The sequence below is a fragment of the Lampris incognitus genome, chromosome 18 (assembly GCF_029633865.1).
Source record: "Lampris incognitus isolate fLamInc1 chromosome 18, fLamInc1.hap2, whole genome shotgun sequence".
NCBI lineage: Eukaryota > Metazoa > Chordata > Actinopteri > Lampriformes > Lampridae > Lampris > Lampris incognitus.
Window position 1 is genome coordinate 32564073 of NC_079228.1, and position 72089 is coordinate 32636161.

The following is a 72089-nucleotide window of genomic DNA, read 5'->3' on the forward strand; positions in this document are numbered from 1 at the left end:
AAAGGACAAAATAGCCCGAGGAGATTTTTTTTATTTTTTTAAAGATGGCATAAAAATGTGACCTTTTCAAAATGAATCATGCAGTACATGAATTGCCCAAAGCTGATATAGCTATGAAAGACAGACGTCAGGATGTTTGTGGACTTATTCATCTGACAGGCCTTGGTCTAAACAGAGAACTGAATAGCTGAACACGTGGGACACCATACTTATTATTGTTATTTTTTATTTATTTTCCCCTGTTTTTCTCCCCAATTGTACCTGGCCAATGACCCCACTCTTCCAAGCTGCCCTGGTTGCTGCTCCACCCCCTCTGCTGATCCGGGGAGGGCTGCAGACTACCACATGCCTCCTTCGATACATGTGGAGTCGCCAGCCGCTTCTTTTCACCTGACAGTCAGGCGTTTCACCAGGGGGACGTAGCGCATGGGAGGATCACGCTACCCCCCCCCCAGTTCCCCCTCCCCCCTGAACAGGCGCCCCGACCGACCAGAGGAGGCGCTAGTGCAGCGACCAGGTCACATACCCACATCTGGCTTCCCTCCCGCAGACACGGCCAATTGTGTCTGTAGAGACGCCCAACCAAGCTGGCGGTAACACGGGGATTCAAACCGAAGATCCCTGTGTTGGTAGGCAACAGAATAGACCACTGTGCTACCCGGACCACCATACTTATTTTTGAAATGACCCTCAGAGACTTAACATTGAATGAATCGGTAGGTCAAAGAGAAGCTTCCATGTCCTGTTTACATGCAAGAAAACACTGCTAAAATCCGGTTTTAAAACTGATCACTCAGTCATTTTGCTTCTTTCTAGTGGATTTTAGAGGATCGTAATTGAACAATAATAATGGCTGATATATTATGTTTATAATAATGATGATGATAATGCTTAACTATATTCATATAACGCTTTTCGAAACAACTTAACAAAGTGCTTCACAAAATAAAATACGTATATGATATAAAACAAAAACAATAAAATAACAAAATGAAATGTTTAAGTTTGAGAATAAAACAAGGAAGAAACAAGAACAAGATAATAAGAGCGCCAGTCTTTAGAAATGAGTTTTGAAACTGTTACGAAGGGCGTCCCAAATCCTTCTCAGCTGACTGCGAAGACATCATCTCTGTCATAAATCTCATTTTCCATTTATCTGTTTATTTATGTATTTATTTATTCAGGAGTTAATGGATCATTAATACCTGCCTAGAGTGATTGAAAAACTAAACGAGTCAAAACTCTCGTTTCATATCTGCGTCGATGCATCAACCCTTCTGTTTCCCGTTTCCCCGTCTCTCTTTTCTTTTAAACCGTGCTCGCAGGGCAGGGCAGGAGTTGCCTCTGCAGGAGAAGCAAGCATGGACACCCCTCCCAACGCCACCCCGCAACCCTTCAGACAGCCGGTGAGTAGGCCACAGTCCCGCATGCGGCTTCATAAAACACCATTAGACTAACGTACTCCTTCATCTAATGTCAGAGTGCCCTTGAGCCGGGCAGTTAAACCCCAACTGAGCGGTGGACCTGTTCGGCGGTGAGGGCAGCTTCTGACCAGCAGACTCATTTATCTCTGCTTCCCCCGAAGAGACAGAAAGAGACACGAATGTGTAGACAAGGACTTTTCAAAGTCCAGACGGCAAGTCAATCCGGACCCAGCCCACACCTCGTGTTATGAATGCAGTACGTTACGAAGTGTAATGTTTTCTATTTTGTGTGATGTTGCTGCAGAGTTTACACATTAACGTTACACCGGGCAATTTGCTTTGGTAGTGGTGCGAAGCTTTTATCGCACTTACAGTAATGTCATGAGTGTAGCTGTCGTCAACTCGAGTAACGCCATCTTCACATCTTCACATCACCTGGTTCACTGTTTCTTCTCGGCTCCGCTCCTTGTATACGTGTCTGTGTGTATGGGGGGGGGGGGGCTGAGCCCCCCGCTGAAACACAGAGAGCAGAGGAGAGGAGAGAAACCAGCTCGACCATAAATGACAGTAACGAGTAGCCTACCGGTACGCCAGTTTTCGTTAGGCTTAGAGCCAATCACGGGCAGAGTAGGGCGGGTCTTCGAAACGAACGTTTGGATCGGTGTCTCCGGCTGGCAATAGGGATAGGCGATACCACTGGTTTCCTTTTCAATCCGATACCAAGTAATACTAAGGCTAGGATACTGATACCAATTCTGATACTTTAAAAGGTGTTGTGTACACAAACGCAGGAAATATTTGTGATTTCTGGAGTGAAAATTGGTAAATGCAGACACTAAACATTTATATCTGAAAGCCTTGGCATTAATTAGTATTAAATATACTACCAAATCAGACTTCTCTACTGACAGGCTGGGGCAGGCAGCATCTGTCTCTCTGCATGCAGTGCCGTGCCACTGTCTTTCTATCAGCTATTGGGGAGCGAGAAGGTGGAAGGAAAAGTAGTCCCTATCTTAAACAACAATTAAAAAAGAAAAATAAGGTTAAAAAAATATATGTATACATAATATATCACTAGTTAAAGACAGTACCTTTTATCAAAAATTTTTTTAATATTAGGATTGATTTTCACAACCGAAACGTCAGGATTGGAGTATTGATACTTTGATATCGATCCACCCGTTCCTAGCTGGCAATCACACCTTTTGTGCCTAGGTTCAAACAACTGATTGCAGGCAAACAACGCCATTTCAGCCACTGGGTTCGAATGTATTTTGACTTGAATTTTAAATGTATGCTTCTTTAAAGGTGTTATCTCCAATCGTTCCGGGCCGCTGAGCTTGATTTAAAATCAGATGCGGACCTTTGAGTGATAAGTTTGAGAGCCCCTGGTGTAGACAGTATTTCTTTAAATGTCCATTAGTAGATGAAGGGTATTTTTATAGTGTGTATTCCTTAAATGATTATTGCAACCCAACATCACAAATGCATAATTTCCTTTGCTCTAATGGACTCGTTTCCTCCTGCTGAATTTCTAGAGTTTTCTCAATCGGAGGTTGAAGGGCTCAATCAAGAGGGCGAAAAGTCAACCCAAACTGGACCGGACTAGCAGTTTCCGCCAAATGATTTTACCTCGTTTTCGTAGTGCAGACCAAGAAAGGTAAATAACCTTTATGACATTTTCAATATGTTACCTAACCGGTATGTGGAATATTATCATAATGCATGTAAAACTTCCATGCTTTTTGTTTGTAAAAGCATGGAAGCCAGCCAGACTAGCTAGCCAGACTAGCTTGGTCTAAGCTAGTCTGGCTAGCTTGGTCTGGTCAGAAAGGCACGAACTGAGGAAGCCTCTTGGATGAGAGGCGAAACGTCTTCACGGATACATACCAAGTCCAGTTGCACTTGATTCAGCTCCTTTGGATTACTTGGCCCTACTTCTGATCAGCTGCAGCCGGGTCATTGCAAGTCACGCTAGCTTGCTTCAGTGTTGACCCTTAAGCTTTTTCTTGAGTACTAAGCCTGCTTCTTTATCTGCGGGCTTAAATTGACGTCTTCTGGGAATTTGGATCTGCCACCCTTCTTGGTTAGTCGTTCTTGTTTTCCTCTGATGAGCCGAAGTGATGCTCTTCACTTTGGGCTGTGGCCTCTTCCCTTCTGCGGAGAATGACTTACTTGACTTACTGGTCATTCAGTAAGACAGTAGTGTGTGTGTGTGTATGTGTGTGTGTGTGTGTGTGCGTGTGTGCGCGCGCACACACAGAGGGGTTTGCTTTGGACAATGCCTTTTTAGATGGTCTCTATTTTAAATACAGGTTCCTGCTTGAGGCACTAACAATGGCGTGCTTCAAGGTCTTTTGGGCACAGAGGTTAAAATGAATGATGTTAATGTTTGTGTTAGTAAGCTGTCACACCTCTGCAATGCAGAATGTATGCAATGCTGCCGACAGACTGCATATATTAGATATTAATGTAAATTTTACTTTAGAACAGGTTTCACAATGCGCAGCCTTATAAAAGTACATACATTTCATATAGGAATTGAAGCACAGGGAAGTTAACCCTGGTCAGCGAATTTGGTAAATAAGCCACTTACAATCTGATGGGAAATGTGATTCAAATCATATCTGTCCCTTTGAAAATAAGTAGGACTTTTTCAGTAGTCTGATTTAATGGTCCAGTAAAATTGTTAGAAAAAAAATTGTTCCACTTATCATTTAAATGGGATTTTTTTTTTATCATCTGATCAAAGATAGAGTAAATGGCTATTCTCAGTGCTTGCATTTTTTTTTCTAAAGAGTGAGACCACATACCGAAGACATCGGGCTTGCACTGTGATGGGATTTCTATGTAGTCTGGGCGAAATCCAATCATAATGTGCCTTTGAGATATGTATCGATTAATATAACAATAGAAAAAACTACAGCCACAGAAGATGCATAATGGACTTTTGTGGGATGGATGCAGATGGTGTCAGAAGTGGGATGGTGAGATTGTGAGGCCATCGGAAGCGCGTGCGCCCAGAGACGTGTGGGAGCTGATATGCTGACGCGTGGGGACACACTTCCCGAAGGAGGGGGGTAGTGTAACAATCACGGATGACTAGACTCACTAGCCCTTGGCTAACGGGTCGGACCCTTTAGTTTACTGGTTAATGCAGTCCCCTGTGGTCCGGGCTACCTGGGTTCGATTCCCGGCTCTGGCAGATTCCCGGCTGCCCCGAGTTCGCTACATTGCTATCATAGTTCATAATTCATGATAATAATATTATAATAATAATGATAATATGATAATACCATGATAATCCTAATAATTTAAAAACCTTAAAAAAAATCACACTGAAATGTCAAAACTCATTGTTGAGGTAGACCCGTTTTTTGGGGGGGAGTTTTTGAGTTTGACAAGGCCCAGATATAGAACCTCCGCCAATGTGGTGACACGGTCACTGGCCAGAGGATCGGCGGCCAACAGGTGAAATTTTCCTGTCGGCCTGCAGTCAGCCCGTATGAGTGGCACCTGCACACTGGTTGGCCTGTGATTGGGTGCGCCTGTGCTGGGGACTATTTGACCGGGTGGTTTGCAGATATACCTCGTCGAGTCTTGGGGAAGTTTAGTGTCGGTCTGCGGAAGCCCGTGTCGCCTGAACCTTCGTCTGCCTCCTCTTTGTGAGAGTGTTTCCTTAGTTTAGTATTTTATGTCTATTCTTGTTTGCATTTTTGCCTGCCCTGTTTGGCAGTGGTTTTTTTGGTTGTGTGTTTGCTGAAGTCTAGTAAAGCGACTTAGTACTTACCAACTGCCTCTGCCTCTTCTCTGTGATTGGGTCCAAACACGTGGCATTACAGGTTGTCCCTTGTCTCCAATTCAGTTTGTGATATTTGTGGACAGACTCTCAAGGCGCTGTCAAGGCGAGGAGTGAGTCCGGTTTGGGAACCTCAGAATTGCATTTCTGCTCTTCGCAAATTATGTGGTTTTGTTGGCTTCATCAGCACGTGACCTCCAGCACACACTGGGGCGGTTTGCAGCTGAGTGTGAAATGGCCGGGATGAGAGTCACCTCCAAGTCTGAGCCATGGTTCTCTACCGGAAAGTGGTGGATTGCTCTCTCCGGGTTGGGGATGAGTTGTTGCCTCAAGTGAAGGAGTTCAAATGTCTTGGGGTCTTGTTCAAGGGTAAGGGTTGGATGGAGCAGGAGATTGACAGGCAGATTGGTGCAGCATCAGCAGTAATGTGGACAATGTACCGGACCATTGTAGTGAAGAGGGACCTGAGCTGGAAGGCGAAGCTCTCAATTTACCAGCCAATCTTCGTTCCAACTCTCACCTATGGTCATGAGCTTTGGGTAGTGACCGAAAGGGTGAGATCGCGGATACAAGCGGCTGAAATGAGCTTCCTTCGTAGGGTGTCTGGGCTCAGCCTTAGAGATAGGGCGAAGAGCTCGGACATCCAGAGGGAGCACGGAGTAGAGCCGCTGCTCCTTTGTGTCGAAAGGAGCCAGTTGAGGTGGTTCGGGCATCTGATTAGGATGCCTCCTGGCGCCTTCCTTTGGCAGTTTTCCAGGCATGTCTAACTGGGAGGAGACCCCGGGGCAGACCCAGAACTCGCTAGAGGGACTACATGTCCAATCTGGCCTGGGAACACCTTGGGATCCCCAAGGAGGAGCTGGAGGGCGTTGCAGGGGAGAGGGGCATCTGGAGTACCCTACTTAGCTTGCTACTACTGCGACCCGATCCCGGAGAAGTGGCTGATGATGAAGATGATGAAGGCCCTGATATAGATTGCCATGGGTGTCAAGATAAAGCGCTATATAAATGTAATCCATTATTATTATTATTATGGCTCCTTTTGTATTATATGAGACTCTTCCTGCATTGTTTCACTGGGGTAGGCTATATGCACAGCAGAATGCTAACCTTACAGAAACCTCTTCCTCTCTCTCGCCAGGACGCGCCTGATGCAGAGCTTCAAAGAATCCCATTCCCACGAGTCCCTGCTTTCTCCTAGCAGTGCAGCGGAAGCTTTGGACCTCGTTTTGGATGAAGATGCTATAATCAAGCCTGTCCACTCCAGCATTTTGGGGCAGGAATACTGCTTTGAGGTGTGCACTTCCAGACTTGCCCCCCTGTTTACTTCCTTTAGTTAGATTTCTTCTCTTTCACGTATCCTTGGGAGTTGTCGATAACACAGATTCCAAGTGGTCAAGACAAGTTAATGAGCCAACCTTGTGTTAATCTAGTCTATTCAAATGATTCATACTGTATGAATAGATGTTAGGAGAGGGCAACTATGTTAACACCATGCCACGTCAAATCCATTGTTTCATAACCTGGCTCAACGTTGTTTGACCCTTCCCACTTCTCTCAGGTGAAATTCAAGTCAAAGTTTTTAGTCAGGGTCAGGTAAATGTGCCAACAAATGTGCAATTTGTGCTGTTTTAGTTTGTGTTTTATTGTTGACATACTCCTTATATTTTGCTGTCATCAGGGAACATGAATTCTTAGGTGTTTGTATTTATTGTGACTAGCAGGCACTGGCACTTTTCATATCCATTTAGTCTGTAACTGTAGTTATCTGTGAGGTAATCCTGCATGTAGGTGGTTGGAGGGAGTGCTTTTACGTATGAGCGTTCAGACTTCATTACCAAGTTGTTTGGAGGCCCACTGTAAGAATAAGTGTAAATGAAAATAGTCCTCATATCCATTCTCAGTAAAAACCTCCCCCCGTTCCCTCGTACCCTATCCACAAATTTATTGCTCATGGGGATCTTGATTCAAATCTTGTGGCGTGTTGGCTGTTTGTACACAGGTATAATATGTAGAGCCGCACTATAACTGGTGTGTGATGTTGCAATTTTATCTTGTATTTGTAAATGAACAATCAGAGTATTGACATATGGAAGATAATGAAACTTAATATTTTGCCCAGAATGCCGTTTGTGTTTGAAAATATCCGAGATGACACAAGATTGTCAGTATATATTAGATTAATTTTGGTAATTAATTTGGTTTCCTCTGGGTGCTCCAGTTTCCTCCCACAGTCCAAAGACATGTAGGTCAGGTAAATCGGCCGTACTAAATTGTCCATAGGTGTGTGTGGGGTGTGTGTGTGTGTTCCTGTGATGGCCTGGTGGCCTGTCCAGGGTGTCTCCCCACCTGCTGCCCAGTGACTGCTGGGATAGGCTCCAGCATCCCTGCGACCCTGAGAGCAGGATAAGTGGTTTGGATAATGGATGGTTGGCAGCAATCGAACCAGCTGCGTCAGCTCTGTCACAACTAGTTGTTATCTAAATGTAATCAGTTAAAAAAACGAAGTGTACTCTATAAATAGCACATGTCCTCATGTTGCAGTTACAAAACCATCAGAAAGGTTTGGGCGTTGATGGTTCGGGTGAACAGCCCAATAATGCCACTCATAACCAAATCTCACTTTTGTCAGACGGAGGCATTGCTTTTTCAGTGCCAAACACATGTTTTGATCAAACACCGTTTTTTCTGCATTGAGATGTTTTGGGTTGATAAGGAGCGTGTGGCTGTCACTCAGACCTACACTGACTGAACTAAACTGATTTGGACGTGAAACGGTTGCGTTCCATCCCTTTAAATAATCTTTGCATGATTTGAATTGGACAGCTGTCACCATCTGCCTAAAAAGGCAAGTGCTACACAGTCTGTACTTAAAATTATGACATGTTAAATATGGGCATAACATGCTTTAATACTACACCCATGGGGATGAAGAAAACAAAGCATTTGCCAAACACACAGATGTGCAGGTGGATCGAAGCGAAACTGAAAATAAGTAAATAGAAATGGAATCACAGAATTTGGAAAGCTGTTTCACTTGTGGTTTTCATGATGTGTGCACACTTGTTTGAGTGGATATCTCTGAATCTGCAGGTGACCACAAGTTCAGGGACAAAATGTTTTGCTTGTCGTTCAGCTTCAGAGAGAGATAAATGGATTGAAAACCTACAGAGAGCTGTCCAACCTAACAAGGTAAATAAAATAAGACTTTTTTTTTAAAACTGCACTTTACTGTGAGGTGAAAGGATGCCGGTTTTAATTATGCACATCTACTAAGCTTTCGTTTCGTCTCAAGAAGCTAACCTTGAAGGGATAGTTCAGGTTCTGTGGTTTTTACTATAGATACTACTTCGAGTCAGACAAACTCGTAGGTAACATTTTTATGTTTGTGTGTGCAATCTGAAGATAATTTGAATGGTGAGTTTAGCCTAGTTTAGCTCAGCTTAGCTTGATGTCTGCTGGGAGCTTCAGCAGTTCCTCTCAAAAGAAGTCAAGTCAATTTTATTTGTATAGCCCAGTATCACAAATTACAAATTTGCATCAAGGGGCTTTACAGCAGCACAACATCCTGCCCTTAGACCCTCGCAAAAAGGGAGAAACACCTTCTTCCCCAGCCAGTTGTTGATAGTTTTTACTTGTTAATTTAGCATTGTTCGTTTAGCATTAACAATTTTTCTTAACCAATATTTTCATAAGTTTATGCAAAATCCTAAAAATAGACTATAGTTTTGAAGTTTTTCTGTAACGCTCATCCTGTTCTATGGTGGATGCCAATGGATATGTGTAATGTTAAAACTTAAAACACTGTAATTTTAGGATTTTGCATGTACTTGTGAAAAGGTTGGCTATGAAAAGTTGTAATGGATATCTCTGAATCTAAGGAGTAAAAAGCACTACATTTGGCCTCAGAGAAAGTGTATTTCCTTCTTTTGAGAGGAGGTGCTAATGAACCTGGTTGACATCCAGCAATTGAGCTAAGCTAGGCTAAACACTCTTTCACGTACCTTCAAACTGTACAGACATAACAAAAAGGTATCCATGATATGTCTGACCCCATCTTAGTGGGACACATAGTGAAAAAAAAACAACAACCCAAAACCGAACCATCACCTTAATAAACAAGTAGTAAATACTACAAAAACTTTGACAAACTAATTTCTAGTAAACCTTTTCAGGATAACAGCAGAAGGGTGGACAATGTGCTTAAATTGTGGATCATCGAAGCCCGAGACCTTCCTGCAAAGAAGCGTTATTATTGTGAGCTCTGCCTGGATGACATGCTGTACGCCCGCACCACCAGCAAGCCCCGCACGGACACCGTCTTCTGGGGCGAGCATTTTGAATTCAACAATTTGCCTACCATCCGTAGCCTTCGTTTGCACCTCTACAAAGAAACTGACAAAAAGAGACGCAAAGTAAGTAAAGGGCTGAAGTGAGGTCACTGATATATATATTTTATGTCGATTCATCCATAGGAGAAGAAAAAAAAAGACTTGGTTCCGTTGAAGGGAGCATCCACAGCAATTGTGTCTTGACTGGGTGACAACCAGAAAAGACAAAAATTAGCTGATACAATTGTCCAGGAATAAACACTCCTTAATTTGTGCTCATTTTGCTGTGCTGAAAAAAATATGTTTAAAAATGCAATTGATCAGCAAATTGTACAAAAAGTACTGTCTTCTTTAAAAGTGATAAGAAATTCCAGTGCCATTATAACCACACATTTCACATTACGCTAATGTTAAGGAATTTAAATGGATTCTTGATTGACTCCTAATTGAATTCATTGTATGCTCCACATTACTGGAATTAAAGGAATATGATTTCAGTATTGTTGGCTGAATTAAAACTATTGTGAATGGACAGATGCATCTAAACACCGATGAGGTATCTTGTATCTTGAAGTATTTGAAGGAACATATGGCTTAAATGCTGAGCGTATATTTACCAATGACGATGTGTCCTCAAAATTAAAAAGCCTTAAGCTTTCCTCATTTCGGTTTTCCCCATTATTGATATGCATCCCATTATCTGATATGATGGAAGTCTCTTTTTTTTAACTCTAATGCAGAACATTTAGCATTACTGTTTACACCCTTGAATGAACTTTAGATGGCTGTGCTATAAAGGTACCATCACTCTGGGGAAGGATTTGCCTAAAAACAACCCTCTCTTCAAAAACTTATCCGACTGTGCTTTGGTAACCGCTAATTTAACAGATTGTTAAAAAAAAAATTTCTTTTTTATCGTGACTTCTTATTCAGGAAAAGAGCACATACCTTGGTCTGGTCAGCATCCCCATCTCCAGCATCACCGGCAGACAGTTTGTGGAGCAGTGGTACCCCGTAATACAGTCCAGTGTTTTGGCCAAAAGCGGCGGCGTGGGAAGTGGGAAGATCATCAATGCCTCGCTTCGTGTCAAGTCTCGCTACCAGACCATGAATATCCTTCCAATGGAGCTGTACAAAGAGTTTGCTGAGTACATTACCAACAACTATCGAACACTGTGTGCCGTTCTGGAGCCACTGTTAAGTGTCAAGAGCAAAGAGGAAGTGGCATTTGCCCTGGTACACATCCTTCAAAGCACGGGGAAGACTAAGGTAGGAGGGCTCAGGGTGAAAATACAACCAATCGTGGTTTTTTTCTACTTTTTGCAGTAAGAATGAGGCCTTATTCTGTATCACACTAGGCAGTGTGCAGGTTTGTGTTAGCATGATTAACCAGGCAGTTAACATCAGCCCCTCGATGCTGAAAATTCCTGATTGTTTTAAACTTTAGAGATTTCATTGAGTTCTTGTGCATAAAAAAATACTCAGAAAGTTTTACTGGGTTAAAAGCTACCCGAATAAGACACAATCAGTGTTTGTATGATTTTAGTATAGCGTGTTATGAAGTAATAGTCATGTGTCGTATAGAATAGTATAATATAGTTGTCATGAAATAATGTGTGGTGATTTACATCAGTAAAGTGCATGAATTCACAGAAGAAGTTTCAAGACTGAGAGTTTCTTCTCTTGCTATAGGAGTTCCTGTCTGACATGGCAATGTGTGAGGTGGACCGATTCATGGACCGGGAGCATTTGATCTTTCGGGAGAACACCCTTGCTACCAAGGCGGTGGAGGAGTACCTCAAACTGATAGGTCACAGATACCTCAAGGAGGCTATGGGTAAAGGGCACAAATTAACCCAAAGTTGCAGCTAAACCCTGCTGTCAATCATCATATGTGTGTGTGTGTGTGTGTGTGTGTGTGTGTGTGTGTGTGTGTGTGTGTGTGTGTGTGTGTGTGTGTGTGTGTGTGTTTTCTGCTCACCAAAGGTTGAAAGCTTGTGTAACCAAAGGCATATTTCATCTCCTTTGATTTGTTCAAACATAACTAGCTGAGATTGACTCAACTGTCTGAACATCTTCATCAGATTACCGGTGGACAACTTACCAGTCGTGTACCCATAAGCACTTTCCACACGGAAATTTATAATTTCTGCCCACTAAACTTATTCCCTGTGTTTCACCATCTAAGACAACCCAGGTTTTTTATTGTTTTATTTTTAGGGGCCAACCATGTTTGTGTTGTGTTTTTCCCCACTTCTTCAAGAAATGCCAGTGTATAAACATAACCTTGAGGTCCACATACTCATTTGGTGAGGTTTGATACAGCTCCTAGAAGCAGGGGATATGCCGTCATGTCCCAGTGAGTCTGGCAGAATGACAGCGATGAAAGGGCGCTCAACCCATTCACCCCTGTAGATAAAACAGCGTGCATTGTGCTTGTGTGTGTGTGTGTGTGTGTGTGTGTGTGTGTGTGTGTGTGTGTGTGTGGTGGGGGGGGGGCTCATGTCCAGATGGTAGAATCTCATAAAGGTACGAGGTAAAGCCCACTTGGCTCTTTCTCTACATATTAATTGGGTTTGCTTTATTTTCAAGTCAGGCGGATTTTTGGCCAAATATCCTTGGAGATGAAGAGCCGATTAGATAGAATTTTAATAAATGAAAAAAAAATATATATATATAGAAAACAACCAAAACAGAATAGTTTCTTTTTAAAACGTGATAATCAGATGGGTCTTTGGCTTGAGGATGGTTGGTTTGTCTAGTAACAGCAAAAAAAAAAAGGGGTCATTTCAGGTTCTTTAGGGCCAAATGAATAGCGGCCTCGGGAGAAAAACAAAATGTTATACGAATGAATGATCCTCATGATGTAGTAATGAAGGATTGATGGAGATAATTCGACCAGGAACGTTGAAATCTGAAAATTAACCGCGGTTCTATTTTTCAGTTTAGCGGTTATGTGTTGGTACCCCTTGTGTCACCCGAGAGCCAAACAGTGTATTCCACTTGAACCAGTCTCCCAGAATAAAGTCGAGGCTAAAAACCATCCTGTCACAACAACAATCAGGGATTGGATCTCAAACTGTATTTTCAACTGGCCAGGCCAGATGATCGTGAAACACGCCGTTTGGCTGAGAAAAAAACCCAAAATGTACAGCGAGTTAGATAAGGCGGGGTGTATGATTCCTGCGCTTCCGAGTGGCAGATATCGGCGCCTCGTGACGTGCGCCGGTCGCAGTCCGACACGCTCATCCGGTCCGTGAAGAACGGCTCCTTCGAGGTGCCGGGCGCTCGTACCGCTGATGTGTTGTGGTGCTGGCAAATCCTTCACCGCCCCCTTCCCTGCCCCGGCAGCTTGCTTTGGCTGTGATCTATATGTACTCGTGGGGGCGTTTGTGGAATTATGCTTCTGGCTGCTAATTTTAAGTACGCTTGTTTAAGCTAATGCAACGAGCTCCCTAAAGAGCAGAATCATTAACGGCAAACAAATGGTTATATTTGCAGAATAACGAGACTGTTGACTGAGTGAGGTGCAGAATAATAGAATGTCATTGTTTCTATTTCCAGAGTCTGATGGTGGTTCATCTCCATTTGTTTTTAGTTGACATACAGTTGCATTACATTTGTTATCCTTAAACTCCCTTTTGGTCTTTTTATAGCATTTTTTTTAAAGTTTTTTTTTCCCGTTTTTCTCCTCAATTGTATCCGGCCAATTACCCCACTCTCCTGAGCCGTCCCGGTCGCTGCTCCGCCCCTTCTGTCGAGCCGGGGAGGGCTGCAAACTACCACATGCCTCCTCCGATACATATGGCGTCGCCAGCTGCTTCTTTTCACCTGACAGTGAGGCGTTTCACCAGGGGGATGTAGCACGTGGGAGGATCACGCTATTCCCCGGGGCCCAGTTCCCCCTCCCCCCTGAACAGGCGCCCCCTAGTGCAGCAACCAGGACACATACCCACATCCGGCTTCCCACCCGCAGATATGACCAATTGTGTTTGTAGGGATGTCCGACCGAGCCGGAGGTAACACGGGGATTCGAACTAGCGATTCCCGTGTTGGTAGGCAACGGAATAGACTGCTACGCTACCCGGACGCCCCTTTTTATAGCATTTTGATTTCACTGTCACAATAAATCCATCTTGTCGACGTGTGACTTGATCCAGTTTTGAAAGGATGAAAATGTACAGTTGATTTGGGACTCAGTCAGAAGTGTGGCGTAGAAGTGTAGCAGATCCCATTCCGAAAAGGCCGCTTACGGTCAAGCTGAGCTATCTGATTCTGTTGTGTGCAACGCTGTACATGCGTGATAATCGAAGCATAATGTTGATCCTGCAGGTGACTTCATTCGAGCCTTATATGAATCTGAGGAGAACTGTGAGGTGGACCCAATGCGTGTCCCACCGTCGGTCCTCGCTGACCATCAAGCCAACCTTCGCATGTGTTGTGAGCTGGGCCTTTGCAAGATCATCAACTCTCTTTGGTCAGTAGTTAGCCGGCACTACGGCAAACTATGCATTAAAACTTTCAAAGGTATGCTCAAGATTTGCCCTGGATTTCATTGCAGCTGATATTGTTAAAGGTACAATCTGCAATTGATGCATCAAGCACCTCTGCCCTTGTTTTGGTCACATTTCAGAAGTGTTGTTCTCTTTATTACTTGAGAAGGAGAAAACCAGCCAATGCCATATTGCTTTGAATTCCGTTTGTCTTGTCAGATATTTTGACAGAAATAATAAAGTAAAAATATTCCAATGAGAGTTTAGTTTTCTCCTACTAACTCTTAGAGTGTATCCTTTGGGACATTTCTGAGTCATCGATACCAACAAATTAGCTTCTAATTCATTTTTTAAAGTTAATTTCATACTTGATACATAATTGTGTGGTTCCTCATACATTATTTCATCCTCTCTGAGTCGTTTTAAGCGTTGGATAATGCAGTGGGCTTCATTGTGAACTTCTCTTTGACAATGGGTGATGGACTCAAACTCTTGCTGCAGCATATTTCCTCGGGAGCTGAAGGAAGTCTTTGCCTCATGGAGAGCCCGGTGTGCTGAACGCGGACGGGAAGATCTCGCCGACAGCCTCATCAGCTCCTCCCTTTTTCTTCGCTTCATGTGTCCCGCCATCATGTCCCCTTCCCTGTTCAACCTGACCCAGGAGTACCCGGCTGAGCGCACATCCCGCACGCTCACCCTCATTGCCAAAGTGATGCAGAACCTGGCGAGCTTCACCAAGTGAGTCATTATCTTTTTCTACCTTATTATACCAGATACACTTTCTAAATTTAGTCGCTTGAGCTCATTTAAGTGGTCAGATATAAAACATTATGTTTGGGAAGGACTGTGAGTGCAAGCCCAGCCATTTGTGGAGATGGGATGTCAAACAACAACAACAACAAAAAAAAAACCCTGACTCATTCGGCAGGTGTTTATTTTAGAGATATCTTTTTTTGGCATAGTAGCCATTATTAGACAGGACAGTTGATGTGGACAGGAAACACAGGGGAAGAGAGAGGGGGAAAATGTTCCATAGCCAGATTTGAACACGGGACATGTTGATCTGACCTTAGCCTACATGGTATGTTGGTACTAGGTACATTTCTGTTTTTGAATGTAGAAAAACATTCAAGTCGTGTGTGTGTGTGTGTGTGTGTGTGTGCATGTGTGTGTGTGCGTGCATGGTTTACTTTTCAAATGGTACCACTCAACAACCCCTGCTGAAATTTAAAACCAGATAATCTCAGGAAAGCGAAGTCATTACACATAGGGTAACAAAAGTTGTAATGGAGACTAAGGGTTGCAAACTTGTGGATTTTTTTCATCTAATGTAGTCTCCATCTGACCAAGTACTTTTACAGGCACTATGTATACCCACATAAAAGATATATTCTACACACAAAATTGAAATGCTGAAGAATAATAATATAATACAGGATCACGGTCCAGATGAACCGCCACTTATTTGGTTGCATCTGTACACGAACAGATGCAACCAAGGTTAGACTCAAATGACCCAACAAATAATCCAATACATGACTGTTTTAAATGCTTGCCCCCCTTATTCTCTGTCCTATTCTTCACTTTATCATTCTTGGCTTCTAATATCCGCAGGTTTGGACCCAAGGAGGAGTACATGTACTTTATGAATGAGTTCTTGGAGATGGAGTGGGGGTCCATGCAGCAGTTCCTTTATGAGATTTCCAACATGGAGACCGGTGGAAATGCGGGAGGGTTTGAGGGTTACATCGACCTTGGAAGAGAGTTGTCCATGCTCCACAGTTTATTGTGGGAGGTCATGGGCCAGCTCAGCAAGGTAGGTGAGATAAAAAATATGTGCATCAAAACGTCAAACTTAACTGGAAAAAAAACTCCACTGTAGATGTTAAAAGAAAGACAGTACAGGCCAGCCATTAAGAGACCTCTCTTAAGAGGTTAGCTTTGGTCTCTTAAATGCTTGATCACCAGAAGGAAAAGAGAGCTCCTACATGGTGTTAGTTAGTAGAAGAAGAAGAAATACTTTATTAATCCCCGTGGGGAAATTCATCCTGCGTATTTAAGTCATCCTAGCTGTGTAGCCAGGAGCAGTGGGCAGCCTCAGTGCAGCGCCCGGGGACCAACTCCAGTTCTTCTTCCCTATTGCCTTGGTCAGGGACACAGACAGGAGTATTACCCCTAACACAAATGTCTTTGATGATGGGAGGAAACCTGGGCATCTGGTGAAAACCCACACAGACACGGGGGGGGGGGCATGTAAACTCCACACAGAAAGGGCCTGGGGTTCGAACCCAGGACCTTCTTGCTGTGAGGCAACAATGCTAACCATATCATTTGGGCTGCAGTTTAAAGAAGAAAAAAAAAAAAAGGCAAAAATAGTGAAATAATTCACCCAAGTACCCCTGTAGCATTGCAGTTGGAACCCCTGTTGAGGGTAATTAAACCATCAAACGTAAATTAAAAATATTTTGCCTTTGATCCCAAATTTTGCTCCAAATTAACACATCTTCTACATCATTCAAACTCCTTGAATTAGTGGTTATCAACAACCGCGGTTTTAATGAATGGTACTTATTGATTACATGCTTGAATCCATTTGAACAGACTGATGGTGAATGGCACAAGTGATGAGTAGGAGTCTTGGTAATTGACTAGAAGTCTTTTTTTGTACCCCTGTCAGGATGCTATTCTTAAACTGGGACCCCTACCACGGCTGCTGAATGATATCAGTGTGGCACTTAGGAACCCTCAACTCCACACACCGGCAAACCATCAGCCAGACAGACCGAAGGATCGGCTTTTCTCTCGGCCGTCCTTAAACCGCATGATGTCTTCTGACTTCCAAAACCTTATGATGCGTGACTTAAACAGGTAATGTCTTTATGCTAGTATGATATACTCACTCTTATTCATTTGTGAATAAAAGTGAGTATATCATAGTATTGAAGTACTCATGGTACTGAGTGTCAATCACTCAGTACCATGAGTACTTCATGGTACTGAGTGATTGACACGATGACACATTTGTTAAAAAAAAAAACCCAAATGTGTGCTGACAAATATACACAGATAACTGTAATGACTCGATATCTGGGTTTAATTTCTAAGCATCAGGTGCAGGTACCAAGTTAATTATGGTCAGATTTTGACATTTAAAAAGATGATGTTTGAACCCTGGTGTGTACCAATCAGGCCAACAGGATGTGTATTTAGCTTAATTTATAATCTGTCTATCACTTATTGTAAGTCGCTTTGGATAAAAGCGTCAGCTAAATGACTGTAATGTAATGTAATGATTATCTTTTTTTGTATCTATGTAGCTCCATAGACATTTCCCGCCTCCCCTCCCCAACAACTGGAGTGTCGGCAGTGGAAGCCCTCTCATCTCACCTCAACATGAGGCGTCACGCCGAACGCGACCTTCGCTCCTCCAGGGAAGTTTTCTATGTGACCCGCCCGCCGCTGGCCCGATCTAGCCCTGCATACTGCACAAGCAGCTCAGACATCACTGAACCTGATCCAAAGGTACCTTTTATGTGTTGGGCTTGAAAATGACAAAGATGTATAGGGACTTTGTGAGTCCACCACTACGGTCAACCCCCCCCCCCCCCCAAGTATATTTCAACCCCCCAAAGTACATTTTGCAAAGCTGACTGTACCGTAGTTGGCATGTTTAGTCACAGTTTTGGTCTTGATATATTGTCACGATGTAAAAAAAAAGGCATCACAGCTCTCCTATTATGAAGCCATTGTTCAGGACGTCCATTTGGGCTTATGTATTAGCGTTATAAAAATCCATGTACAAAAATTAACTTTGAAAGTGTATGTTCACATGCATATAATTCTGGACCCTGCTGCACCTCAAAACAGATTATTTTTGCAAATATTGCGTAATAAGATGATCAAAAAATAAATTGCTGTCTCAGTTATTAAAACGTTGTTTTTTCCTGATATATTTTCAGTAAATAATTCAAGAGGCTCATGATGGATGCAACCAATGTAATATTGCTGTCTGTCTCTAAGGTCCACAGTGTGAACAAAAGCGTGTCCATGATGGACCTTCAGGACTCGCGCATGAACAGCATTTCGAACCTAAACTCCGTGGGAGACATGCTCACCTCCTCTCAAGCTTCCATTGCTGGCCTGGGCCACAGCTTTGGAAACTTTGGCGGCCCGCTTCGTATGGGCGGGCATATGCCCTCGGGCTCGGGGGGCTCCGGATTGCGGCTCAGCCAGATGGGCCACATAGGCGGCCCCACTGAAGCCCTCTCCCAACAGCAGCAGCAGGCGGCGGCAGCCATGAACTTCCCCCTGTCCTTCCAGAACCCTCTCTTCCACTTGGCTGCTCAAAACTCCCCGGGTCAATCCCAGCCTCCTCCTCCTCCCCCTCCTCTCCTCCTGGCGCCAGAGCCTGAGAACGGACACCATGACTATTCGCCAGCCTTTGGCAACAGCGTTTTCTCCCGCAGTGAGGACTTGTCTGCCCTGCGGTCGCAGAGCAGCCTGGTGCAGCCCAGCATTGTGCACTCACACAGCTACAGCGATGATTTCACCCGGCAGAATCAGAGCAACGACTACGCCTGGCGCCAGCTGTCATTGCAAGTGCAGGTAGCTACCGCCTCTCAAACAATGCTGAAAAAAAAAGCAATATCATCAAGGTATTTTATCTTGTTTTAAGTCTCTTAATGCTCATTTAAAAGATATTGCTAATAAAAAATGTTCACCCTACTGGCAGATATTATAGCTTTTTTCAAGAAAGGGTACATCTTTCATGATTGTTAGACTTGGTATAAGGAGTTTTCACTTAAATCGACATTGCGTAATTTTTCTAACAAGGCGTGATTGTTTCTTGGTGCACAGGAAATGACGCTTGCTACGGGGTATGATAAAAATGAGTGAGGGGTTTTTAGGTTGTTTTTTTTTTCCAGCAATGGGGCTCACACATGTTTTGCTGCAACCTCTATGCCGACAAGCCATTGCTGAAGAAAAAAAAATCATCGAAAATCTCACATTGACTTTTATTGGGCCTCGTGGTGAGCGTCATTTCCTGTGCACAAAGAAACGATGTCGCATAGCAGTGGGATTAAGTGGCGTACTGACGCTCCAGAGGGCTAAATTTGTTGTGTGCACTGCACGCTCCAGAGCTTAATAGAGTCATAAGAAGATTACACACTGTTGCTTTAACAGGAAAGTAAATCTGGAAAAAAAAACTTGATTTGACAAATCTTGCTTCTTTTACATGAAATGTTTTGAAACAACTTCCATGATCATGAAACAAGTGCACTTTCTTCAGAACAAGCAATGTTATATCTGCCAGTGGGGTGAGACAATTTCACCTGCAATATCTTGAAATAGGTATAATGAGTCTTAAATAGGATGAAATACCTTGATAAGACTGTGTTCTTTTGTGGTGAGAAGCAAGATAATAACACAACTACTGTATAGGCTGTATAGGACATTACGCTAAAAATTGTATGGCTGAACAAGTCTTAAAATCACACAGAAATATCTTATCCTGTTACGAGAACTGAAAATGTAAGATCATCAAAATTGGAGAATATTTGTCTTGTATCAAGAAATCTTACTTTGTTGAAATAACATATTGCACTGGCAGATTATTTTACTTGTTTTGAAGATTTTCTCACTTGAACTCAGTTTTGACATGGCCATTTTGCTGTGTGCTGTGTGTTAAGTATATCACGAAGTTAAATCCTTCAGTAATAATAATATATAACATCCCCTATCTGAGTAACAGATAGCCAGGGCTGACATATCCACCATAACAGTAAAAATAATCTGCCAACAATTTTCAATAAAATATCCTACATGACAGTAATGAGGAGTAATAAACACTCGTATATAAATGTAATGAACAATCCAGAGTAAAAAGAAAAAAGTTAATTTCAAGCACTTGTGGAAAAACAATAGAGAATAAAGAAAGAAAGAGCAAAAACACTCTCTATGCAAGTCACTGTGCAGCCATATTTTAATAGAAACTCCTTCCGAATGCTGTTTGTCAAGTGTTTGTGTTTGCCGTAGCATGCAACAATGTTTTTCTCTTAGGGCCCTTTCACACTTATGTTGTTTAGTCCGGACTTTCAGACTTTCCAGAAAAGTCCGAACCAGATTGCCAGGTGTGAAACCTCTTGGACCAGGGTACAGGGATCAAAGACTCGGTCTTTGGTCCAAGCTCAGGAGGTAGTCTCGGTTCAGACCAAGGTTCATGAATGTCTAATGTGAAATCAAAGGTTCGGACTTTCGGATCAATCATAGGAAGTGATAAAACAAACACAAACAGTAACACCCAGCAACCTTCGCTTCCTTGCCTGCCGTCTGCGTCGTCTACCGTTATGCAAATGGCATCTAATTGAATGGCGACGACGAGCTAATCGCAAAAGCACACCTTGGTAATTAAAATGTTGGATGCAAAAGCATATTTGTAACAGTACGATGGCAACAAACTGAACAAAGATTTGATCCATGGCTAGATAGGCAATTGAACCCACCACGCCACACAGGTGATTCGGGTGCCTCAATTGCGTTGCTCAGGTAACCGTTAACGTTTAGATTTCGTTCTGAGTTGCCAGGTTACTGTTGATCCTTTGGTTCATAGGTCCACTGGTATGAAAGGAAAAGTCCTGAACCTAATGACTATAAAATAACAGATGTGAAAGCACCAGAACGACTCTGGTTCAGACCTTGGTTTGGACTTTCAAGTGTGAAAGGGACCTTAGAGGACTTGATTTCTATCTGCTCAGTCATTTGCCTTCAGGGTTAGGGTTAGGGTGAGGGTAGTATGTAATTTGAAACACATTAGTAGATTCTTACATGAGAAACACTTGAATGTAGTCTCAGCAGTCCCATTTGACATCATATATATACAGGTAAATACATAAAAAAGGTAATCTTGGGGCGTCTGGGTGGCGTGGCGGTCTATTCCATTGCCTACCAACACAGGGATCGTCAGTTCGAATCCCTGCGTTACCTCCTGCTTGGTCGGGCATCCCCACAGACACAATTGGCCGTGTCTGCAGGTGGGAAGCTGGATGTGGGTATGTGTCCTGGTCGCTGCACTAGCACCTCCTCTGGTCGGTCGGGATGCTTGTTCGGGGGGGAGGGGGAACTGGGGGGGAATACTGTGATTCTCCCACACGCTATGCCCCCCTGGTGAAACTCCTCACTGTCAGGTGAAAAGAAGTGGCTGGTGACTCCACATGTATTGGAGGAGGCATGTGGTAGTCTGCAGCCTTCCCTGGATCGGCAGAGAGGGTGGAGCAGCGAACGGCTTGGAAGAGTCGCGTAATTGGCCGGATACAACTGGGGAGAAATAGGGGGGAAAATCCCCCCCCAAAAAGGTCAACTCTGACCTGTTAGATGTAAACCCCAGGCACAGGGTTTAGTATTGCACTTATGGGACATAATTCTCTTTTATGATAAGCGCTGTTATTTGACGTATTGTTAATGATAGTGGACAACAGCATATCCGGAACCTCTCCCAAGATCTCCAGACATCCTGTGGTGGGATCAGGACTGGTAGTGGATTAATTGTGCATTCTTCGTCTGTTACCGAGATACAACTCAAATCCAGAATATGAACTCCAACGTCACACGGGGCATATTAAACAAAGGATATTGTAATAGTGGATAGCAGTAGTCTCAGACAGGCTGGTTCAAGGTAAAGGTTATAGATGGGGGAATACTGACTGATGTGAAGAAATGAAGCTGGATACTTGTATTTCGTTAGATGCTTTAGATGCTATTATCACTGCTGGCAGATATTATGGCGAGGAGAGTCATAGCCAAGAATGCGTTTTCTGCTCGCTCACATTTGCCCAATCTCTTAATCCAACAGTTGGAGTGCTGTTTGGGTTTCCAAGATTTTTTTGGATCACATTTTTATTTGCAGCTTTGTTGTTAGTTATACATTTATTTTGTGATTTGCTTATATAGAAAATTGACAAAAGTTGTATAGAAATGCTGAGTTTAGGTCACTACTTAACTCGTGTGATTCATTTAAAGTTGGTCATACCTGTGTCCGGTCACATAATTCAGAATTTGTCTTATTAATTTGATTTTACTGTTCATACTGCGATTGTATACCTCATCCCAGTGTTACAAGACTGGCGACTAGGTTAAATGGAACATTTTTACTAGATGGTATTGTAACGTGCATGGATAAGTAGACACGTTGGCCCTTGGCTAATGGGTCGGACCCTTTAGTTGACTGGTTAACGTAGTCGCTTGCAGTGTGGGAGCCACAGGTTCGCGTCCCTGATGCGGCGTCCCAAGCTGCCCCCTGAATTCGCTGCAGTATTTTCAGGAAGCTGGAGAAGCTAAGCTAAGCTAATACTATTCTGAAGGCAATACTGAGGGATGCTAGTAACACACAATAACATTCACAGTTATATACAGCTTATTAGAATATACAGTGGTATCTCCCACTAGGTAAACATATGTACTTTGCTTCTACAATGTTTTTTATAAACATTTTTGCTTAAGTGTGCACAAAGCCAGGCTTGCACATCTGAGGTGCAGTCAACTCAGTTAAGTGCAGTGGCCCTGGTAGTCAAGAAGTAAAGAACATGAACTTTTAGATGAGATACATTACAAATCTAAAATATCAGTTTGTGTCAAATGTTATATCATGCATTAACTTAACAACATTAACTTCACTTTCAACTTTTGGAGAAAAAAAACAATCCCAAGTTGTTGTTTTTTGTAGGGATTTCATTTTAGATTTTAGATTATGCACTTTCAAGTTGTACTGCTGTAATCAAAGCAATGACATGGTTTTCGCCTGTGGGGAAAAATGTCATATGCATTATCATTGCCTGAAAGAAAATACGTTTTAATGACCAAATGCTGCAGAATCCAGTGAAAGGGACAAATTGGCTTTTGATACAGAAGTTTTATTGACTTCAACGGGTGTAGTTTAAGAGCTTTGACTTCAATGGATGTAGTAATCTAGTATCAAATTCTCCTTAAGTTCTTTTCTCTTTGCTGGCACCCCCCCCCCCTCCCCTCCATTTTAGGAGTCTCTCCAGCAGCAGCTTCTAATGGGAATGACATCTCACACGGGCACTGGGACGGGCACACCTGCCTCTCTGGCTACGCCCCCTACGACCGTACACCCTGCCCGTCAGTCGTCCATAGCCCCGCCTCCCCCGCAACACCTCAAATCACAGCGCTCCATCAACACGACGGCAACCGCTACACCTCCAAAGGCTCGTCCGCAGAGCCGGAACCTGCTCCTCGAATCTTCGGACACAGGGTTCAGTGGCAGCCCGCAAATGCCTCGCCCTCTACAACCACAACAGTCACAACAACAGCAGCAACAACAACAGCAACAACAACAACAACAACAACAGCAGCAGCAGCAGCAGCAGCAGCAGCAGCAGCAGGAGTCTCAGTTGTCGGTGACAGACAGTCCAGCTCCTGGGCTGCCGTACCAGACGAGCTCTATCAGGGAAAACCAGGGCCCGCCAGCAGCTGCTGAAGAGTCAACAGACACGCCGACAAGAAGCACCAAAAAGCCTCCACAGTCACAGCTGCAGCCCCCACAGCAGCACCTGCTCAAGCCGGGTATCAACAAACAGGTGACTCAGATTTAAAGTGAAATTGAAACCACATTTCGATTTGAGCTGTAGACATGTCTACATATATCCTACCTGATTAAAAACCTATCAAGCTATGTAGTTGGAATAGGGCTGGGTGATATTGCTGAAATCACATAACAATTTTTGACTGACGATCTCAATATTGATAATGTGACATATTTTGAGGATGGCTATTGGTGCTTTCATAAGATATTTACACACAAGAAAATGTTGAGAAGAGATCAATAGTATTGTGGATATGATGACCCAGCAGGTAAAGGCATTCATTGTTCATTTCATTCTGTTAAAACAGCTGAATAAGTTCAGAAAACTGTATGACTTTACTGTAATGCAGCCTTTAAGACCAGGGAATGACAACATTTAAGTTAGATCACCATATTACCATGACAAAAATCCCAGATGACATCCAGTCTCATATCATGATATTGACATTATATCGATATATTTCCCAGCTCTAGTCTAGACAGAACCCTAATTCAGTTGAAACTGAATGGATTATTACTGACAATTCGGAGGCAGACAGATGTCCGTTGGCAGAAACTAGAAAAAAGATAAACTGTCAAGAGGTGCATCTGCATGTCTCCGCTTTCAAAAACACACTCCCATCTCCCAACTCGCTTTCCCACCCACCCATTTTTCAGAAGTATGTACTGGGTGGAGACAAGCTTAAACCATGCATTTCATTATCCTCTAAGGCTTTCTATTTAAAGAGATGGGACTGGATTTTAAAGAAACACATAAAGCAGAAAAATCGTAATTGCATATTCAACATGAAAAAGATGCAGAGGAGCCAGCTAATTCAGCAGTGCCTCATTTTGCATACATGATTATCTGGGATGTTTTCCATAATGTGTCAAATGAAACTAGTGTAATGAAAGACCAAATTTTAAAATGTTGGCGTGGGTGGTCTTCATTGAAAGCCGAGGCTTACGGCCCAAATTAATGAAGCACTATCTTACGTGCTGCAATCACCAGTATGAATGATGAATTCATAATGAATTTGAATAGTTGCAGGATAATTACATGGATGCAACAGGTTGGCCAAAATACTACCTTTACATTTCTAATTTTAGTCTGCTGTCTTTGTTCACCAGGATGTTGCCTGTTTCTCTTCAGTCATCCTAAAATGGTTTGTGTGCAGTGTTCCCATTCCTGGTCAAAACAGTCAGTAACGGGCTACAGTTAGCCACAAACAACTTAACAACAAAGGAACATGAAAAATTGTAAATACATACTAAATGTATATGTAAATATGTAAATATTTATTGTTAATATTTTAATGTAATTTTAATTTAATTTTTAATTTAATAATGCAATTTTAATATATTTATTTATCTTTAATATTTTAATTTAATTTTTAATTTAGTTAATGTAATTTTAATATTTATAATACATTATTTAATATTTTATGTAAATACATAGCCCTGTTTTTTGCCCACTTGCTGAAGAAATATAAATTTGGTAAAATTCAGGTATTTGCAAAATAGCTTTGATATCAAAGACAGTGAAAGAAATTACAAACAAAGCGTGCAAGATTTCTCTCTTTCGAAGTAAAGCGCCCCATGAACCTGATTTCTAACTCACTCACTCACAAACGGACATTTAGGCTCATGTTTAGCTGTACCATCTGTGTAGATTCAGGGGTGGGGGTTGAGACCCCTCCAAAATATTTGTGAATGAGTGCATCTAGAATTACGTGCTAGATGTTAGTTTGCATTTTTGAAAATGAACATTATAATCCTGATTGGTAAAAAAATTGGCTTTTTTTTTTGCTGCACCCCCACCACTATTCTCTACCAGTCTCTCGCTCATATTCGATCACTTGCTATTGCCCATGTGGTTTCATTCGAGGTAGAATTTCCCAGAAATGCCATTGACAGAGATGCAAGTAAGATGGTCTTTATCACCTTTAACCTGCTCAAACAAATCAATTTTTTGATAAAAGTTGTGAAGTGTTTCTGACATGTCAGCTTGCTCTTCGGGGTGTCCGTTACTTAGATATATGATTCAGACGGGCCACCTTTAGCTCTGTTGAATCAGGGCAAAAGCATCTATTTTACAATGTCAGTGTTAAGTCAATATATGATTTAACTACTATGTAACATTAGCTACTCAACTGAATATGTGCAATCAAGTCAAATTTATTTGTATAGTCCATATTCACAAATTACAAATTTGCCTCAGTGGGCAGATGTGTCAGTACTAGACCTACTTCCAATTACAATCTTGAGACAATGATCCCATATCCTTCTGGTCACGACAAAGTCACACACCAGTTGCACTTCACATCCATGACACTTTTTGTCCTTGTTTTTGTTTTGTTTTTTCCCCAGGGTTCGCAGTCAACCTTGAGCACTCCAGCGCTGAATGAACGGACAGTAGCGTGGGTATCCAACATGCCTCATCTTTCTGCTGACATTGAGAGCTTGCGGCCTGACCGGGAAGGTCAACTGAAGGAATACTCCAAGAGCATGGATGAATCACGACTTGAAAGGGTCAGCCCATGTGTTTGCTCCCACCTCCTCACTAAATCAGCATGCCTACCTGCCGCCACTGAATGTCCTTGTTAAAATTACTCAGCTTTTTTTTTTCCCGAAGGTATTTTTGTATCCAAGATGACCAAGACCCAAGAAACTGAGTTAAATAATGAGTTCAGGCATGAACTCATTATTAAGTTATAAGTTAAGGAATTAGACCTTAACTTTATTGTTTCTGTTCATTTTTGTGTTTGCGTTTGTGCGTTTTTGTCCATCAAGACATCCTCAGCACTGTTTCAGAGGGTCAGTGTTGCAAAAGAAAAAATCCACTTCACGAGCATCTTTTACTCCAACATTTTGCCCCACTTATCATAAAACTAGGTTCACAATAAGGCCCCATTCATACTAAAGCTAACTACGGTTGTTGCTCCCTATTTTAGTGTTAATCAGTTCAAGTTCACACTCAGTCCAATTATTAACAGGAGGGACAACCAGTAAAAATGAGTCCTGCTGGAAACAGGAAGTGAAAGCTGAAGTTGACTCCAGTTTCCATAGTAAATGCTCCGTGTGTATGGACGAGAACGGGAGTTGACAGCTAATTGTTGATGTGGAGTAATGAACCACACAACGTTCCCATTTCATGTCTCTTTGAACGTTTTATTCCTCTTCAAAATGATGGCCGGGGTGGCAGATCATGGTTTCAACTTGAACAGAAGCTGGGACAAAATTAATTTTAAGTTTATGGGCAGATTCTTTAGTGAGGCATTCGCTGATGGAGAAGACATGACAAAATACGTATTTTCTCCAGCTTCTCTTTGCAGAAATAAAACTTGGAGGGTCCACCCCCGTATTTGTCATCACTTTTACACCTGCATGATATTTAAAATGCGAGATTTACATTCCGAACAAATATCGTGCTATTACAAAGTTAACTGAAAGCGCTGTAAATACAGGAGCGGGTCCTGTTACTCGTTTCTGGATGCAAAAGTTATTGATCTTCTAAATGGATGTGTGAACACAGAACATGAGTGACTCCAATTGATAGCTTCTGTTGTTGGGCCCAAATATGCAAACGTGAACAGGGCCAATGTACATTGAGTAGAGACAAAGTCTGTGTTGTCGTGTGAAGTAGACCAAATGAGGGGGTGCAGGGTTGTAAACGATATTTCTTCATCTAGACCAGTTTTCTGAAACATGATGCATTCTCTCTCGGTTTAGGGGTTTGATTAAAATCTAGATATTTACTTTGATTGATACACTTTTCAGTAGCTCTCCTCACAATAGCTAATAACTCGCAGCTGGTTTGCACAGTGAGAATAAGTCTGCATGGTTTCATTAAAAGTGGTATTATCTGTTCTTTATATACAATACGGTATGATTCCTTTCATCATGGTGTAATCATCTTGTTATGTCGTCTTAGTCTGTGTTATTTTTTATGATATCCAGTTCTATCTCTCAGTTTTTGCAATAATCCTAGTTAGTATTAGCGTTGTCTTAGAGATAGTATTACATGAATACCAAGGGGATATATCAGGACCCAGATGCCCTGAAGCTTCCCCTACGTTTAGACAAAAATTAGGACCTCATTGGGAAACTTCTCTACACAAATTCCATTATCTTTTATCTGGAAATCCATATTTCATCCAGTGTCATCTTACATATAAGACTCAAGCTAAGCCGTCGTAGACCAGCAGTGCTCAAATGTCAGATACAGGATTTTACATGTTAGAGGGAAAAACAGCACTGCCCCACTAAAATGTCACATATTCAGTAAAATGGCAGTAGTGGAGTAATTCTGTACATACTACAGTAGAAATTTTTTTGTATTCCTATCAGGAGTTTTGGAGAGCAGCTGTAGTTGAGAATGCAAGGTAGTGAATGAATTTACTGAGAGAGAAAGTAATGTACAAGCTTATTGTACACGGTCATGTCTTACATCTACAAACAATACAGTATGTGCTGGGTCAGTGTTGAAATATCACTGTCAAAACCCGCCGGCCTGGTATTCTGATTGTATTGAGAGGCATAATCAAACTTAATGTGTCAGCTGCAGCGTAGCACATCTACGTACAGTTCATTAGAATTAATAGTTGGTTTCATGAGCCAGGCATTTCAAAAATTATGGTGCTATAGCGGGATGACTAATTATGAGGAAAAGAGTCAGACAGCCCTCCAATTTGAACTTTTTGATATTGCCACACGGACGTTTCGGGCAAGATGCCCTTCCTCAGCATGTATTCTGGCAGTTTCAATCAATAGACATGGGTGGAGTTAATTATAGGCGATCCCAAACAGCACAACATATACATCGCAGCAAGGGGAGCCAAAAATATTCCAGGAACAGAGTCTGATAATGTAAGCTACTGAAACATAAAAAACCAAAAAGCCTACCACAGATATATTCGGTTCATTAAAAACAAGCAAATGAAATCTCTTCATTCATCCCATTGGGAATGAGGGTACCAAGGAAGTGTATCCAATTATCCATTACGCCTCCCTTTGGAGAAGGATTTTGTCTCTATTACCACCTCTCCATGGCATCTTCACTGACTCAGTGCACATGTAATGCAGTTCACTCACATTGTGGTTATGACTACTGAAGTGCTTATTCACCGATGATTTATCATCATGATTCCCAATAGAGATCTTAGTATGTGCACAGATCCTAATTTTTAATTCTCGTTTTGTTTTCCCAACATAATAAAAACTGCATGGGCATTTTAACAGGTAAACCACATATATTGTGTTACATGTGATTCTGCCCCTAACCTTGATGTCAATACCAGACTTTGGATGAGTGAACTGATTACCCTTAACAGTGTACACAATGAAAATTCCCACTAGGGATCTGAGACAAAAAGTGAGCAAGCCTCTTAGGCACTTCTGACTTCACCAGGTAATCACGTAAATTGGAAGACCTGTTATAAAAATATGTACGCCGAGTTTGAAATGCGCTTGCAATTTGAGGGTTACTTGCCAATATGGGCCAGTATCTTCTCACCACTCGTTCGACTTAGATATAGGACTATATTTAGGCGGGTACAAATGCAAGACCCCGAGTTGTCTCTAGATTTAGGTTTCAGTAAATCAGACCGTGGAACTCAGCATACCTTATTAAGACGGTTGTCCAATAGAGCATCCCCTTATGAACACTTATGAACAGGTCGTATCGGGTTGTTTTGAAGTATGTATTTATATTCATCCTCGCTAGTTTGTCCCTCTCGTAAGGCCTGTTTCAAAACAGTCTTAATATCGTCACCAAGCTTTAAAGTAGGGTCTGAGAGTAGAGGAGTATGTCACTTAATTGTCTTTCAATTTCTTTTTATATATGAGGTTTTATACTGGAACACAACCCCCCCCCCCCACACACACACACACACACACCTTTATCTGTATGGTCTTCATTATTCAACAACTCAGCTAGAGCTTTTCTCTCTGACTCTTAGAGGTTAGAGGGCAACTATTTTTGTCCATAACATCACTTTCCACTAGCCATTGAATTTACCTGTGGTATAAATGTACTTTTACGTTTGAAAACCTGTTTATCAGTGGAGGCTGGCTGTGGCTCGCTCATGCTATGATAAAACGCAGAGTTTCTGACAGTATCCTTCGTATAAAAAGCCTTCAATCTTATGCCTCTAAAAAACTTCCTCTGTAGTAGTAAAAAAGGGATCTGCCTTCCTAGAGGGATGTACACCGATCCTTACTTTAACTCTTGACTGGAGATGTTGATCACATTGGATTCTTCTTTTTCTTCCTCCTCCTTGTCTTGCACCTTTTCCTGTTGGTGGTGGCGATGACGAGATGGGCTTTCTTCTTGAGCGTAATGAGGCCATAAGCAATTTTTATCTCCGTGCTACAATCTCAAAATGGGGCTTAAACCGTGGTTGTTATTATGAATTTCTGTATTTGTAACTGACACCTTGTACTCTTGTCTTCCTTACATTGGAGGGAATAATAGATTACCTGTACAGCATTGAAACCAACAACTGCACAAATTTAGGCCGGCAGCTTTTTTTTAAAATTCCTCTGCATATTTATCATTTAATGTCTGTTTCTTAACTTTCTCTTCTTCTTACTCTCTATTTCTTATCTAATATATTCTATGCCTTATATAAAGCACTTTGAATTGCCTTTGTGTATGAAATCTTTATATATATAGCAAGAGTGTATGTTTGTATGTTCGCTTAAAACTCCAGAAATACTCATTGTAGAACACAAAGAAAGGTATCTTTAGAATCAGCACTTTCTAAGGATTGCACAGTTTGAAAAATATTTTAAAAACCAAGTAAACATTTTGATTTATTTGCAAAATTGAGTTTATTTTGTGGCGATTTGCAGCGGCGGCGGCAGATTTGCGGCAATTAATACACACATTGGCAAAGAAACTTGATGAATGGATTGAAAATTAAGACATTTGATCATTTTCGTTAATAACATTCATGTATTCGACATTTGTTTATCACATTTATCATATAAATATTTCATCATTAGTTATATCGTAAAGATCCGATCGTGTTTGATGAGAATATTTTCCCCGGGCAACGCCGGGTACCTCTGCTAGTGTGCTATACAAAGAAACTTGCTTTGCAGCTGGTTTACATGCGTAGTTTGCCGCAACATAAACCCTATTTCAAGCAGCCGTGCTGCAAAAGGAACTTGAATGATCGATTGCTTTCAGGAATTCGCTGAATCCGAGTGACCCCACACCCGAACTCACTCTGAGTTGTCTCTTCATTCAGGTAAGGGAGTATGAGGAGGAAATACATTCGCTGAAGGAGCGTCTGAAGATGTCTCATCGGAAACTGGAGGAGTATGAGCAGAGACTTCTGTCACAGGAACAGCAGACAAGCAAGATCCTGCAGCAGTATCAGAGTCGTCTGGATGACAGCGAGCGCCGTCTGAAACAGCAGCAGGTGGAAAAGGACTCCCAAATCAAAGGCATAATAAACAGGTGATGAACTGGAACAAGCAACACAAATGCTACGTCCGGGGGTTGGCTACTGTGTGGAACTTGTACAAAGTTCGATCATTTTAAATCTGCTGCAGTCTTTCGCCACACAACCACGGGACTAACTGGGAAACAAATGTGTGCAAATTAAGCCTTCTGTGTATCAAATAAGATATCTGATAAAATGCTAACATTTTTATGTTCAGCAAAGTTCAGGTATAATTTGATGTATATGTCCAACGTTAACACTAAGTGTAGACAGAAATAAGTAATATATTTGCTGATTACGGCCAGAGAGTCTTTACAGGTAAATTTGAGGCATTACTTTTATAATTCTGTTTCATGATTGGGTGTGTTTGTGTCTCTTCTGCGGGCTTTAGACTCATGGCTGTGGAGGATGAGTTGAGAGTGGGTGTCATCCCTGACATTAAGCCTCGAATCCTCACGGACCAGGTTCGTTTACGTTTACGTCTTTTTTTCATTTTTTTATCCTTATTTCAGACAGCAACTTTTGAGAAGTTATGTCCAAAAACAGTTTTTTCCTCTTTAAATTGTCCATGACTTGATTGCGAAAATTAGTTACACAACTGCAAGACAAAAGTAAGCTAATATTATCATATACATATACATCATATCATATACTACATATGGACTTTATTTTGACTCAAAGTGAGTGAGTTGTATTTTATTTGATCAATTTCTAAAACACACACAAGCACACACACACACACACACACACACACACACGCAGGTACTTGTAAGGACCCTCATTGACTACATTCCTTCCCTAGTCCTTAACACTAACCTCAACAATCAGAACTAGTTGTCTAACCTCAACACTTACCCAGACCTTAACCTGACCCTCCCCCTTTTCTCCCCAATTGTATCCGGCCAATTACCCCACTCTTCCGAGCGATCCCGGTCACTGCTCCACCCCCTCTGCTGATCCGGGGAAGGCTGCAGACTACCACATGCCTCCTCTGATACATGAGTCGTCGCCAGCCGCTTCTTTTCACCTGACAGTGAGGAGTTTCACCGGGGGGACGTAGCACGTGGTAGGATCACGCTATTCCCCCCCGGTTCCCCCTCCCCCTCCCCAAACAGGCGCCCCAACCGACCAGCGGAGGTGCTAATGCAGCGACCAGGACACATACCCACATCCAGCTTCCCACCTGCAGACACGGCCAATTGTGTCTGTAGGGACGCCCGACCACCTGCCCGCCCGACTGATCCTAATTCTAACCCTAAACCTAAATCCTGACCCTACAGTAGACCCTTATAGAAGTGAGAAGCGGCCAACATGCGCTCACAAATCAAGTTTTTCCTCACAACAATGGTGGGCTGTCAAGGGTTGGTTGGACCCCACTGGTATAGCAACACACACACACACACACACAAACACAAAGCAGTAGCGAAAACAATCAAATCGAAGGCCAGACTGGCTGTGAAAAAAAACATGGGGATCACAGCCATGACAAAAAAAGATAACAAATACAGTGCACTTGGGGGGCGGGGAATTAAAATTGCTCATGCATTTGGTCAAACAATAAGGATTCCAACAGTGAATCCACTGACAAAACGTATTGACCTGTGTGAGTCCTTGACTGATATCAGTATTGTACTGTTTAACACAGTATGTCTTTTTTTGTAGTTAGGTGACAACTTAATACTCGAATATTGGCTCTGAATCATCAGCTAAAAGACAGCAGTTCTCAGCCTCGATATAGTCCCTGCCTCGCGAGCAGCTCTTGTGGGCGGGGGTCATGTAGTGTATATCGTGTAAAGAATGACGCTGGGTCAAACCCTGCATACGTTTACGTGCAGCGGAGGACTTCAGGAAAAGCTCTAACCTTCAACATTTCCTGCCCTTGAAATCCATTGACATCCCAGGCATTCTTTTTTCTTCTTCAGCTCTTGGTATTGATTGCAAACAGGAATAGATGCCCCTTAAATGAAAGCCACATACATAAATGTTTCCATTGTCTGCTTGGTGGTCTCTATAGGCATGACATGCTGTTTCTTAGAGAAGGTTGCTGAAGCTGATGTGAGTCAATGGTGACTCATATCTTACTTTAATAAAGTTGCCCTGCGTAGCATTGAATTGCGCAGGGCTGCAAGAACCCAGACAATATATGGCCATGAACTCGAGTTCACTTTATATGAAGTTTTAGTACGGTTCAGAGTCGAGAGAGGAAGTTGGATCACAAAGACAGTTAGTTAAGCTTTGGGAGGGCTTGATTCAGAAAGTTTCGAGCTTCCTGTCTGAGTTTTAATGCCCCAACAACATCTTGATACGGACTCTTCCAAACTGCCCTATTAAAGAGGAATACACGTATGTCCAGTTAAGATTACAGAAATGCTGTACTTACAAGAGGATGACAGGCTAATGTGATGAATATTTCTGTGCACAATGAGCAAATCTCACCAAAAACGAAGGACAGGATACGAAACACTTAAATCTGTGATGTGTAAGCGTCAAATATTTAAATCTGCTCAAGAGGAAATCCCACCTGTCTCTGTGTTCCCGCTTTTGACTATTTTCATATTTCCTAAAGAAAGAATGACAACGCTTTGTATAGCAATGGTCACCAACCCTGATCCTGGAGAACTACTGTCCTGCTGGTTTTCTCTCCAACCCTAATTTAACAAATCTGATTCCACCCAGGGACGGCAAGTTACCTTTCTGCGGCACTGTGTTTAGCGCGGTCGCCTCACAGCAAGAAGGTCCTGGGTTCGGGCCCTGGGGTAGTCCAACCTTGGGGTTCATCTCAGGTCATCCTCTGTGTTGAGTTTGCATGATCTCCCCATGTCTGTGTGAGTTTCCTCCCACAGTCCAAAGACATGTAGGTCAGGTGAATCGGCCGTACTAAATTGTCCCTAGGTGTGAATGTGTGTGTCGACCCTGTGATGGACTGGCGGCCTGTCCAGGGTGTCTCCCTGCCTGCTGCCCAATGACTGCTGGGATAGGCTCCGGCATCCCTGCGACCCTGAGAGCGGGATAAGCGGTTTGGATAATGGATGGATGGATGATTCAATTAATCAAGGTCTTGGTAAGTAGGTATCAGTAGAATCAGCTGTGTTAAATTAGGGTTGATATGAAAACGGGCAAGATGGTGGCACTCCAGGAGCAGGGTTTGTGACCGTTGATGTACAGTATGCCTTCTCTCCATTCAAATAAATGGAAAAAAGTTGTTTAATTGTCATGTTCTCTCCCTTCAGGCTGTCAACCAGAGCTACGGACCCTGACCACCAGTTCACAACGGCTCAAGTTTTAGAAGACTGACTCTGATTTTCAGACAAAACCCATTTAAGAGGAGCTCTGCAGCGAACCCTTTCCAGAAGTTTTTGAGAAACCAGCAGCAGTATTTTGGGGGGGGGGTGTCTTCTACTGACCTTCAAAATTTTCCAAATACTCAAACTTCTCTCGTATGAGAACTTGACAATCAGGTTAATGCGAGGGGCGGTGTGTGCAGTATATCTTGTCTGCATGTGGTGACTGAATCACGAGACGGTGCCGTAACAACGCCAACATTAAACCTAACGATTACCTTTGTTCAGGTGCGTCTCCGATAATCTTCGGCGCCGGGCCAATAACTTTGAAAATCAGAGAAATACTACTATTGTTTCTTGCCGAACATTTTTGTTTTTTGGTTTCCTCATTTTGGAAAAACTGCAAGTGATGAATATTGGAAGTAGTTTTATAATTTTATTCAAGCTCCGAATGTAGATCGTAAACTTTCCAAGCTCCCATGCCGACTTTATAGTTGAGTATCCCTCTGGAGGGCACTGTAGCCACAACTGACGATAGTAACACACAAATAGAAACCCTCTTCCACCATTTCATCCAACAAGAACCTTCTCATGTTAGATTTGCCATGTTATTTATTACTAGTGAACCTAACTGTGATGCTGAGTAATGAATGAATTACGAAAAATAACCCTATATTATATTTACCAAGCACTTTTCCAAACACTGATACAAGGTGTTTTAGGTACTTTTTAAAACATTAACTAGAAGCCCATGCATCAGATACAAGCAGGGTTAGATGAAATAAATGAAACAGGCAAATGCAGTAGAATAAAATGCATGCAAACAAATTTTGATAAATCTTGTGTGTATAAAATGTGTTTTTAGTAAACGATTTAATGGATGCATCTGATTTTGCCGCCATGAGCTTTTCCGTGGCTGGATTTTCCAAACCTTAGTTGACTAGACGTCGATGCACAGTCACCGCCGGTCCTCAGCCCGGTCCGGGACCCTGGGCTGCACTGCGACCGATAAGAGTAAAAATACCCTAAGCATAGCGGGGGGTCAAACTCAGCCAAGCCTTAATAGTAAAGAATATGATTGTAAAAGCTGTAAATCGAGGCCACGAGCTGGAGCAGACCACGGGAAGGATCTCTCATGAGGTCTCGAAGCCATTCGATTCTGGCATTATCATCGTTTATCCTATTAGCTTCTATTTTTTTGCTATTGTAACGTTGTACGGCACTTTGAAACACTGTTTTGAAAAGTGCTATTTAAAAAAGGCTGGTTATTATTATTGATCTTATTATTATCATGAACATAACGTGCTACTGCAAACCAATCATATTTTAGCAAATAGTGGATGACTCCTCTGTTGTGTTCAGTGTTTATTCTGAAGCCTAGATGTGCAGAAGTTATGCATGTGCTTTCCTAAAATGCAAGGAAGAGTAAAATCAACGAGTTAGCCGTTTTTCAGGATGTCAAAGCAGATGAGTATTCAAATATTAAGCATTTTGTGCCCGTTTTAACTTGGAAATGACTTTCAAAAATGGAAGGCATTGATTTCTTTCCCTTTTTTCCACCCCATCCCCCCCCAACCTAACCTGCCAACCCTTCTGCTCTTCAGAAGTGAATGGACATTCAGCCTTTTGCATCATACAACATCGTGTTGAAGGAAATGGATGGAGACAGATTGACTGAAAGAGAGAGGGAGAAAAATACACAATAGCACAATAAGAGGTTTGCAAACAGGGATGTGTGGTGTTTATATATATATATATATATGTGTGTGTGTGTGTGTGTGTGTGTGTGTGTGTGTGTGCGCGCGCGCATAGGAGTTGACTGCCTTATAGTCTGTGCCACATGGCCCGAAATAACACGCCAATACAAAAAACCTTGTAGGCTAACTTTGTATACTATATGTCTCTTTTTTTTGTAGTTAGGTGACAAATCGATAAGCAGTGTGTTGGTTAAGTCAGTATGTTGGCTGGAATAATTTATATTGATGGCTTCACAGTTGATATTATTAAGCTTAACCTATTGCCTTTACAGAGACATTCCTTTCAAAATGAATATCACTTATACAAAGTTTAAGTTGCAGGAAATGTATAAAATAGCTTAACGTATATCTTTTCTTACATGTATGTACATGTATTTCATTCAAAGGTAGGCCTTTTGTAGTAAACTTATTCTTTATAGCTAAACTCTTAATGCTGCAATCCAGGTAGGAATAGTGCCCTAGCCTGTGGCTGCATCCTTGCTATACTACTACTACTACATTCGGCTGCTCCCATTAGGGGGCGCCACAGCGGATCATCCGTTTCCATCTCTTCCTGTCCTCTGCATCTTCCTCTCACACCAGCCACCTTCATATCCTCCCTCCCCACATCCATAAACCTCCTCTTTTCCTCTTCCCTGGCAGCTCCATATTCAGCATCCTTCTCCCAATATACCCAGCATCTCTCTTCCACACGTCCAAGCCATCTCAATCTCGCCTCTCTTGCGTTGTCTCCAAACTGTCCAACCTGAGCTGTTCCTCCAATATACTCGTTCCTAATCCTGTCCTTCTTCGTCACTCCCAGTGAAAATCTTAGTATCCTTGCTATAAGGCTGCATCCTTGCTATGAGGCTGCGTGATTCAGTAGAAAAGATGGAGATATTTGGTTCACGACGGAGAACTAACAACAGCTATGTATTTGGTGCAGGCCCATGTATTTGTTTTGACCAAAATGGTCGCGGCACTTTCAACAACACTGGATTGCAGTTTTAAGTAGTCTTCTTTTGAAACATGCACACGGTATATTCAAACGTAATCCTTTGCTTCTATTTCCATTTCCCAAAACTGCAATTTCTAAGGTGGGACATGTTTTCAACTGCATTAAGTTTTTGACTGCATTACGTGTATTATATACCCATATATATTCTTATAAACTAGGTGTTGGTGCAGTGCTACAGTAAACTGTGCCCTCATCTTCCTTCTCCGTTTGGGCGTCAGTACACGTCTCTCCTACTGGGACTTCAATATGCTCTATACCACGGCCTGTCAGAATACGCTGTTCTAATTGGCATCAAAGTGTCCTTTGGTCTTGATTCATTTAAATGAAACAGATATTGCCAGTGAAAAAAAAATCCTAATTTTATCTTATTTCATTTATACCCACACACACCCAGTGTTTCTAGCTCATCTTTACTTGCTGGCTCATTTGGGGATTTGAAAGGTTATTGCCAAAATTTGCCAGGTTATTACGAAGGCAGTGAAGTGACTTTTCCATGAGCGAAGAATCTCCTGTCAGCAAAGGGACAGACGTGATTGGGTTTCAACGAGACAACAGATTCAGACTCTCAGGTGTTAACAGAGGCACAGCTAGCAAGACGTTTTAATTTTGAACGCCAAATGGCCCAAACATATAAAGCAAAATTCCATCTTATTCATCTTTATCAAGAGGCCATAGAGGGATAATAATGTTTGAAGTGCTCATTCAGTGATGTGACTAGATTGCGCCAAATTGGCGACCGCCAAGTTGAGTGGCTCTAGGTCCCCAAAAGTCATCTGCTTAAATTGACAATCATACACCTCAATTGTCATCGTCATCGGATTTATGTCCTTGACATAAACGGCACAAGAAATGAAACGTTCCACTCCAAAGTGAGTTATATCCAAGGATCGACACATCTGACAATTAAAACTAGAAATGCCGAGTTGCAAAATGTCAGCATTTCAGAGGATATTTACTGAAATAGAGTAACAAACGCTGATCAACAACTGTACGACTATTTGCTTCCCTCGCATTTTGGAATGAAGCTCTTCATACGATGTTCTCGGCAGCTGCTGCTCTGCACAAATTGATCGACTGTGTCGCAGTTTATCTAGTTTGTTTACCGACTTGAGTTTGGCCTACTGGATGTAATACCTTAATTTACTTGATATTTATTTTCAGATAAGCCATGCCCCCCTTGGATAAGCCATAACCTCAGATCCCCTGACGTTGTGTGGTGGACGTTATATAAATGTTGGTAGATTCTTGTAGGTATCATTACTCTTGTAATTATTATTATTAGTGTAAGTATATATGATTGATATGGTTTGTTATGTTTGAACAAAGAGAATGTGTTGATTTTTCAGGTTTTCTCCCCAGTGATTTAATATATGAATACATGATTAAATAAATAAACAAATAAGTTGATAAATCCAGAAATTGGAACTTTTTCTTCCCCTGAAAAGTCAATGTAAAACAGTATTCAGACCCTATATTGCTTCGTGATACGACACATTTCAAAGTAAAACAGGACATTAAGGCGGGACAAAACATGAGGGGTGGGATTTGATTGGATCGCGCAAGCCATTCTGTGATATGATTGATTGGAATGTTGCCCGCCCACCAGACTTGATGATGCAATCACAAACTTGGCTGTTATAGAGGAAGGTACGGTGATCAGATTTTGATGCAAAATAAGAAAAAAAACTGACTTTTTTGTAATTTTTTTGGCATTAGTTGTTGAGTAGGTGCACAATGTGACTCGGGAAATGAGCTACTGTGGTAAAAAATAAAATTCGATTTTAATTTGACGATGGTTTTAAATCCATTATGACCGTTTTAATGTAAATCTGACCAGTAAAGGCTGTGCAGAGGGTGAGCTCCAATTATCGGGGCATCATAAGGTGCTGGAAAGGAGGTTCCGACTGATTGTTGAACCTCGTATCCAGGAGGAACAATGTGGATTCCGTCCTGACCGTGGAACAACGGACCAACTCCTTACCCATGCTCAAGTGGTGAGCGAGGCATGGGAGTTTGACCAGCGAGTCTACATGTGTTTTGTGGACTTGCAGAAGGCTTATGACTGTGTACCCTGGGGCACTCTGGGGGGTGGGGGGTGGGGGGGTACTGCGGGAGTATGGGGTACAGGGGCAGTTGCTACAAGCCATCCGGTCCTTGTATAACCAAAGTGAGAGCTGTGTCCATATTCTCGGCATGAAGTCAAACACGTTTTCGGTGGGTGCGGACTCCGCCAAGGTTGTCCCTTGTCTCCAATTCTGTTTGTGATATTCATGGACATAATCTCAAGGTGCAGCCAAGGTGAGGAGTGAGTCCATTTTGGGAACCTCAGAATTGCATCTCTACTCTTCTCAGATGATGTGGTTTTGTTGGCTTCATCAGAACGTGACCTCCAGCACGCTGGGGCAGTTTGCAGCTGAGTGTGCAATGGCCGGGATGAGAGTCAGCACCTCCAAGTCTGAGGCCACGGTTCTCTACCAGAAAGTGGTGGATTGCTCCCTCCGGGTTGGGGATGAGTTGTTGCCTCAAGTGAAGGAGTTCAAGTATCTCGGGGTCTTGTTCATGAGTGAGGGTAGGATGGAGCAGGAGATTGACAGGCAGATTGGTGCAGCATCAGCAGTAATGCAGATGTTGTACTGGACCGTTGTGGTGAAGAGGGAGCTGAGCCGGAAGGCAAAGCTCTCAATTTACCAGTCAGTCTTTGTCCAACCCTCACCTATGGTCATGAGCTTTAGGTAGTGACCGAAAGGGGGAGATCGCGGATACAAGCAGCTGAAATGAGTTTCCTTCGTAGGGTGTCTGAGCTCAGCCTTAGAGATAGGGTAAAGAGCTCAGACATCCAGAGGGAGCTTGGAGTAGAGCCACTGCTCCTTCGCGTCAAAAGGAGCCAGTTGAGGTGGTTCGGGCATCCGATTAGGATGCCTCCTGGGCACCTTTCTTTGGAGGTTTTCCAGGTACATCCAACTGGGAGGAGACCCCGCGGTAGACCCAGAACTCGCTGGAGGGACAACATGTTCAATCTGGCCTGGGAACATCTTGGGATCCCCAAGGAGGAGCTGGAGGGCATTGCTGGGGGTAGGGACGTCTAGAGTGCCCTACTTAGCTTGCCGCCACTGCGACCCAACCCCGGAGAAGCGGCTGATGATGAGATGAGATGAGACTAACACTGATCAAAAAGTTGACTTTGCCACATTTCTGCACAAAAACAATATCTGTGAACTTCCTACCCTCTTCTCATCTGAAACAGGAAATTAGGCCTTCTAAAAGGTCACATATGTCAATAAACATCAGGACTAATCATTACTTGCGAAAAGTGAACATTCTTCCAATGACAGGAGGGAGAGGACTGTCGACCTGATTTGATGCAGTCAAGATGCAAAATCTGTACGCATTAAAGAGGGAACTGGGAAAGATGGGAAAGGATTACTGTGGAAGCAAAAGGTTGAATTTGATCAGAATAAGGGCACTAATTAACATGGGGTAGATTACCTCGCTATCTAATAAAGCTTATTTAAGGATGACATTTGTAACAAAAGTTTTCAGGGCTCACAAAATCAAGTCTATGAACATGCTTCAGATCCTCTGTCTCAATGATATCAGCAGTTTGTATGTTCAGTTATTCACAGACATAAGGCTGACTGCAGCCGGTCAAAATGCTTCCCTTCTTTTAACAAGAGCGGCAAAATTACACCTCGAAATGACGTGCAGTTTGACGAAATGACTCTGGTATGATCATCTTGGGGCTTTTACAGTCTATTTGTCAATTAAATTATAAAATGAAAGGCGAAACGGCTGAAGTTGTACAGCTGGTTAGACTAAGCAGAATAATCCTCTCGACGTAGGCTTACAAAAATGAAAAACGGCCCCAAAAACAAAACAAAAAGAAAATAGATGCTGCAAATGTGCCTTTCAACATTGCAAGTAGATTTTGGAGGAGCAATTTGCTCATTTCTCAGATGAAAAAGTAATTTGAGACTTCAACCGGAGGAAATTAGGACTGGCTGCAAAATAAACTAGGATCCATGCAGAAGTGTTGGATCTTGAACAGTGCCAGTAGATAGAGACAGGAAAGAGAGAGAGGGGATGACATGCAGGAAAGGGCCCAGGCCGGATACAAACCCAGGCCGCTGCGGTAAGGACTCAGCCTTGTGTTATGCACTCTACCAAGTGAGCCACCAGGGTGTCCTCAGAAATGTTGGATCTAATTCCTCAGGATCATATCAGATCTAGGGGGAACTTGAGTATACCTCAGTGTATCCATCCTATTTAGTTAATGGTTAGAATGATCTCTGTAAATAAAAATATTAAACGACTAACTATCCAACACTGAGGGACTGGCACCGGGCACCGAATGATGTCAGTTTTTAGAGGCTATATATAGTAGCTCAAGACTTACGTCTCTTATTATGTTCTAAATAAAGACCAACTACACCACCCTGTGGCCGATATGAACCCTAAAACACAACATGTGGTGCATGTACTATGAGCTGAAGTTCAAGTATTGAGTCATTTGTTTGATTTTTATCTGTATGAAATTTGATTAAAATCAATTTCTGTTAACCCTCTATCTAGCTATAGTAATCCTATCTATATCTATCTATGTCCATCCATCCATCCATCTACCTATCTGTCCATCCCTCCATCAATCTATCCATCCACCCATCTATCTGTATGTCCATCCATCTATCTGTCCATCCATCCATCTATCTATCCGCCCATCCATCTATCTATCCGTCCATCCATCCATCTATTTATATGTCCATCCATCCATCCATCCATCCATCTAGTATCTATCTGTCCATCCATCCATCCATCCATCCATCCATCCATCTATCTGTATGTCCATCCATCCAGCCATTATATAAGTTAAGGCACCTTGACAACAAGGACAGTAGTGTAATACATGCTTTAGAACAACGCTCAACTGTGACAGAATTACAGAATGATGTTCAATTGATCGAATGGGGGCAAATTTTCATTTGAGTGTTATTGATTAAATTGGAGGTTATACCCTTTTGTTCTATGATGTCAAACTCAGTCAGCAAATGGACACTAGATGGTGAGGGCACCTTTACAGTTAGCATACAGATAAGTTGGAGTAAAACATTATCTCAGTCATTGAACAGCCTTCACTGGCTACACAGAATTACACATTTGTCCTTTGTGGCGAGCCAGTCTAGCGATCATCCATTTGCAAACTCAGCCTGAAGTTGCATTAAGAAAATATACTGGGTTTATTTTACGATACACAAGTTTACAAATAAAAATGGCACATAAAATCTGGGGCCGTGCTTGTGTGAAGCGAAATTGGTTTAAAGTCTGCGGCATTGTGTACAATTACCACAATTTTCTTTATGTTTTAATTATCTCGGTGCACGTCATGTGTTGAAGGAAGGCAGTGAGATGCAGAAGACATGGTCAAACGGGAAAGTTCAGGTTGAAAATCGATTTATTACCGCATCTTAAAATCAATGACTCGTTTTTTTATTCTGTCTCCACCTCTCTAGCCCAACGCCAACTACCATCCAGCATCACCATCACTAATGTTTACAAAAGGCAAATTTAACCCAAAATAGATGAAGAGTAATTATATAATATTCACCATGAACATATAACAAATATATCTGTATTTTCACATTGTATCATCAAACGGTGGTTTTAATATTTCAAGTGCTATTCAGTGCACTTTTCTCCAGCTGATTCTAACATTGACACTTTAGCATACACACTTGGACCAAAATTAAGTGTTCAGAGCAGCTCATTCTCTTTACAATTCAAGACAGCTTAAATATGAAGAATATACTTTAAGACATACTATAGTTTATGATCTATTTTAATATGCAAGAATATCTGCTTCACTTTACTGTAAACCACAACAGAAATATTCCCGTATGCAACTGGAAAAACAAACAGTCTTTGCTTAGGTGCACAAATAGCAATCGTTTAACAAGCAAAACGGCATTTTTAGGTTAAAGCTGAAGCAGGGGCTTGAGCGGAGGAAAACTGAATCACTGTGTAGTACAAGAGTGGCAGCGGCCTCATAATATGGAAACCGATGACGGGACGGTGGGTGGAGTTACTAATCTCGTGTCTGAATTGACAGACTGGACTGTCTGGCTGTCCATGTTGTTGAACGGGATGGCCAGTTGCCCAGCCTGTCCCTCATTGCTGTTGACCTTATAGAGGCATACCCTGGACATAACAGCCACACTCACTTTCAAGATCAAGTTGTGCAGGGCCAGGCGATACTCCCTGCGAACAAGGCAGTAGATGACTGGGTTGAGGCAGCTGCTGGTGAAAGCCAAGCAGTTGGCCAGGGGGAAAAAGTACGTTTGCACCAGGTAGAATGAGGGACTGATGTCGTTGATGTTGAGGTGGATGAGGACGCTCCAGAGGGTGAGGATGTTGTAAGGGAACCAGCACGCACAGAACGAGAGCACCACCACAGCCACGGACTTTGAGACGCGGGCCTTCCGCCGAGGGTTGATGCCTCTCAGTTTGTGGCGGCACAGGAAGCGCAGCAGGAGTAAATGGGAGAGGATGATGATGGCGTAGGGCAGCAGGATCCCCAGCACCACTCGCAGGAGCTGGTTAATTCCCAGCCAGGCCGTGCCATCCGGGAAGCGGAGAAGGCACGCCATGTCATCGCCCACGCGCTTTACATCTGCAAATATGGCCCTAGGAGACGCGGCTATCAGGGCCCCGGCCCAGATGAACACCGTGGCCACCTGGGAGCAGCGTAAGCTGTTGCACAGGGGAGCGGTGGGGTTGAGCGCCGTGGCCACAGAGCAGTACCTGGTCAAGCTCATGGCCGTCAAGAAGAAGCAGCTGGCGTAGACATTAAGCCCCGTCAATAAAGACACTGCCTTGCACATGGCCAACCCAAAGGGCCAGCTGTAGTCCAGTGCATTATCCACGGCCCAAAACGGCAAAGCCATGGAGAAAAGTAGGTGAGCCAAAGCCAAATTGAACACAAAGAAATTGATGGTGCCTGTGGTGATAGTGCGGGTTGAATACAACAGGAACATCACTAGCAGGTTCCCCACTATCCCGGTGATAGCCACGACAAAATACACAACAGAGGTCACTATTCGCAGCCACGGGGAGCCATCCCCAGGAAAATCCAGGTCATAGACCAGGCTGGTGTTGTGGTAAGTCAGTTGGGAATCATTGCAGGATGGGTCTTTGCTGCACAGGCTTAGGATATTGTTGAAGAAGGCCAGTTTCTCGAGGTCAGTTTTGGACATCACAGCTCTCTTGGAGGAAAGTCACTTGATGGAGACAAATGGAGATGTTTCTGTTTGTGCTCTTTGAACTAGGACTTAAAGGTAATAAGGCCTTAAAGCACTGGTCGTCTTTTCACTTGCCGAAAATCATCAACCCCTGCAAGGAGAGAGGGAATTATTTGAGCATAATTGACACTGGAAGCTTATGAGTAACTTAGTAAACTTAACCGAAGCATGAACCGTTCATGGAAATGTAAATACTCCTCATCAAACTCTCCACCGGCAGTAACATAGGTGATATATTTAAAAAGGGTAAGAATGATATAATATAATAGATGATACTGAACAGTTAAATATTAATACTGACAGCTTCTGGGTCAAAAATCTTTGTTCTGATGTTTGGCCCTCAACGTACAGGGTCACTCCTGAAACAGTTAACCCATCTAAGGACTCTGTCACCTTATCTGTGATGTCATTTTAATATGGCCCTAAAGGATAACGCACCGACCTACAGACTACATGCTGAAGTGTCGTGTGTACCTTGCAACGTCATTAGTGCTAGATGCACTCCTCCTAAATGTGTAAGAAATAACGAAAAACAAAAACGGCATGCTTTGGGCCTCGGCCTGTGTGATGGCAAAAGGAGACGGGGTCAGTGCAGACGTAGAGCCCCTTTGCAACCATCCAGAGCTGACATGGTGGCTGAATGTTTGCAGTTTTTTGATCAGGGGGCTGTTTCACATGACACGGGGTGATCACACATGGATGTTACGCTGATTTACACGAATCTTCACGGTGACGGGGTCTTTAACACCGCATCAAATCATTGATATGGACTCTTTTTGGCAGGAATCTTCACTTCAAATGTAAGTGACATTTACCGTTCTGTTCACTAATTACCGACGGGTCGACTGTTTTTACACCGACGCAGACGACCTTCTGGATTTTACAGCGAGGCAACTGCGAAATGTATCTAAAAACACCTAACATACCTGGCCTTCATCTCAGAGTTTTACTCTTCCATGAGATCTTGGGGCGTTTGAGGGTTGCCTCCTGGGGTAAACGTCTGACCATCTCCAAAATACACAGTGGCAAACTTCCCAAGGCGTGTGCCACATTTATCTGCTATCTACTACAAAACTCAAACCGTCGCTTAACGAGACACGAGACACCATGGTAAATCTACTGGCTCAGCTCGGAGGCAGCCCTATTCAACTCAACTTAATCCAGTAGCATCTAGTTTAGATATTACAGATCTGAGCTTTTGAGTCACTGGACGTGCCAGTGGAGTTACCAAATTCCCCCCCTCATCAGTGTTTCGCTGAGTTCAGCTCGAAGTCTGTGAGCTCAACAGGCCAACCGACATCCCGAACCCGCTCTCCTTTATATCAAGTCTCAGTGATGCTCTGACAAAAGACCAACGTCATCCCAAAACCTGCCCAACACCCACATGCAAAACACATCTATCTGCTTTACACAACAGAGAGAGAGAGAGAGAGAGAGAGAGAGAGAGAGAGAGAGAGAGAGAGAGAGAGAGAGAGAGATACACAACAGAGAGAGAGAGAGAGAGTGAGAGAGAGACAGACAGAGTCAGAGAGAATATGATAGGGGCCGCGTTAGGGATGAAGGTGTGTGTGTGAGTGTGAACACACTATATAAAGCCAACTAAATGCTAACAAACTTCATACACACAACAGTAACATTAAAACACATCAGTCAAACGTCATCATAAAGCAACGGCTACATGGCTCCTAACTGAACCCCTTCGTAACATCAATACCCGGTCCTGGTCAACAACACTTCTCAAGCCCTGCTGCCGGGTTTGACAGACTCTGTATGAGAGAGAGACAGTGTTGGTTATATATGTTAATATTTATGTTGGATATGGGTTGTAGGAAGACCACCAAACCATGGGCAGTTCATTCTGGTGACAGAACTGTCCTTGCCCTGCCTCTGACCCTGTACGATGGGATAAATTCAATTAACATCAGCACCACAGAGCCACGGGCTTACCACACCGACGCCAACAAGTGTAGAACTCGATGAAAAAAACCTTATTCCCTTCTGAAAATAATAATAATAAAAAAAAGTATAATCCTATTTCTCCTTAAGAATCCTTAAAAAAAAGATCGAACCTGATCCTAACTCATACAAGAAGGCTTGTACAACATTTAAACATTTACCTGAGCTTCGTATGATTATATGACCACTAAACGTACCTCCATCAGCGCGGCTACTGTCACTTCCTTTATGGACCATGCAGATTACAGACTATGAGATTATAGTTGCGTCACTTAAACTGCTCTTTTTTTTATTTCTGGCTGTGATGGGCAGAAAAATCACGCACATCAAACTTTACTGGGGGCACGTGAATTATGAAATTCAGTGGCATCTCTCTCCAGTTGTTCCAGCTGTTAAAGCTGAACGTATTCTGGGTGGGTGGGTCACCGTTTCCCACATGTATGGCAAACGATGTGTATTTCAAAACTACATGGTAAAATTACTACGGCTTAATTTATGCAGCCCAAATCAGACGGATTAAATCACACGGATGCTTCATGTGCGAGATGATGGTAATAACTGATGATGTTGCACAGAAGTATTCATAAAAAAATTAGGAAAAAAAATGGTTTTAAAAACAGCGAGCTCGGGGGCCTGTTGTTTTCTATGACCATCGGTTTTACAATAAAGACCATGCAGTTCCCTTCGACCACATACACACATATTATATACATGTACACTTAAACACAATAAATATACATAAACTTCTTACCTTATCGTCATAAACTTGGTCAGTGTTCCAGTTTCGACAATTATTCGCAGCTGCCAGTTATGTTGAACATCGTAAAGGGAATTATCTTCAAGGGGGTCGTTTGCCTTATCCCTTCACCCACCCTCAACTCTCGCTCCACCCCGTCACGCTTTTATCCTGCATAGTGAGTCTGTGGTGGTGCTGCAAGATTAAAAAACAGCTAATACAATATACCAATTTATTGTGTATTTTTATACCAACACAAAAAAGGACAAATGCTTTAAAGAGAAATTGCATTGTCTTGAATAAGTTAAAAATCCCAGTTGCAGAACTAATCACTAGACGATGCTCCAGTGCAGTGCAGTGTTGCACCAGTTTTCCATTGTGCAACTACTGATGTGCAAAATTTTATTCATTATATTTATTTCATTATGAATTCTTTATACTTATTTGCAGGAGCATATGATGTATTTTCTCATGTAAAAAGGGTAAAGCTGGATCACACATATGTGTTTATAAGCTACTTTTTATTTGATTTTTGTGAAAGCATGAACTTAGTTTTAATGTTGTCAAAACTGCACGGCCCTAGCATACAGACCTAAATTAATCGGCCAGGCCTCGACAAACCATAAACCGTAGCAAAGGATATTTGTTTTGTTCTATTTATGTCTGGGCCATTGTTCCAAGATTAGATTGAGCAGCGTAGATGGCTCCGATGGTAAACTGTTGATTGCGGAAAGATCATCAGCAATGAATGAGAAAATCAGATTAGGTCGGGAAAAGCGGAAGAACAGAGCAGTTGATGGATGCTGGTCAGCCTAATTTGAGCCATCTTCACAAAGAAGCTGAACAAAACACACATTTCCTTAAAACGTTTACCTTTGTACTGCCAGGAACATGCCAGGAACACTATATGATCCCATAAAATGACAAAACGCTTGTGTCTTGCTCTCAACCAGCTTTCGTTTCTACCATTAGAGCCGTTACTAATGATCGTCTAATCAACCGTCAACATCTTCAGGAGCTGATGACCTGCTGTTACCATTCTGGTAGAAATGCTAGTGTTGTGTCATTCAAGAGTGCACTTTTAAAATGGATTGACTGTTTTTTTGTGTCATTTTTCACCATTTGTGCAGTTTTGAGGAATGTATGCAAAATCAAATTACTGCTTTTGCTATATCATACTCCTCGCTGTTTTAAATTCATCCACACTTTTGTAAAACAACAACCAGGGCTGGCTCTAGCCATGTTGGTACACTAGGCAAGATTAGGATGCCCCCCCCCCCACACACACACACACACACACACACACCAACCACCACATCACCCCACCTGTACTGCCTCATCACCACCCACTCATTCTACAGTAAAAACAGGACAACAAATATTAGACACCATAATGGTTTCAAGAAATATATGTTTTTATGAATTAAAATTACTTCTTAAAAAAATGAATCGTGTAGCTAGAGTGCTTGATATTATGGTGCTGGATGTTGCTTGACCTGCAGCTGGATTCAAACATAGATCCATACTGTTACACCACTGCCTTAAGTCCTTTCTGTCATTCTACTGCGTATCATGTAGCATAAACTATTTAATTTGACTAAGACCTACATTGAATTATAATGTTACAATGTTACAATTTCATTTAGCAGACACTTTCATCCAAAGCAACGTACATCTGAAAGTTAATACAACACAAGCAAAGATCTAACCAGGAGGTGACAACACAAGTGCCAAAAACCTAGGTTCAAGTCCGATAGCACATAGGCGTCAACAGGCAGTGCACAAAGACAATGCAAAGAGGGCACAGAAGCGATTTTAAAAATGTATTTATTTATTTATTTTATCAACCATCAGGTGTGGCGGTGTTCATGAAAAAGCTGGGTCTTTAGCTTCTTAAAGATGGAGAGGGACTCAGCGGATCAAATGGAGTTTGGTAACTCACTCCACCACCAGGGAACTACAGAAGAGAAGAGTCTGGCTAGTGACTTAGGGCCCCGTTGTGGCGGAAGTGCCAGGTGTCTTTCATTGGCAATTTTGGCAATTAATTAGCACAAGGTGTAACTGTAACATTCAACAACAATAATAATAACAGTAATAATAGTAACAATAATGATAAACCAGTGTATTATCAATTACACAAACAATTACATGCTTCAAAGAGTGGTGTAGATGGGAGATCCGATGTTCCTTCTCCAGCAGCTTCTGCAAATATTTCCCGAGTGCATCTGGACAGTTATAGAACAGTTATTAGCATATTACAAGCAAAAATATGTAGCACCAGAGTAAGACAAACAACTGAAATCTGTTTTTGTGGATATAGTGTTAGCCATTATCACTGATATTGGTCATCAATACTTCAACACAAGGCCTTACGTTCTAGGAAGGAGCAGTTATCCAGACAGCTGGCTACTGGCTTGCCATTCAGATTCATATCCTCCAATCTGTATGAGTCTACCAGCTATCGTAGCATCGTTATCTAACATGAGCTTTATTGCTGCTTAGCTAGCTAGATAGTTAGCTGCTACTACAAATGAAACGTATATTTTACACACAAAGCGGCATTTTAATGTTAACATAAGATGACATACCTCTATTTTGGGCTTCCTTTTTCTCCTCTTTTCTCCGTTTCCTTCTTTGCGCACCTGAAGGCTTGGGTCTTTTCTTTAGGAAATGTGAAAATAGATATCTGCCTCTTGACATCGGTCCATCAGTCAGTCAGTCTAGCAATCTCTGGCACTTCTTATGTCCCAGATTTGGGCTGTCAGTGATGTTCACCAAATGGTAACTCATCCCCCACTTTTAGTATGCACAGTACAAGTGCAGGCCAGGGCAGATGAAAAGTTGTGAGGAACAGTCAAGTCAAATAGGTGTTATTTGTCCCAAGAGGGGCAATTGTTGTGAAGCAGTGGCAACATTTAAACCCACAAATACTCCACAGAACACATAAGGCAAACAAATACAACATGTAGTGAGGAAAACAAAGCCAACGAAAAGCAATGCAACAGTAAACAGTGTCAACAGTGTTTATCAAGGCTGAGCTGGTATTACCTCTTACTATTTGAGTTTAGCAGTGAAATGGCTGAGGGAATGAAGGAGTGTTTGTATCTATTGGTTTTGACTACTGGGTATTTGAAGCGGGAACCAGAAGGCAAGGTCTGAAACTCTAGGTGCAGGGGGTGGGTGCTGTCAGACAGGATGGATTCTGCATTCCTTAACAGGGGTGCAAAGGGTATTTCTTTCTTTCTTTGTTCATTTGTTACCCTCAAGGCAGAAAATTAGGAAGGGCACCCACTGGCGAATTCTCTCTCTCTCTCTCTCTCTCTCTCTTTTTTTTTACTTTAAGAGCAACCAGCACCCACCAGAAGGTGGCGCTCTAGGTGACCGCTTCTATGGCGTATGGCCTTTAGCCAGCCCCGACAACAACACAATTTTATTTCTTGAATCTCAAACATTGCTGAATGTGTGTGGTACCAACACATAAACCATATTGGAACAGGGGGAATCGAGCGTAAAAGATACTCAGCATGTGTTCATCATTACCGACAAGACAACATTATGTCTGTAAAATAAAATCTAGCTAAATGTTCGTTTCTAACAAGCAGGAGTCTGACACAATGTTTTAGAGAAATGGGGTTATCTTAAACTATGTAAATCCTAAAATCTGAATATTGCCTTTAACTGGTTACTCCCAGTAATCAGGTTATTGGTTTCCATGCATAAATGTGCAGAGTGGTCTGAAGTGCTGCTTTCTAAATCTTTCCATGGCCAAAACCAGCAAACTTGCAGTAAGACGCCAAGTGGAAAGTCACAAAGAGACCTCAGAGCAGTCAATGCCGGAGACATTATTATGAACAATACATTATCTAACAGTTTTGGTCGTAGCCTATTATTCAGTAACACACAACTCCCAAATTCAAAAGGAGTGTTCAGCTGCATCACTGTTCTTGAATGATTTATTCAAACAGCCTCAAAACTCAAATGAATTATAAGGCTCAGTTTCTCTTGAAAAACAGCTAGGCCATTTATGCTGTGCCACACGGAAATGGGTGCTAAATGATGTCTTGATGAATGCTCAACAATCCAGGTAAGAAAATCAAAGAAGGTTGAATCAGTTCAATACAGCGGCATAACAACTGAAACCAACGATCAGTTTCATATGCAAATTGTCGTGACCATTAACTAGAGTTACAGTGGCCGTGTGTACAATTCACAGAGGATTTGGGAATGTTTGCAATCACACAGCACTGTAAGATGGCGACAGATGTACTCGCAGTCTACACCCATCTACAGGCCAGTGGCCACTCTTTCAAGGATGAGGATGTGCACATCCTTGATAGGGAGGGGGGAACGACCATCCCTGAACCGAGGGGGGAGGGGATGCATCTGTCACCATCTTACAATGCTGTGATTACAACTATTCCCAAATCCTCTGTGAATAGTACACATGGCCATTGCAACTCTAGTTAATGATCACGGCAATTTACATATGAAACTGAACGTTGGTTTCGGTCGTTATGCCTCTGTGTTGTTTATAAGGGTGGGGACACCTGCAGTCAGTTGAGACTGAAGAGGTCACTTAGATGAGTGATGAAACGTTTCTGTCAATAAACACTGTGTCCAGATGAACTGATTCAACTTTCTTTGATGCTAAATGATACTCGTGCAAAAGGGTAAAATAATCCTAAAGCATATTATGTTCACCGAGAGCTACGTGTAGTTGCTACACACTGATACAGGACCTTAGTCAGTAATGCAACTTGAGACAGTTAAGCTCAGTCATGACAGAGACCAAAAACGAAGGTGCGCATGCGCGCACACACACACACACACACACACACACACACACACACACACACACACACACACACACACACACACACACACACACACACACACATAAATGTGTCACACTCATTATCAGTTGTGCTGATGAGACGACAAATAAAAGTCATCCGTTACACTATGGAGGAGGGGTTGGTTGCCTAAGCATGCACAGAACTCGCCAGAGAGCAGTGGAAACGGTCACAGAAGCTTTGCAGAGACCAGATAACAAGACAGGTTTTCCAAAGATTTCCAAAAGTGTGAGGTTAGACTTCATGCAAGCCACCAAGGAAGTGTAAAATTGTTTGCAGTGTATATGAGAGAGATGTTTTGATTTTTAAAAGTAACTTCTTTTTAAAAATACAACCATATTCAAAACACAAGCAAATAAATTGATACTTAAAAAATAAATAAATCACATCAATTCTCCAGAAAAAACAAAACAAGGTAGTTGTCTTTTACCGAGCACAGCACATCCCCATGAGCCCAGGTAACACTGAACTGCTGGATATCTTTCATTTCTCTGGGATGATTAAAATCAGTCATCATCCTGGCTTTCACCATTCTAGTAAACAGCAGCTTTACATCAGTGTCTACTGAGTTGTCCATCTTCCTCTGCTTACATAAATAGCCATTTTTGTTTGTCCCAAGATAAAATTCATTAGTTGACATTTTTCTTTGACAGTTTGTTTATATTTAAACCCCAGAATGAAGATGTGCTTGGAGAAAACCTCCCCTTCCTTACTGAATAAACTCTCCAACAACATGAACAGTGGTACCGGGCGCACACACTCCAGGAAAGTTTCTTTGTAAGGGTGAAAAAAAGACATTTATCACCCACACCTTATCACTCGCCACCAATAATGGAAAGAAAAGCATTATCTGCTACTATCCTATGTACAATTCTCCACTGCAAGTCAGCAACCTTTTTTGTTAATGGTGGTTTTTTAAAACCCCTCCAAGCAGGTTTGACATCATCTCCCAAGCACTTTGCCAAGGTGTGTCAACACAATTGTTTACTCTTGTTTAGACACTTAATCGTCATTCGATATAGTAATTTACCTTTTACCTCTTCCAAATTTAGATAAGTTCTTCTTTTCTCATCTAAAAAAGGACCTGAACAATCATCAAAACTGGGACGAATACCTAAACAAGGAAAAGGATCGTCTATATTAGGCACTATCAAACCATTGCTGTATTCATTTAACAGGAGGGATTCATATCCTATCAGACAGCATCTCCAGTGTTCAAGCAACTTGTTGATGATCCTCACAGAACGCACTCCCAGACCAGCCGCTAGAGCAGCTGCATTGTCCAAGTCAGGTCCAGCAGTGTTCACCACCGATCCAAGGGTTAGAATCCCTGCTCTGCAAAACACTTCTGTGACCGCTGATCCTGCCGAGCAAGGGGTGTCCAGATGTCCTCCATGCACCACAGGCTCCCTCAACCAGTATAAGAAGTCACTTTGCACTTTCCTCTCTTTCACCATCATTTTCCACACTGTGAAAACTCCATGGTAGAAAGGTGGCAGGTTTGGAACTTCAGAGTCTCTAGATCCACGAGGAACAGTGAGTCATGCAGTCCCAGACCAACAAACTTCTGCAAAACTGTGCATGCCAGTGGTCGCCACACCAAGTCTTGTGGGCCATAAAGCAGTCTCTGGATAAACTGAAGGCGGAAAGCAGCACCTCTATTGACCAATTGTATAAATCCTTGTCCTCCTTCCTCCTTCGGGAGAAAAAGAACAGCCTGGGGAATCCGATGCAATTAACCCCCCCCCCCGAAAAAAAATCAACTAAAACAGCTTGAATTCGTGAAAGTTTGAAGGGGGATCGACAAAAACTAATCTGTGCCATAATGAAGAAGACAGTACATTGTTGATTACAAGTGTCCTCCCTCTGAAAGACATGCTTGGCAAGAGCCATTTCCATTTTTTAAGTCGGCCTTCTATTTTTTCTAAAACATTCCCCCAGTTCTTTTCTAGCACAGATTCATCACCTAAAAATACTCCCAAGTACTTTATCCCTCCTTTTTTCCCCAAGTTAGCCCTCCTGGTAGAACTAAATTATCTAGTGGCCTTTTCCCAACCATTACAGCTTCACCTTTTTTCCAGTTCACCTTAGCAGACAAAATGTTATTAAAAAGATCTACAGTCCCCTCCAAGAAATCGATATCTTTCTGTTTGTTAATCATTGGCATAACATCGTCTGCTTATGCTGAAATTTTCACAGCTTAAGTACAACCTGGAATAAAAACACCTCAGAGTTCTTTTCTCAGTTTGTGAAGAAAAGGCTCGATGGAAAGGGAATACAGAATCCCAGAAAGAGAGCGTCCTTGACGTACTCCCCTCTGTACATTAAAAGGTGCAGCCAAACCACCATTAATTTTTAGTATACTCACAATATCAAGGTACAATACCTGGATCTTGGCTATGAAACCTGGGCTGAACCCAAAAGCATTTAGCGTCTGCCACAGATACTGGTGTTTAACCCAGTCAAAAGCCTTTTCCTGGTCTATGGAAATAAGACCAGTATCTATACCCAATGAGCCAGAGATTTCCAAAACATGCCCAATTACAATGATATTATCACTTATTAACCTGCCAGGCACACAGTAAGTCTGGTCGGAATGAATGGCCTTAGTCCTCACCTCTCTAAGTCTAGAGGCTAAAACTTTAGAGAGGATTTTATAGTCCTCACACAGCAAAGATACAGGTCTCCAGTTCCTCAGATCTTGTAGATCTCCCTTTTTCAGCAGCAAAGTGATAACTGCCCTTCTACAGCTCAGCGGTAGTTGTCCTTTGCACAAACTGTCCGGGAGCACCTCCAGTAGATCTTTACCAATCTCGGACCAAAAAGACTTATAAAACTCAATGGGCAATCCATCAATGCCAGGTGCTTTTAAATTTCCCAGACTCATGAGAGCAGTGTACAATTCATTCAGAGACAGTTCTGCATCCAACACCACATTAGTATCAGTGTCCACCTGAGGTAGCCCAGCATAAAAAGAGCTAGCCAACTCTGAATCCTCTGCATATTCACTTTTAAAGAGTTCATCGTAGAAGGAGGTGGCATATCTGCGGCTCTCAGGGGTTCCCATTACCGTGGGTCCATCTTCTGAGCATAAAGAATGAATGATCTTCCGCTGACCATTTTTTCACTCCAAACCAAAAACAAAACAAAAACTGTGATGGGGCATCCATTTGAGACAAATTCATGAAACGTGAGCGGACCAGAGCTCCCTGTGCTGTAGTGCCCAACAGGCTGGCTAAGGCAGCCTTTTTCGCTTAATGGGCTTCAATATGCCCTTGATTTCCTGTAGAATCCACTAAATTCTATAATTCTACTACTTCAATCTCTAGTTCTTTAAGAGACCTGGTAATGTGAGCGGTGACATTGCGAGTATACTGCTGACGTAATTGTTTTATTCTGCTCTTTCCTATATCCCACCATTGCTGAGCTGAAGAAAAAGTAGATTTGCTTTTTCCATGTAAAGCCCATAGAAATTCAAAAGCCTCTCTGAAAGATCTATTATGTAAAAAGCCAGTATTAAAATGCCAATATGCACTCTGTACCTTAACATTTTGAATGAAAAAGGAGCACTGAACAAGACAATGGTCAGAAAAAAACAACAGGAACTATTTGACATGTTTTAAAGATACCAAAATTATGTTTAAAACAATAAAAACGATCAAGTCTGGCCAGAGATAACAAATCATCCATGGAGCGACTCCAGGTGTACTGCCCGTCATTCCTGTTAAAACCTCTCCAAACATCTTTTAGGTCATGAGTTTCAATCAACCGCTTAAGTTTGGCAGATGAAGCGGGATAAGCCTCTAGATGATTCCTGTCTAGTTTGGCATTTTCTGTACAATTAAAATCCCCTACCAGAAACAAAAAAGACATCAGTACAATTGTGAATTACATAAGATGTTTAACAGTCTCATTCTCTCAGTGCCCGAAACTGGAGCATAAACATTTAGAAAAATAATTTTCACACCTTCATATTGTACTGACTTTTAAAATATGACCACACATTATTTCTTCTACCTCAGAAGAACAGGGACTAAAACTCTTTGAAAAAAGCCCACCAACACCACCACTATTAGCCAATGTATGGCTTAGAATTACTTCCCCAGGCCACTCCTTCTTCCAGTCACTTTCATTCATGGCATCACTGTGTTTCTTGTATAAAAACCACATCTAACCTTTTCATTCCTACCAATTAGAAAAGAGACGCTCTTTTCACATCTCTAAAGACCCTATTTTCAAATCAGCCATGAAAAGGAAAGAAGTTGTCTCTACAACAAGAAAAAAAAACATACAAACAATATTTGGAGAATCATTTTTGCCTTAATCATCATCAATTAGTTGTGCTTTGACTTTTGTCGTAATTTTCTTGAGCCGGTAAATCTCTTGATCACTAAAAGCCCCTCTTCCTTCCTCAGCCGTGCCACAGACTTGACAAATGATCTTAAATCAGGGGGAAACTTTTCGGTTCTATCTGCCCTTTGCCCTTTAGTTTCACTTAAAAAAAATTCTTATTTTCTCAAGGGGCTAAAAAAATGGTTTCATCCTCTTGCGATGGCGTCCACTCACATTCCTCATCAGATGAATCATCCAACACTTTTTAAACCTTGGCACCACCCTAATCTTTGTCAGACATTTTCCTTTTACTACACTTAGATGTTAGACCATTCTCCTCAGTACACGTTTCATCTATCATGACCACACTTTCCAAATGCAGCTTTTTTAAAAATCTTTGTTAAATTTCTTTTCCTCTGTCAGCTTGCGTTTTTCTGGTTTCTCTCTGGTCTGGGCATTATCGACTTCATTCCTACTCTTAGCTTGATCCTGTTCCACAGTCTGCTCCATCCTGCATGTCTGCCTTGGTCTCCTCTACTTTCTCTGCAAACTGCTGCACACCGGGCGAGTCAGACTTGGCTGCAGGCTGTGGTGCTTCAGGCGGGCTCAAGCTGGCCTGCTCTCCGGCCTCAAGGCAAGACCAGACCAAATGTCCTTCCGCCCCGCAACCGAAGCATTTCGTCATCTCAGAAGTTGCAAACGTCAAGTTCAAATCACCCACGTCATCTTTGAGGATAATAAAGACCTGTCATCTGTGACACACAACGTGTCTTAGCCTTGGCGACTTAGACCCCAGCAGAACCAATTTAATGGGAGACACCAGCTGCCCGAAACGCGACAGCTCCATTGCCAACACTTCTTTAATAAACGGTGGTGTGTTTGAAATAGTTATCTTCTTTGCCAGGTTCACCAACAGGAGAACAGGGGTTGTCGTCATTGGTGTCTCTCATGTCCGAGGAGCCATTACACGAGATTAAGGTGTGTGCTTAAAAACTTGGAGCCATTCGCTAAAGCCTTGATTAAAGTGGTGATCAGGTCGCGACGCTGGTCCACACTGCTTGGCCTGGGAGGATCTAGTTCCATGGCAACACGAGAGTGAAGACGATGGGATCCGCCACAGGTTGCACCCAAGTGATGGTCGGAATGGGAGTCCGGACCGCCCACTTGTTAGGCACTTACGAGCCAGGGATGTGTGGGATTTTTATAACCGCCAGTCCGCGGTCCTGTTAGGCTTTAGCCAGCTGAGTGCTGCCCAGGTTACGCCAACTCCACAAGTGAAGTCCGGTCAATACCGCAAGGAGGGGCCTATCCGGGGTTTGTCACGCATGCAGGAATCGGTAGCCTGTACCTTTCAGCCTACATCACATGACGCTTCAGCAACCCAAAGAAGAACAGGGGTGAAAGAATCACAAATCACTACGCCATTTTCGACGACTTTTTCGACTTTGGCCACATCGTCTAGGAAAATGACAATAGCTTTGTTCATGTGAGAAGCAGACTTCACACTTTCAAAACCGACAACCTCTCCAACAGCATAGCTGGCCTCCTCCACCGAACAGCCGACACTCGGTAATATTTTAACCGCATCTCGGCGTGTCAGCTTCTCCAGCTCTGCACAACTACTGACAATGGGCATAGTGCCCAGCTGCCAACCGCACTACCAAACTAATCCCAAAACTTAACCACCACCACCTAATAACAACAAACTAAACATGAAGATAAACAGCACAGACAGATCAAGAGAAAGCAAAGAATTTTCACTCACACCGAAGCAAAAAAAAAAAACAAACTAAAACGCCGTCACTCCGTTCACTCATTCACACTTCCGCTCACTTCCACTCAGGAGAGCGAGAGCTGTCCAGAGAGACAGGTGGAGACAGAGCAACACTTCCTGCTACAATGTAGCACATATGAAGACTTAAGAACAAAGTTCTTTACAAAAAATTAAATGCAAATTCCAAGACTTCGATACTACATTGTCTGATCAGACTGAAATGCAACATGTACTTGGGGAAGATTGTGTCAGCGCCATAGATACAGCAAGATATGTCAGGTCATAGATGCAGCAAGATATGTCAGGTCATAGATACAGCAAGATATGTCAGGTCATAGATGCAGCAAGATATGTCAGGTCATAGATGCCGGAAAAATATGTCAGGTCATAGATGCAGCAAGATATGTCAGGTCATAGATGCCGCAAAATATGTCAGGTCATAGATGCCGCAAGATATGTCAGGTCATAAATGCAGCCAGATATGTCAGGTCATAGATGCTGCAAAATATGTCAGGTCATAGATGCTGCAAGATATGTCAGGTCATAGATGCCGCAAAATATGTCAGGTCATAGATGCCGCAAGATATGTCAGGTCATAAATGCAGCCAGATATGTCAGGTCATAGATGCTGCAAAATGTCAGGTCATAGATGCTGCAAGATATGTCAGGTCATAGATACAGCAAGATATGTCAGGTCATAGATGCCGCAAAATATGTCAGGTCATAGATGCCGCAAAATATGTCAGGTCATAGATGCCGCAAAATATGTCAGGTCATAGCTGCAGCAAGATATGTCAGGTCATGTCCCAGCCTAAGAGACAAGCAGCAAAACACGTGACGGCTTTAGTCTCCTCACAACTTATGCTCTACCTTTTGATTTACTTCTGTTTTTTATTGTTATTGTTGTTTTATTGTTTCTTTATTGATCGGTATAATGTTGTGTTAATGTTCATTATTAGTGTTATTGTGTATTGTCCAAAATGTATTTTGATGCTTTGGCAACATTGTTTTAAAACTTTCATGCCAATAAAGCCCTTTGAATTGAAATGAACTCAATTGAATTGAGAGAGAGAGAGAGTGAGAGAGTCTGTAGACAGAGACAGACAGAGTGAGAGAGACAGCCAGTGAGAGAGACAGCCAGTGAGAGAGACAGACAGCGAGAGCCAGCGAGAGAGAGCGACAGACAGAGAGAGACAGACAGGCAGAGAGAGAGCGAGCGAGAGAGTGACAGACAGAGAGACAGAGACAGACAGAGACGGCGACAGACAGACAGACAGACAGACAGGCAGACAGAGAGAGTGACAGGCAGAGAGAGCGCAAGAGAGAGAAACAGAGACAGACAGAGAGAGACAGGCAGAGGGAGAGCGACATATAGACAGACAGAGAGAGAGACTTTTTTTACTTTTTAAAAAAAAAACAACTAATACATTGTCAGACATTTACAGCAGCTTTGAAACAAAGACTCTCAGAAATCACATTATCTGAAAAAGTCACTAAAAATGAATTCATCATTCATCACTGAACAAATGACATCATTATAACGCCACCGATTTACAAACACAACCATGCTATTCATTAAATTTATGAACTTTAAATCCAATTAAAATTCTGGCTTTTATGAGAGAAGTGAACGCAGGGACTATGTCTTCACACAGCTTCCTTCTATCTTTTTCTTCTGGTGATATATACTGACAGTTTAGCTTCGCCAGCAAGGCAGTTTAAAAGTTGCCACTTTTTGCATTATTTTTTTTGTAAGAGAGAGAGAGAGCGAGCGAGAGAGCGAGCGAGAGAGCGAGAGAGAGAGAGAGAGAGAGAGAGAGAGTAGTAGTAGATGTGGTAGCACAGCAGCAGGAGTTGTAGTGGTAAGCAGAAGTAATAAATAGACACATGGATAAACAGATCAAAAGAAATTGTTTCATTTTGTCAACTAGAGATCATTATTGATTTTTCTTACGACTGGTATTTTAAAATCAGTTTGTAAAATATAATAGTGTTTAACAGCTAATCGTTTGTGCTAAACTTCCACAGGAAAACAGAATCCTTTTCATTTTGTGTCATGCAGCGGACTTTATTTTGTTACGATATAAAAAATGGGGTTTCCCAGTGACTTCATCTGCACGGCGCTTGCCAGTAGGCACGATATTAGATCTAGTCAGCAGCAAGGCCTTGATAGGATTAAAGGTGTAGGGTGGACTATGATACAGAATACCCAAGAACAGTGTGGCATAAACCCTTCAATTATAGATGGCCCCGGCGTTCAGTTGCTGAAGTTAAAAAAAGAAAATCTTTCTACCGCTACATCCGATCACGCCATCTAACTACATATGAGTTCTGAAAAGTACACGAATCATGAATAAAGAGAAGAAAGACTCATCCTGCAGGCAGGTCTGCAGCATTAATCAACGCTAAATGATTAAATAATGATTAGATGATTGGTTTTGTTCGACTTACTGGACCGTCTGTCCATGTGCACTAAGTGGGAAGGCTGCTCTACATGACTAGTTTGCTTTGGACAACTTAGGTCATTTGTAGTGGAAGCAGAGGTTTTCACTTATACTTTGACATAACTTGATAAATGGATTGCGTGCTTTGATTCACGACCGCTGTGAAGTACACATCATCTAAAGCCCCAACCGAGGTGGAGGCAGTCTGCAAGCAGGGCTCCCCTACATGCAAGAGACCATGTGGAGGTACTACATCAGCAGACTGACTGCGGTAATGTGGTTTTGTCGCCACCCTTAGCAAAATTGAGACCACAACACGACATGTCACTGTGGGATACGATGGGCATGGACACGGCCAAGCCTCAATTCCATTGCCCTCGTTCTCTTCAGTTTTGTTGCGCCCTCTAGTGGCAAGTTTCGTCCTAGCAAAAACAAAAAACAAAACAAAAACAAACGAACTTGGGGCCAGCGTCAACGGGGTGGAAGAAAAGGACTTTTCAGATTAATAGCTGGGAGAGCCAACCTGCCAATCTCTTCTTTCTGGAGTACATGCACAGTAGACGATTCAGAGAATTTCTGAAAATGTTTGTCTCTTTAATGCCATGCCAATACTCTGTAATAACATGGTGATGTTAAGGCTATCTATCTATCTATCTATCTATCTATCTATCTATCTATATATATATAATGTTATATTGATTATTATTACCATACATAGTATGTTAGCATATTTAGAAAATTAATGTTGTTAACATCTATGTATGCATGTACATATGTATGTATGCATCTGCCTGCCTTTCCGTTTGTCTTTATCTATTTGTTTATTGATCACAGACAGATAGACAGACAGACAGACAGACAGCCAGATAGACAGATATAGATAGATAGATAGATAGATAGATAGATAGATAGATAGATAGATAGATAGATAGATAGATAGATAGATAGATGAAGTAACAATACTCTATCATTATCATTACTCTGACAAGACATCCACGCAGCCGGATGAGAAGTCTCCATGCAAATGCATGCAGCAAGCGTAGCAAGGTTACGGGTTCCTCTTCGCCTGTGGACTAAGCGCTCACAGGGTGAGTGGCTTCGCATGCCGCCGGGTGTCAGTCAGGATACTCAAGCTGCAAATAACCAACTTAGCTTCGTCACACAGACCCGCGTGCTGGATCGCGGGGAGGGCAGGTAGAAGACAAATACAACACGTAACGTCGTAAATCACGAGCTCTCTTTCTATTTTTAAAATGTGGTTTTTAAAGGCAAATTAGGCGACACCGGCCCCCCCCTCCCCTCCCCGTAGGCAAATTAACGAGGGGGTCATCAATTAAGACACGGCTGCGCGCGCGCCACCCTCTCCGTCCCCGTTAGTTCTCGTGCGTTATCTCTCGCGTCATTTGGCGCTGAGCGGGGCAGCGGATGGCGACTCGCAGGTAGGACGCGACGCGGAGGGGGGAGAGACAACACAGCGATCCGGGCGCGGCGAACTTTCAAGGATAACGGGAACGAACCGGGAGTACGGAAGGAAAAGAAAGAGCAGCCTGAGGAGGAGGAGGAGGAGGAAAGTCCCGATTCTGACAACTTTCGACACCGCTTAACGACGTGTGATGACAACGGGGCTCCCCTCGCGCCCCCCCCTTGCGGAGTTGTCTCCTGATATCAAGGTAAGCGCGAGGCGGTGCAGGTGACGCCTGTCAACGGCCGCTCGCCGTCAGCATCGCCGCCACCCAGGTGCGGGTCGGCGCCGACTTAAACCGCCGTCCTTTTTTTTGGTTTTTCAACAAAAAGTGAGGGGCGCCTCAGCCGACCGAGTTTATGCGGGCGAAAGTTAACCACATCGCGCCCGGTAGGGACCGAAGTGGTAACAAAATACGCCGGCTGTGTGTGCGTGTGCGTGTGTGTCCTTCGTGGCCGCGGCTGGGACAACCTCCCCGCGGCTAACGACGCTGTGGGGGCTCCGGAGTGCGTGCATGTGCGCCGGCACACGTGCACATCCGACTTATCCCCGGGTTTAGTTTGGGTTTCTAACGCCCCGCCGTAGCGCCACCCCGCCGGCTGGACGGAAGCGGGTCGCGTACGTGTGCGTATTGTCAGGCGAACTTGTGTGTGTGTGTGTGTGTGTGTATGTGTGTGTGTGGTGTCTCGGACAGGACGGACAAGGTTGCCATTGTACGGGATCAGCAGCGGATTACTAGAATTCCTCTTCTCCCCGCCGCCTGAATGGCCTCTCAGTCTGTCTGCCCGCACGGCCCTGCCAGCATCTTGACTCCGGCTCCCCTCCGCTCGCACACTTGTTAGGAACCGCACACTCGGACCGCCTGTCGCGTCCTCCCGGGAGCCGTAGACCCGACCGCCCTGGGACCCGTAGACCGTCCTGGGACCGGCCACGCACTCGCGTGTCTTGTTTGGGGACTCTTAAGGTAAAATGGTGACGCTCAAACGGCCCACTAATGAGAGCCATGCTGCGCTCGGTGGACGTGGTCATTATTGTGCACTTTTTTTGAGGGCAATAAATTTAGGGCTGTTGCGTGAAAGTGGTTCTGCTGTCGCTTGTCTGCTTTGGTTCGGGAGCCAGTTGTGTCGTAACACCGGTGTTGTGACAGATAAAACCCATCGTCAGTTGTAGATGGGCAGATGATAAAAGAGGCGACTAGACGGACAGACAGGCCAGAAGTGGGCCTTGTTAACTATACCCCATGGTCCACAGACAGAGCGATAACAAACATGGGCCCAGAATCTCAATACCTTACCCCCTCCATCTCACCCCACTCACACACACACACACACACTTGCACATCATGCACAACACAACACACCCCCTCCCCCCGTGAGTGGCCAACATGTGGGGAGGTAATCCCAGCTATTAGGGTAATCTCCTCAGCATGGCGATCAATAGGGGAGTGTGTGCGACAACCACCAGACGAGTGTGGTGGGGGGCAAAATTTGTGCTAAAGAAAAATGATTTAATCATCGAGATTAGGTCAGGAGACTTGGGTCTGGCGAGGGGTGGGGTGTGGGTGTTTGGGCAGTGGCTGTAGAGACAGCGCAAACCCACTAAAACCCACACACGCAATGGGGAGGCTAACTTAAATTTGGGTTGCTCCCTGGTGTGATAATATATAATCCCAACTGATTCTAATATAGAAAATTAAAGCACATCAAATAGTTGGCTTCAAACAAAAAACAAATGGTAAAAACAAACAAACAATAAGAAGCAGGGGTGAAATGCCAAGCCCACCGCTTGGTTTTGCTTTAAGTAATAATAACTTCGTGAGAATGTTTGTAAACATTATCTACTTGTTAGTGGGCCGACCGTATGGCACACAGATGAAAGGATCCAGAAAGATTGCCTGCACACAAGCTAATACTGAAGTTAAATCGAGATGACAGGCTCAATTGTAACGGTTTGGTTGTTTTTGCCTCAGAAAATAAAAGCTGTGTTTTGTGTTAGTTGTGAATTCATCAAAGAGACCTCGTTGAAGTCACAGTGATTGATCATTCCTTTGTAGTCATGAAAGACCTGTCCAGTGAAAATGATTGAAGTCATTAACTGATGTACCTGATGTGTAGAGATGAGACAGAGCAGAACTAGACTAGAATAGTCACCAATATCAAACCAACGAGACATTTGTGTTGGTGGCAGCCCAGAATGACTTTCCTCTATTATTCCCGTGGAATAGTCCTTCAAATTCTTGCTCTCGTTTCTAAAGCAACGTGCTGCAAACAGTCTGGAACAAACAGTGACCCAGTGAGCAGACAGAAGGATCCCAGTATGATTTGCCCAGTGACCAAAACAATACACGGTTCGTGTTTTATCACCTCTTCCTTGTTTTTCCCCACCCTGCCATCTCTTCAAATGCCGTGTGATAAGCTGTCCGGAGCAGTAAACATTTTCAACAGTGTGATGTGCACTTCCTGTTTTTTCCTTTTTTGAGTCCAGACGCTTGTCGGGATTTGAGCTGTGATTCCTGTTTCATCGGGTCTGGAAATGTAAAAGCTTGAATCAGATATCATCTATTTATAGGCTGAATTTCGATCTGCTACAGTGGTTCTGGCCAAACGTTTCACAATGCTCAATTATAAAACCTCGTCCCCCCTCGGTGCCTTCACCTCCTAATGCACAACACATTCTCTGCTGAATTGCAAAACGCTGGATAAAAGTGGCAAATCTGTTAATTAATTTTCAGGATGATTGTCTATAAACGATGGCCAAAGATATGGGCATTCTGACACAGGAACTTCTTCTCTTTTTTTTTGCTCATTTCCAAGATGACCGCTAATTCGCTCAGGCTGTATTAGTTTAAATTGCATGCAATGGGCATACTTTAAACACCTTGAATACTTAACGAAGTATTAGCAAACTCATTTTGTGAATACTTTGCTTGAAGATGTAGGAACCCAGAGGGCCCAGGTCGCTGTGCTTGTGTTTTATCATCAAAACAGAATGTAAAAACCGCCCGAATAATGGATGATCACATAATTCAGATCAAAATTTGCTCTGCATCATCATTTCCCACCTTGTTCACCTGAGGACAGGAGACAGTACAAACAAGGAGGCATCATGTAAGCGGCTTTATGTTTTGAAAAAGTCAGCGACGTACAGGCAGGAGCGCTTATTTCTTCTTTGTACATGTCAGATGTTAGCTACTCATGCAATGTCTCCTAGCATGCCTTGTTGGCCTTGTTTGTATTCTGTCATCCCTCAGGTGAACTGGGTGGCAATTGATGATGCAAAGCAAGTTGTGATGTGATTGGCTGAAGTGAATATCCCATGGAGAAAAAAAATGCATTTGTGGATTGGAGGACTTGAGCTCACTGATAAAAATGGCTCGGAAATCCATAAACAAATGTGAGTCGGTCCACATGATTTGTTATTCGCAAAGGCAGACTCAAAACCTTACAGCCAATGTAAAAATATAATTCCGATTTAGAAATATATTTGAGTAATTATTCTCTTCGGGCCTTGGAAAAGACATTTGTGGTTTAAGGTACCTATACATGCAAGACTTAATGGACATGTGTAAATCTTGGCCTCTGCATTGATTTATTGTTTTCGGCGTTTATTTATTTTGAAATGAATCTGATTCTTTTATTATCTACCTCCCCTTGGGATGTTGTTACCAAAGGACCATGCAGATGGACCACATACTGGATTCCATCTCATGGTAGCATATGCTAGCTGGTCCTCCAACTGTACGTAGTCTCGGTCTGGGTGATTAATGGTGTATTGTTGAGGCTACCTTGAACTGAGGACAACAAACTGCCACAATTCATGCATTTTAAAGGAGGTGTTAGAAGCATTTGGAGTAGACTATTGTCCAATATCCATTACACCGCAATTCAAGGAGTGCAAAACTCTTTTTAACATCTTGGGTTTCCTCGTAATCGTCTTGTGAAGGACACTACGCTTGATTATCTGTTATGATTTACTTATCGTGTAGCATCCCTCTCTGGCCTGGAAACATCTGGTTTCAGTATCGCAACAACTAAAACACTGGCAAGTGGTGTTATAGGACTTCTCGCTCGTGATGGACCAAAAAGGCTTCTGAAAAAAAAAAAAAAAAGCCCAGCTATGCCTTTAAGTCTCTCGAGCAGAGCAGAGTAGAGCAAAACAGAATAGTGCAGGACTGCTAACACTGGTAAAATGTCCAGATGGGAGATGGGAGGGATGCGTAAGGCGTCCACAGATGCCTTCTGTTTGGCCCCTTTGAGACAGAGGCCGACGAGATTGGATGGGCCTCAGAGAATCAGGTTACTACAGGCCCACTCTACACCAATGAGGCAGTGGCGTAAAAGATGCAGCACCCTATGGGAAACCTAATCCCAAACCCTGCCACCAGCTGTCATTCTTTTGCTCCAGGGTGAAATCGCTAAGGACATATCACCTTACCCTTGCTCAATCCTTACCTTTATCATAGCAGGAAATGGGAAAATGGCACCCTTGGGGCAACTTCTCATTCTTCCTCAGCTAGCGTACAAGAAACTTGGAAATTTGAGCATATCCGTTGATATTCATCCTCCATCATCACGATAAAACCTTAACAAATTGATATCAACGCTTAGCTTAGGCAATTTTCAGACCATTTTAGAGGATATTGATAGCTAAGTGAGAGCTGAGCAGGATAATTGACTTTGGCTTCAGACACAGAAAGACATTGCAAAGTGCTGACATGCTCCATTTTGGTGTTAAACATCAAAACCATAGTGTGATTGCTTACACTGTCTTGCACAGGGTGATGTGTTGCATGCGTAAACAGATGTACTACAAATATTTAAAAATGCTTTCAACTTTTGTTGAGTACAAACAACTCTCTTCCGTAGTCGGTAACCAGAAAACTAAGACTTAAACTGCTTATGTCATCAGGCACGAGATCTGCTGCTCCATAGAGAACAAAATGGGGAAGATAGCAAGGGCAACTGGGAGAGCTTATAGGGGTACGTATGATTAAGCTTATTTAGGCATAAACATGCAAACACTATGTAGGTCCACAACTTCAGTTATTTCCTGTGGAATTCATAAACTGATTGGACGAATCCGGAGCATTAATATTATGTGTGAATTCTTTAATGGACTGGGTTTTTCCCTTGAGGCTTCATGGTGGATCTGTATTTACATAAGAATGAAATCCATGATAGGGTTGAAGTCTTGCACCTGGCAGAGATTGGCAGAGGGAACGGAAGATGGTACAAAGGCAGCAATACAGTGAGAGACACAAAGTAGTTTGATGGAGAGACAACAGGGGAGAGGCAGAAAGTCGGAGCTGACCTTACCATGATAATCTAATCCCGGTCGAGAGTGCTTTTTTTAGAGAGCAAGTTAATGCCTGCAGATTATACTCTAGTGTCTACTACACCAGCCAATCCACACTCAAAAGAGAGTGGGTCCATACTGCACACTCAGACCTGCCTCCACGGCTATGATGGTATCAACACCAAAGGCCACATCACATTCATACAGCACTATTACATATGTCTCTACACCACACCATGTGTCACGTCCCTCATCTAGGTCTTCTTGGCCCAGTAGCTTTTTTGCATATTTAGCATCTTTATGTTTTGGCCTGTTTTACACAATTTGAGTGAGAGAATGTATGCATTCACATATGTTTGATTTACAATATTCATTGACATTTGGACATTAGAGAGGGCTGGAAGACATATATCCAAATATATCTCTATACCCCTCGTTCCTCCCTCATGCTCTTTCTTTATTCTTCTGTCCTTCCTGTTGAACGTTTTTTGCACTGATGTTTAAGGGGCAGCCACGATAAAAGGCCACTCATTGAACATCTGATCTCATGCTATGAAGAATAATCCCTGTGTATGTTGTGTAACCGAAGGGAGAGTTGGACAAGGCGGGGGATGGGCACGAATGTGCACAAGTTTGTGCGTGCATGTGGCTGTTGAGCTCATGGCTGTCTCTAATCTAATCTCTTAGGTACATCAGAGCATTTGCACCCAATTCTGTGCTATTTTACTTTTTTTGTTGTTCTTATTAACTCATAAGAAACATCTTATGGATAAAGTTAGACTGCTGACTATGATGAGTAATTTAAGCTATAGCCGTTTATAGCTAGCTGGCTCTGTAGTGAGGATGTGTAAGTGAGGAGTAAGTGTGTGTCTATTCATTATACTGGACTGTACAATAAGAATGAGAGGCAGGCAAGTTTGTTTCTGGAAATATTAAGTGGCCGGTAGATGAATTAGCTTTAGTGGGTAAAATTTGGGAGAGCTGTTGAGTGTGTTAGCATCTTCTAGAAATTAAGTACTTAGATCATCTTGTACAAACACCTGAGAGTCTCCTGATAACGCCGATATCCTTGATCACTCATCTGGACTGCATCAGCAACACAGACTAAGATCCAATGGGGCAACTAAGGAGATTAAAACTTTGCTTTCTCCATTACCAGAGCATATAAACTCTTAATTCTTCACCAGATTATGAATTTAAAATGTGGTTTACAAATTGGAATGTGTGCTATCTCTTGTTCTTCTTGGGAAATAAGGATTCTTGTCCTCGTTGTGCTCCCGTGCACATTTGGGGGGGGGGGGTCAGGAAGTCTAAGTCATTGCCGATTGTATAGTGCGCTTGTTGTCATCACTATAGCTAGTGTGTAGCATTAACATAACGGTTTCCAATTTCAAAGAAAGCAGAATAGAAAACAGGCAACACTGGAGGTCCGAGTACTCGAGTCGGGGAGCACTGCCATAACAGAGGTTTTGGGAAATGAATGAAAGAGAAATTTGCATATAAACAGACAGTAGGGTGCATTCTTGACTTGAAGGTGTCCTATGTAGCATAGCCCCCCCCCCCCACACACACACACACACAAAAAACTGCATAATGTCGATTACTGCGTTTGGGGAATCAGTCAATCTGAGTCAAACATGTTAGTCTCCGACCATTTCACCGCTTCTACCCCACCCCAACAGAGCTGCACACACAATCTCTCAATGAATGAACAGCGTGTGATTTTGTGTAACACAACCACATAAGAAAAAGTAATAGTGTACCACAATACATAACTTAAATTCAATAACAGTTGGTGCTTATAAAGTATACTGAATAACACAAGGTCGTGTCAGAAAGACAGTGGCCACTGGTGTAGCATAATGGAGGCAATGTTCATTTTTGTCTGTTGGATGGAGCAGCATGCATGAGACACATGATCCCTCTTTAAAAAAAAAACAAAAAAAAAAAACCAACAACTTTCGACTGCAAAATTCTTTGTTTAGATGTAACAACTGGTATTAGTGTAACACCTAGTGTTAAGATTTACATATAAGTGCACAGTTATATAACAATAACTCTACTTAAATTTGCACGATGTTGCTATTGGCAGCTAGCTCCATAGTTGAGTATGTGATTTACTGTTTCTCTGGTGTATGTTGCAGTACAGGGATGTGTAATTGACCCTTTACAAAGGGGTGGGATGGGCTCCAACTTTGGAGGAGGGGCTAATTTATACCCCAGAAAAGGTATTTTGAACAGGATATGGGGGAAAATGACAAACTTCATGCAAAGTGCCAAAATATTTGAGAGTAAAGCTGAGGATATTTGTGGTATCACCCCCCCCAAAAAAAGCCAACCTCCACATATAGCCGACATCCATTATCACTGACCACTTCTCAGAAGTTTCATCTTTGGTCATATGTCAGATGAATGGGAATCCTGTCTCTTTTTCATTAAAGTTACATTTTTTATAAAAAAAAAAAAATCAGCTGGTGGTGTTGGTTGTTACATTTCATATATATATACACACACACACATACATACACACATACATACATACACACACACACATATATATATATACATATAAGAAATGTAACAACCAACACAACCAGTCCTTCAGACCCAATGAAAGGATTTTTGGCTAAATTAAAGTGAAAATCTTATTGAATGTGCTTTTAAAAATTTGTATCCAGAAATTAATGTACAAATGCAATAACGCCTACATCATGTGCTTGTGTTGTATCTCATTTAATTAAACTAGAAAGTTCCATCCATTATGAAAAATTGCAAGAGTTCCCAGATTAGCAAATGGCATGTTAGCCAGTACAATGATCATTGCCCCTAATTGTTTTTCTTTTCACTTCTTTTTCCAAGAAATGTTGTCAGTATAACAAAGAGGATTCTAATTTAGACTACTTTGACAGTGGGAAAAAAAACCTATTAATGGATTTTCCAAGTTTGATCTTTTATGTTTTCATCCTGTTTGCCATTAGCAGAAACAGGCAGGATTATTGGGCACAGAACACTAGGTACTAGGTGAAGCTTAGTGACTGATATAGCTGTGAACACTGGCATAAGGACAGTCACATGCTATCTGCAGTCAGGGGTATGTTGGCATAGCCTTGTGGCTGCTTGTTAGAAAATATTTGGATGACTGCAGCACACGCACGTGTGCACGCACACACGCACACACACGGAGGCATGCATGCTTGCACTGAAGCATAGGGAGACACACTTACATAGCCTAGTCAAAAATTGCCAGATAACATATTCTGTTAGGCAATCCCGGGCTGACAGTATTCAAAGCCACGAGCAGTGCAGTGCAGTGCAGTAATTATAGACCCCCGCATTTTAGCACAGAGATTAGCCATTAGCAGACTTAGTGTTGAGGCTCTTAAGAGTATTGAAGAAATAATACATAATGGAGGTATTTGGCCAATTTTATGACTTAGCCAAAACCGTACAAAGTGGATTCGGGAAAAACGAGGGTCCAAACAAGGTTCACAGGCAGGAAAAATTTTTACCCAGTTTTGGTGCATCAAGCAGGCACACGGGCAGCACACACTTTTCCATGCAAGCTTGCGTGTACACACATACATACACACACGTGCACATACACAGGCGCGCGCACGTTCAGACACTCTCAGCACCAGTGCCCTGACCATAGGGAGTTTGTGCTGAGCTGGTTGGGACGTCAGGCTGAATCAATGTGCGGACAGCTGACTGGACATGCCTATTCATCTGCCAAAGAAAAGAGGGCAGGAAAAAAAAAAAGAGTTAGGGATTCTGAAAGGAACGAGCAAAGCGCCCACAGCAACATGTTTGGCTATCCGCATCTCTTAGCCAACCTATCTGCATTTCTTAGCCAACCTAAGGGCTTTCAACCTTTGTGGGATGAAAGCCTCGGAGATTAGAAAGACGGATTCTAGTGAAGCACAAATAATAAAAAGGAAAATAGAACGTTCATATTGCTTTTTTCCAATTATCTTTTGGATTGTTTGGCAATTTCTGGATATTTTTTTTCCAATTTTATATCCTTTAAAATGCAACTGCATGTGATTCCAAGGACCACATCAATGCATTTAGCCCTATAACTCAGAAAAAGAAGATACTGGAAAATATATATGTCTGTGTCGGCTAAGCATGTAGGCTGCTTGTGTTGAGAATTAAGCACATACTGTAGAGGCGGCTAACTCCATACTGATGGCCCCTTTATTCCCATCTGTTGCCCTCAGCTCTGACTTTATCCCCATTGTGTTAACACATTACGTTCGCCTTAATGTTAACCCCTTAATTGCCACCCTCCAGTTTCTCTCATAGCGAACTCCCCCCACCCCTTTACAGACACTGTGCCCCGTAGCCCATGCACTAATCTGATGGCGTCTGCCCACCAAACACCTGCCATCTCCGGAAAAACTCCTCAACTCCTCCCATTCCAGAGACCATGACACCCGCCCGGTCCGACGCGGACAGACTCGCATCGATGCAGACCTGCACGCATGCAGACACGTGCATCCGAAAACAGACATCGATACAGATGATGCAAACCCTCGGACGGATGCTCCGAAACTCTGAAAATCATACCAGAGTCAGTTATCTTTTTCTTTCCTCGCTGCAGATGTGCACTCAGTCCTAACCCCCACCACCACCACCCTCGCCCATTCACAGACACAGACCATCTCATTGTAGGGCCTGCCCCATTCTTTTGTCCCTCTTCTCCACTGAGACATATATCTTGAGATGGTGATGTGAAGACCTAGGCCCCTTACTCCAACAATAACTACCTCGACCCCCCATAGAGGGCTGGAGGGTCAGACATGAGGCGATGTGACAGTTCTGGTGCGACCAAA

The 72089-nt window shown here is 42.6% G+C and overlaps 2 protein-coding genes across 2 annotated transcripts; one reads left to right on the forward strand and one right to left on the reverse strand.

The window, feature by feature from the left end:
- Nucleotides 1-1346: 1346 nt before the first annotated feature.
- Nucleotides 1347-34335, forward strand: LOC130128421 (ras/Rap GTPase-activating protein SynGAP-like). The gene is made up of 18 exons (XM_056298034.1): nt 1347-1406; nt 2963-3084; nt 6365-6518; nt 8317-8415; nt 9399-9638; nt 10488-10823; nt 11247-11391; nt 13887-14031; nt 14549-14785; nt 15662-15863; nt 16725-16915; nt 17365-17569; nt 18068-18652; nt 23077-23640; nt 25995-26156; nt 30881-31092; nt 31470-31542; nt 34309-34335. The coding sequence occupies exons 1-18, from the start codon at nt 1362-1364 to the stop codon at nt 34333-34335; spliced, it is 3744 nt and encodes a 1247-aa protein (XP_056154009.1). The 5' UTR covers nt 1347-1361.
- Nucleotides 34336-43148: 8813 nt separating this feature from the next.
- LOC130129159 (relaxin-3 receptor 1-like) lies at nt 43149-44357 on the reverse strand. The gene has a single exon (XM_056298964.1). It carries the CDS (start codon nt 44355-44357, stop codon nt 43149-43151), a length of 1209 nt encoding a protein of 402 aa, XP_056154939.1.
- Between the last annotated feature and the right edge of the window lie 27732 nt (nt 44358-72089).

What these genes read in the sequence shown, in the direction of transcription:
- LOC130128421 (XM_056298034.1), top strand. Translation starts at nt 1,362, where the DNA reads ATGGACACCCCTCCCAACGCCACCCCGCAACCCTTCAGACAGCCG. An exon ending in CGTAGTGCAGACCAAGAAAG is followed by an intron (nt 3,085 to 6,364) that starts GTAAATAACCTT and finishes CTCTCTCGCCAG; the next exon opens with GACGCGCCTGATGCAGAGCT. An exon ending in AACCTGGCGAGCTTCACCAA is followed by an intron (nt 14,786 to 15,661) that starts GTGAGTCATTAT and finishes TAATATCCGCAG; the next exon opens with GTTTGGACCCAAGGAGGAGT.
- LOC130129159 (XM_056298964.1), bottom strand. Translation starts at nt 44,357, where the DNA reads ATGTCCAAAACTGACCTCGAGAAACTGGCCTTCTTCAACAATATCCTA.